General features: G+C 31.9%; 5 protein-coding genes across 16 annotated transcripts; 3 read left to right on the top strand and 2 right to left on the bottom strand.

The window, feature by feature from the left end:
• Positions 1–8,659: 8,659 nt before the first annotated feature.
• On the top strand, positions 8,660–13,014 carry LOC111309107 (U4/U6 small nuclear ribonucleoprotein PRP4-like protein). 2 transcript variants are annotated; one of them, XM_022907963.2, is made up of 7 exons: positions 8,660–8,781; positions 9,097–9,205; positions 9,353–10,261; positions 10,519–10,972; positions 11,451–11,648; positions 11,735–11,816; positions 12,605–13,014. In XM_022907963.2, the coding sequence occupies exons 3-7, from the start codon at positions 9,372–9,374 to the stop codon at positions 12,697–12,699; spliced, it is 1,719 nt and encodes a 572-aa protein (XP_022763698.2). In that variant the 5' UTR covers positions 8,660–8,781; positions 9,097–9,205; positions 9,353–9,371; the 3' UTR covers positions 12,700–13,014. The 2 variants fall into 2 exon arrangements, with proteins under 2 accessions (XP_022763698.2, XP_089604434.1); XM_089748308.1 differs by lacking the exon at positions 8,660–8,781 and having other exon boundaries at positions 9,071–9,205.
• Positions 13,015–14,094: 1,080 nt separating this feature from the next.
• On the bottom strand, positions 14,095–18,010 carry SC35 (serine/arginine-rich splicing factor-like protein, putative). 6 transcript variants are annotated; one of them, XR_016330300.1, is made up of 11 exons: positions 17,810–17,969; positions 17,631–17,709; positions 17,463–17,542; positions 17,271–17,337; positions 16,739–16,810; positions 16,024–16,230; positions 15,745–15,931; positions 15,513–15,623; positions 15,013–15,193; positions 14,787–14,895; positions 14,237–14,655 (listed from the first exon to the last, which is right to left on the bottom strand). XR_016330300.1 is itself a non-coding variant. In XM_022907962.2 (8 exons), the coding sequence occupies exons 1-8, from the start codon at positions 17,883–17,885 to the stop codon at positions 15,618–15,620; spliced, it is 774 nt and encodes a 257-aa protein (XP_022763697.2). In that variant the 5' UTR covers positions 17,886–18,010; the 3' UTR covers positions 15,315–15,617. The 6 variants fall into 6 exon arrangements, 1 of the variants encoding a protein (XP_022763697.2); XR_016330297.1 differs by having other exon boundaries at positions 14,095–14,249; positions 14,414–15,193; XR_016330298.1 differs by having other exon boundaries at positions 14,787–15,193.
• Positions 18,011–28,711: 10,701 nt separating this feature from the next.
• On the top strand, positions 28,712–35,309 carry LOC111309103 (potassium transporter 7-like). 2 transcript variants are annotated; one of them, XM_022907959.2, is made up of 10 exons: positions 28,712–29,264; positions 30,414–30,642; positions 30,764–31,012; positions 31,154–31,204; positions 32,120–32,380; positions 32,563–32,615; positions 32,759–32,873; positions 32,991–33,245; positions 33,518–34,040; positions 34,383–35,309. In XM_022907959.2, the coding sequence occupies exons 1-10, from the start codon at positions 28,962–28,964 to the stop codon at positions 34,918–34,920; spliced, it is 2,577 nt and encodes an 858-aa protein (XP_022763694.1). In that variant the 5' UTR covers positions 28,712–28,961; the 3' UTR covers positions 34,921–35,309. The 2 variants fall into 2 exon arrangements, with proteins under 2 accessions (XP_022763694.1, XP_022763695.1); XM_022907960.2 differs by lacking the exon at positions 32,991–33,245.
• A 467-nt stretch (positions 35,310–35,776) lies between these two features.
• PAA1 (P-type ATP-ase 1) lies at positions 35,777–48,901 on the top strand. Of its 5 annotated transcripts, none has more exons than XR_016330266.1 (17): positions 35,777–36,290; positions 36,395–36,448; positions 36,536–36,689; positions 38,604–38,678; positions 38,782–39,059; positions 40,474–40,689; positions 41,026–41,124; positions 41,450–41,599; positions 42,349–42,495; positions 42,831–42,881; positions 42,978–43,150; positions 44,067–44,199; positions 44,533–44,630; positions 45,582–46,050; positions 47,180–47,383; positions 48,227–48,307; positions 48,591–48,901. XR_016330266.1 is itself a non-coding variant. In XM_022907957.2 (17 exons), the coding sequence occupies exons 1-17, from the start codon at positions 35,871–35,873 to the stop codon at positions 48,792–48,794; spliced, it is 2,775 nt and encodes a 924-aa protein (XP_022763692.2). In that variant the 5' UTR covers positions 35,777–35,870; the 3' UTR covers positions 48,795–48,901. The 5 variants fall into 5 exon arrangements, 3 of the variants coding, with proteins under 3 accessions (XP_022763692.2, XP_022763691.2, XP_089604416.1); XR_016330264.1 differs by having other exon boundaries at positions 45,582–45,825; positions 48,211–48,307; positions 48,591–48,658; XM_022907957.2 differs by having other exon boundaries at positions 35,777–36,284; positions 45,582–45,825.
• Positions 48,902–49,798: 897 nt separating this feature from the next.
• On the bottom strand, positions 49,799–52,741 carry LOC111309104 (ubiquinol oxidase, mitochondrial-like). Its single transcript, XM_022907961.2, has 4 exons — positions 52,299–52,741; positions 51,539–51,667; positions 50,851–51,339; positions 49,799–50,085 (listed from the first exon to the last, which is right to left on the bottom strand). The coding sequence occupies exons 1-4, from the start codon at positions 52,647–52,649 to the stop codon at positions 50,026–50,028; spliced, it is 1,029 nt and encodes a 342-aa protein (XP_022763696.2). The 5' UTR covers positions 52,650–52,741; the 3' UTR covers positions 49,799–50,025.
• Between the last annotated feature and the right edge of the window lie 8,207 nt (positions 52,742–60,948).

The raw sequence follows: 60,948 nt of genomic DNA, 5'->3' as shown, positions 1-60,948 counted from the left end.
TAACCTTGTAAGATTTTATTTTAAGTTAATTTTTTATCTAACTATTAGCTTGATTTTATAGAAATAGCTAATAGTGAAGACTTTAATGTCTTGTTGTACCAACACACTCTAAGGCCCAAAAGGGAAAAAAAAAGATCCAACTTGGGGCCCCGTCTCATGAAGGAGACAAGGTGGTTATCACCTCTATGCCTCACACTCCTCCAAATCAAAAGTCAAAAGCTAAAGTAGGTTAGGACTTGTCCTCTATATCAACGCCAATACCACTTTTGCTGACCAAAAGACCATAGATGAAGATCTTGTCATCTACTTTTGAAAACTCTAAAGCTAGGGCTAAAGTCTATCTCAGAAAGAATATCTATGAGGTTGGAGTATACTCCAATAGATGACCCTATCTCTAACTTCGACATTGCCAGAAAGTTTTACAAGGTCGCAGTTATTCCTTTTAGTGAGTATCTCCATGTCTCAGCTCTATTTCTTGTTATTATTTTTATTTTTCTAAGTCTAAGGTCTTTTCGTGCAGTCTAAAAAAAGTTCCCACCTTAGCCTATGGAGAATAGCAATCAGGTCCTCCATCATGCTTATCTTACCATTGCACATATGTTGATGGTTGAGAAAGATATGGTTGCCCTTATCGAAAAGCACAAAAAAAACTTAGAATCATTGGGCAATGTCAAATTAAGCCTCAATACGTCCCACAAAAAGGAGGTCAAGCTAAGAAAAAAGGTAGATGAGCTGATGGAAAAGTTGAAAGTCGTCCCAGTTGATAAAGCCTCTATTGAATCTATGAAGAAATAGACTGAGCTGAAACTTAATTATGCTTAGGTCGAAATTGCAAGGTTGAGATCCAAGCTAGAGGCTCGAGATAAGAAAGAGAAGAAGCTACAAGTGAAGGCTATAAAAAAGTACAAGGCCTCCGATGAGTGTTTCTGAAAAAAATAAAGTTATCAAAAAATATCATACTTGGTGCTTTCCAGTTAGCCAAAGATAAGGTACAATTTAAATTTTTCTCTTTCAATTTTGACCTTTTTGATATTGATATCAATAATATCAGATCAAGGTCTTATTCAAAATTAGCTCGAGAAGGATAAAGAAGATGAAAAAAAAAATAACGATAAAGCCCTAGAGAATAAGTAAGATGCCATCTTGAGGACTAAAGAGGAAGATATGAAGCTCATCGAAAGTGAGGTCGTCCTTCCTGTTTCTGCTAATGAGAGTGCTCCTTTTACCACTGCTGTTGACGAATGAATGTTATAATTTTTTATTTTTGACTTTGTAAATTTTTAACTTTGAGGTTGACTTTTTGTAATAACCTCTCTTACTTTAACTAATGCATTTTGTTATAATGAAATAAAATTTTTTTTGAAGTTTTAGCTCAAATTTATCATCATTTTTTTCTTATTTGCACGAGTTTGAGAACGGTTAACCAATCTAAATATGAATAATAAGACTGAAGACTTATGTAATTGCTTAGATTAAATAAACATAATCACGAGTTCTAGGTTAAATTTCTTCAAATCACTTAAATATAAACTTATCGAAGATAATTTAATTCATGTGTTCACGTATAAAATAATACAAGTGTGAGCTTGGTTTGTACCAATCTACTAGTAATAGACTTGATTTGTATTTCACATACTTAAGATGGCAGTGTCATTCATAAAATAATGCCAAGTGTGAGCTTGGTTTATACCGAGCTACTAATAATAAACTTTTAAGTTGTCTGCATTTCACATTCTTGGGATGACATCACCATTTAGATCCTGTAATTTATGGGTCACATCGTGAATGACCTCCTTAATAATATATGATCCTTCTCACATTAGGGCTAATTTATCACTTCAGTCATCTACCCTTGAAGCTTCAACTTTTCTAAGTACCGGGTTACAATTTATGATATGGTTACATCAAACCCTTTTATTATAATAGTTGGCTACCTTTTGCTGATATGCTACGATTTATGTTAGGGCTATGTCTTTTTATTTTTTACGAGGTCGAGGTCATCCTTAAGTGCTTCTTCATTTTTTTTCTTTGATGCCAATTCAACTTTTAAGCTCAGTAGGCTGATCTTAATTAACACTATGGCCTTTGTTTCAAATGCCAAATGAAAAGGGGTTTCACTAGTGGGCACCTTCGTGGTTGTCTTCAGGGTCCACAAAAATTTTAGTAGCTCATTGGTCCACTTTTTCTTTGCTGCATTGAGCTTATTTTTCCATAATTTTTAATATTGTCTTATTTGTAGCTTCGGCCTATCCCGTTGACTAATAGTAGGCAACTGACGTAAACCTGAGGTTAATGTAAAGATTTGAGCATCATTCCCAAAACATTAGATTTTTGAATTGTTTGTCATTGTCTATTATTATAGACTGAGAAAATCTGAATCTGCAGACTATGTTTTTCTGCATGAATTTTTCAACTTGTGTTTTCGTGGTGGTGGTTAGAGCTTCAACTTCCAATCATTTTATGAAGTAATCTACTATCACTAAGACAAATCTCTTTTGACCTATGACCAAGGTGAATGGTCCGATGACATCCATTTTTTACTACATAAATAGTCACGAGCTAATGATAAGAGTGAGCTCGGTTAAGGAGAAATATTACACATTATCTGACACTTATCGCATCTTTTTACCAGTTCAGTCGCATTTCTCTTAATAGTGGGCCAGTAATAACCCTGCCTCAGCACTTTATAAGCTAAAGATCGAGGTTTGAGGTGACTTTCGTATATTTTTTTATGGATTTCTCACAAAAGATACTCTGCCTCTTTTTCATTAACATATCTTAAATAGGGTAGGCTAAAGGATTTTTTATATAATTTTTCTTTAATCATTGTGTTTTAATGGTTTTTCTCATTAGTGCCTTAGTTTGGAGTCTTTCATCGAGTAACACTTTCATGGTCAGGTATGCTTTAATTGGCGTTATCTAAGTTTTTGGCTCTATGACCTATCCCATGAACTTATCCTCAGTGCTATTATGTGCTAGTTCTTTTGCTAGAACTCGGTCCAAACTTTTCATTGTTGCTCTCGAAACCAACTTAAATAGGGAGTTTGCTATTAAATTTTTTAACTTTGGTATCCTTTTCACCTCAACTTTCTTGAAACCAATTACCAAGGCTAACACTTTGTCGAGATATTTTTGAATTTTATCTCTTTGAGCTTTGAACTCTCTATTTATCTAATCGATCACTATTTAAGAGTCGCTATAAATGGTTATGTATTGAGCATTCAGCTCGGTTGCCAATTTTGGGCTAGCTATCAATGCCTCATATTCCATTTCATTATTAGATGCCCTAAACTTGAATCTCAAGGTATATGGGTACTATAACCATTTCGGGCTGATTAAAATAAGGTTGACTCTTCTACCTTAGCTTGTAGCAAATTCGTTAATATAGAGCTTCCAATCATCCTTATCTAGGGTTTCTTTCGCTTTATCATATTATCCTTTTGGTTGTATCGAGGTACGCTCTATTATGAAATCTATCAGCACCTATAATTTTAATGTCAATCTGAGTAAAAAGTGTAGATCAAATTTGTTGAGCTTTACTACCTATTTGATTAACCTTTTGACATTTCAAGCTTTTATAAAACTTACCTTAGAGGTTGATTGGTCATGACATAGATCGTGTGGGCTTGAAAGTATGACCTGAGTTTCTTGGTCGATGTGACAATGGCATTGGCCAATTTTTTTATACCATTATAGTTAACTCCAGGGCCTATCAATACTTTGCTTATAAAATAGATCAATCATTGTTTCTTTTTTTATTCTTTGATTAAGACCATGCTGACAGCTTAATCTGTGCTGGTTAAGTATAAATATATGATTTTACCAGTCTTTAATTTAGACAGGATAGGCAATGAGGATAAAAACTCTTTAAGTTCATCAAAAGCTTTTAGTATTAGGGAGGCCACTTGAAGTCAGAGACATTTCTAAGAATTTTAAAGAATGGTAAACATTGTTCTGTCGAGTTGAATATGAATTGGCTGAGCATGACTATTTTATCTATTAACATTTATACTTTATTTACCAAGATCGGTGCTTGCATTTCTAGGATCACTTGAACCTTTTTTAAATTCACTTTTATCCCTCTTTAGTTGATCATGTAATCAAAGAACTTACCTGATGTAACCTCAAAAGCATATTTGCTTGAGTTAAGTCTCATATTATACTTTTTTAAAATATTGAAGATTTCTTTGAGGTCCTCCAGATACTCGATCAAACTCTTATTTTGGACTATTATGTCGTCTACATATACCTCCATATTATAGTCTATTTGATTTTTGAACACCTTGTTCACCAATCTTCAGTAAGCCGTCATTCTTCAATCTGAAATACATGATTTTGTAACAGTAAAAATTTTTTCAGTAATAAAAGTCATCTTATCATCACTCTCTTTCAATATTTTGATATGATTATAGTTAAAATAGGCATCCATGAAGCTGAAGATGCCATGCTCGACACTATCATCTATTAGCCAATTTATGTTAGGGATGAGAAGGCTATCTTTCGGACAAGTTTTATTCAGGTCGATAAAGTCCACACACATTCTCTATTTTTTGTTATGCTTTTTGACCATGACTACATTGGCATCCACTAAGGGTAGTAGACCTCTCTGATAAAGTTAGTTGGCAATAATTTGTCAATTTTTTCATCAATGGCCTATTGTAATTCGAATGTAAAAGTTTTTTTCTTTTGTTGAACTAGTTTTAACTCGGGATTAATGTGTAGTCTGTGGTCCATCACTTCAATATCAATTCTGAGTATATAGGATGGTGTCCAAGCAAATAGGTCAGTTTTGGGCTTATCAGACGATGTCCAAGCAAATAGGTTGATATTACCGTTTATGAGTTGAATCAGTTGGTCTTTATGTTAGAGCTTGGCTCCGATCTGCATGTATTTTTTATGAATGTTGTTCTAAAAAAGAATGGTCATGAGGTTCTTATTAGCTCGGGTCAGTTTACATTTGAGTCTAGTCTTTAATCAATTATCTTTTTTTGTTCAATTAGACTGGGATCATTTCTTGTAAAAATAGATTTTAACGTGATGATTAGTATATTAAAGAACTTGTTAAACTTTAAAGTGAAATATATTTTGGTCGGTGTGTTGCTTGGCCCAAGTAACATCAAATTGTTTGCACTAACTTAGAAGCTCAGTTATTTCTAATGTTGTCTTAAAAAATTCAAGAAATAAAACAAAATTAAAGTTTTTCAGAGCTTGAGATCTTAGAGCGGCTTAAGAACGCAATTCTCTCAGGTTGATCTTACGTTTTGTGCTTTTTTCGATGGTTTCCTACTTATAATTCTCTGTGTTGATTTTTCTTTGCTTTCGACCTTGATATCAATTGAGTTGCTTGTTTGTTTTCCAATCTTACCCATCATTGTTGTGATATAACATTGTAGTGTCATGGACTAATTTCTTTAAACTTTTTTAATCCCTTCGGGTGTTAGGAATTTCACTTTCAAATGGGAAACTGAGCCTATAAGCCACATAACAGACTAGCTGGGTCGACCTAATATCATGTTATAGGCAAATAAGACATTCACTACCATGAATTCTAAAACTGAGGTAATTATTTTCGATTTAATCCCTAAGGAGATCCAGAGCTTGATAATTCCTCTTACAGGCACATACTCATTCCCAAATCCCACTAATGTGGTGGTGATCAGCTTCAACTAATCTTCGTCAATCCTTGTTTTCTTCAAATAATCGTAGTACATAACGTCGATCAAACTCTCATTATCAAATAAGATTCTTTTGACTATATAGTTGTACACCAAAGCTGTGATCACTATAGCATCATCATGTGAGTGTTAAATTCCTCTAGATCTTTAGAGCTAAATGAGATCGGCTTATCTCTATATACTATTTTTCTTTTTTGACCAAGGTGCCTACTACCATTACCATGCCAATGTTAAACTTTCTTTTTATTGAGGTGGAGTTACCTTCTGTGATAACATTAATTACCTTGATAATTGGCTTACTATTGTTAGCTCGACCTTTTTCTTGATTCGATTCTTCTCTTCATGCATCTTTTCTTTTTTACTTTGCCATTCCCTGTCTACCCCGAGTAAGTGTTTTATGGTTTTATCATAGTCCCTTCTAAATTGGTCTTATCTTCTGTGTCCTATAAATCTCTTCAACTAACCTCGTCTTATAAGAGTTTCAATCTCATTTTTCAAGTCGACAAAATTTTTTGGTATTATAGATGATGTCCCTATAAAAGGCATATTTTGTTGTCAATCTATTTTTATGTTTTGTTTCAGTGGCTTAGGCCATTTGAGATCGAGATTTCTTTTAATTTGTATCAGAATCCTCTCACAGAAGGTATTTAATACAGTGTAGCTTCTTTTTTCATTAGGGCTTCTAACCCTATGTTGTCTCTTTTTTGGGAGAGAATCATAGAATTTCTTACTTTTTTTATGATTGAAAGGAGGATAAGGCTTCTCATTTTAATTATTGATGTGGGGGATGAGCCTCTCTCACCTAAGTTTGTTTTCATTGTAGCTTCAACATTAATGTATTTTTCTACTATTAACATGATGTCGGCTAGAGTTTTGGGCGATTCTAGCAACAATGTCAGCTTTAAATGGTACTCATTATCATTAAATCCACTAATTAATGCCATAACAGTGACTATCTATCCTAGATCTTTAACTTGTAGAGCTTCTGGTTTAAAATGCGTGACATAGCTTTTCAAAGTTTCATTCCACCCTTGGTGAATTGACATCAAACTCAAGGTCATTTTCTTAGCTTTTCGGCTATTCAGAAATTTGGACGAGAACGAGTGACTGAGCTCCATGAATATAGTAATTAACCTCAGCTCTAGACTGTTGTACCAAGATCGAGTTGCGTCTTTCAACGTAGTGGTTAGATCTTTGCATATTAGAGTCTCGTCTGCCTCCTATATCATTATGTTAGTTCTATAAAGTTTCAAATGATCAAAGAAGTTAAAAGTACCGTCATATGTCTCTAAGGTTGGCATTTTAAATCCTTTGGGAGGCATGGCTCTGTCAATTTCTTCAGTAAAAGGTGAGGTTTTCAAGAACTTGAGCTCATCATCAAATGCCACTGCCTTCATTTGCAGCTCTTTTTTCATGGCTTTCATCCGAACTTCCAAATCTATGTTCGGTTGGAATTCATGGTTTGTTTGTTTGGATTTTTAGGTTGTAGCATGTGTGAAATTGTGGCTAGAGCAGTGATGAGTTGGGTTTGTGTGTTTTTCTTCCCTTGAGGCTAAAAGAGCTTTCGTTTTTTTGTAGTTCGATTGTCCGACAGTGGTTTCTCAGCTAGTTATGATTAAGCCTAGCACTTTTGAAACTTATGGTAAGATTATAATTTGCAGCATCTACTTGAGAGCTTGTATTTGTTCTATAAAGGCTTGAAATTATACTATGATTGGTCCAGCCTGTGGTTGAGCAGGGTGGACAAAATGCAGGTAAAGGTGAGCTTCTGTTTTAGCCGAGGCAACTGCCTTTCCTTCCTTTTGGATTTTTTTTTCTTATTAACATTGTTTTGTGCTTGGCTAACATGAAATGTTTCCTTACTTGGCACGTTAAATGTTGGTGCCAAGCTCCGACCTGAGGATATTCCTGTAAATACAAAAGAAAAAGATGGTTAGAGGTAAATACAAAGGGTGTTCCATGCGTTTGCACTTCGATGAGCAAGTTAATAAAGATCAAGTTAGGAAAAATGTAAGAAAATAGGAAAGAGAGAGAGAAGTAAATGAGATGAACTTTCTTTTATGATGCCTGAGTTTTCATATTTATAGATAAACTTAAAGAGACCATAAAGGGACAATTAGGACAGGGTCGAACTGAGGTAACACTAACCATGTCAGGCACAAATAACAAAGATATCCATGATTGTTTATTTAAGGCTTTAAGAGAGAAAAAAATCATTATACCCTTTTAACCATCAAATGCCCTTAACATATACATAATTATATTTATTTTTAACACCAACAAATTCAAAATATGAGAAATTAAAAATTAAAAAATAAATTACTAAATAATAACATATCACACTAATATTATTATTTTATTGTATATATATCATTAATATAAAAATAATTTATATTAATTATTAAATGAGTATCATACTGACATACTTAAAATAATTTTTTTATGGTTAGAATGAGTAATTAGCTATCATAATTAAAAATTAAAATAATTTTTTATATTTATAGTAAATTAAAATAAATATAAAAATATATTAAATATATACTCATATGACAATTTAATTAAATTTGTTGTTCATATCATGTGTTAAATGTATATCTATATGATATATTTTATTAAAACGTATTTTTTTATGTCTTACACATGTTTAATTGAGTCAATACGTATGAAACATGAATAGTATCATATTGAAATTCGTATTGACATAAATAAATATTATATATATTTTTAAAAGTTCATACATAATTTTTTTGTATTATTTTCATATCTTGTTATTATATTATGTTTAAAATTATCATGCTTAACTCGGGTGATATTGACTTTTAATAATTATATAAAAATATTTTTACATTAATAAATTATTTATATTTCTATGCTAATATTAAAATTATTTATTTTTATATTAAATAAATTAAATAGTAGTACAAACGGCAACGTTCGTCTTTTTGTTATTTTGTCTTCTTCCCTCTCACTTCACTCCTTTTGCATTTTGAGCCTCACAATTTTCTTAAATTTCTTTCACATTCACCCTTTGCCACTTGTCCTCCTTTCCCCTTCCTTCGCCACCCCTAGTACTTCCCGATTTCCTGCGCTTTTTTTTTTTTTCAAGGTATGCAATAACGTTGTAAGTTGTTATTAGACATTAGTAACCAATTAACTGCTGTTTAAAGGGTTTAAATTTTGATTTGTTGACTGCTTCTTAACTTCTGCTTAATTTGTTTTATCTGTATTGGAACCCAATGATTTCCAGTTGATGATTATGTCTAAACTAATATTTTAATCTTCGTTTACATTTTTCCTTGATATCTCTTTGCTGCAAAACAATTTTAATCCTTTTTTGAAGGTTTTTTATGGATACATTTTCGTACACCTTCTGTTTGTTGATTTGTCTTACCCATAAAATTGTCATATGCTTGGTTTTCAGTAAGGAGCAGAGTTCGAATAAAGATACCCTTTTCATTATAACTGAAAATCCCGGTCTCTAAACGATCAAATCTTCAACTTTCAAGGCCTAATAGATACAGTTTTTTGAGGTATGTTTTTAGTGTAAGTAGTTTAGATTCGAATTACTCACAACTTTTATATTGGTTTAAATGGTGCTTCTTTGCCTTTCTTTTTTGGCTGTGGATAGCTGCAGAAAACTTTTTCCTTTTTACTGTTTAAAGTTTATTAATTTTCAGCTACACTTGGGTACGTACAATGGAAGTTGATGATGACAACAAGCCTTCAACTTCAGCTGCAGAACCTTCAGTTGCAGTTCCTGATGGCCAAACCGCAGTGCCTACAGCTAATAACACTCCAATTCAGCCTGTTCAGCCTATTGTTCCGCAAGTGGTCCCACTTGCAGTTGTACCACCTATTGCTCCAATACCTGCAATTCCTCCACCCCTGGTTGTCAACCCATTGGCTCCTCTCCCAGTTCGCCCTCCGGTCCTTAAACCACCTGTGCCTCAAAATGGTGAGGTGAAAACTAGTGATTCAGACTCTGACTATGACAATGATGGGCGAGCTACTGTTGGTGAATATGAGATCTCAGAAGAGAGCAGACTAGTTAGAGAGCGGCAAGAAAAGGCAATGCAAGAACTTCTGATGAAACGACGTGCTGCTGCACTAGCTGTGCCTACTAATGACATGGCTGTGCGGGCTCGACTTCGCCGGCTTGGTGAACCCATAACTCTTTTTGGAGAAAGAGAGATGGAAAGGCGGGATAGGCTGCGGATGATTATGGCGAAGCTGGATTCTGAGGGGCAATTGGAGAAGTTGATGAAAGCTCATGAGGAGGAAGAGGCTGCAGTTTCTGCTAAGGTGGAGGACATTGAGGAAGACATCGAATATCCCTTTTATACTGAAGGTCCAAAAGAGCTTTTGGATGCTAGAATTGATATTGCAAAGTACTCTGTTTTAAAGGCAACTGTGCGTGTTCAATGTGCACAGAGAAAAAGGGATGATCCAGATGAAGATATGGATGCTGAAATTGATTGGGTACTAAAGCAGGCAGGGAATTTGGTTCTTGATTGCAGTGAAATTGGAGATGATAGACCACTTTCAGGTTGTTCTTTCTCACGTGATGGAAAACTTCTTGCCACCTGGTGTGCTTCTGACTCTTAATTTGCCACTCCATTAAACAAAAAAGCTTAGTCTTTATGGATTTGGTTTTTGACTATGCTTAACAAATTTGTCTTTTCCATGGTTAAAAGGAATGGACACAAGTTTAAAGTTAGACAAAAATTTGCAGTTGTTCATAGTGCTAAATTTGGTCCTCTTAGGGTGCTTATAAAATATGGCTTTGAAACCAGTAAAGATGACAAGAATACAGGACTGTAACTAGATTTTTTTTCTTTTGCAGCTCTTTGAGTGGAGTTGCTAAGTTGTGGTCAATGCCTAGGGTAAGTAAGGTTTCTGCCTTAAAGGGCCACACAGAACGTGCAACTGATGTTACATTTTCTCCTGTGCATGATCATTTAGCAACTGCTTCTGCTGACCGAACAGCAAAGTTGTGGAACACTGATGGATCTCTCCTGAAAACATTTGAGGGCCATTTGGACCGCCTTGCACGTATTGCCTTCCATCCTTCAGGGAAGTACCTTGGTACAACTAGCTTTGATAAAACATGGAGACTGTGGGACATAGACAGTGGTGTGGAGTTGCTTCTCCAAGAAGGTCATAGTAGGAGCGTCTATGGAATTGCCTTCCATCAAGATGGATCTTTAGCAGCATCCTGTGGACTTGATGCACTTGCTCGTGTTTGGGATCTTCGCACTGGGAGAAGTATTCTTGCCTTGGAAGGCCATGTCAAGCCTGTAAGACTTTATGGTTATGTGGTTCTTTACTTTTTGTAACTGTCATGGTTGCCAAATGTTACATGTAGGAGGAACATATTGTGGTGCATCTCTACTAGCAGCAGTACACTAAAGAACCTGATAAATACTTGTTAACTACTATAAATTTCATATGGATGCTTTACAGGTTTGAGATTTGTTATTCATGGAAAATTATAGTTTTGATTTTAACACACAAGGCCTCAATGCTTCAAAAGGAAGTCTTTTAGATCTTCCACCAGATTCTGTTGAAACTGGAAGGCAATGGTGCTACAATTATTTTGAAGTTTTAAGGCTTAGTTAGGCAAGTAGATAGTATAGTGTTGAATTGCATTGCCTTGTTAATATCTTAAGATAATTCTATTGAAGTTTTTAGGAGCAGCAAAAAAAAAAAAAAATTCTATTACCTGAATAGATATTTGATAACTAAAAACCTGCAAATCTCTGCCACTCTTTCCAGATTCTAGGTGTTAGTTTTTCACCCAATGGGTATCATTTAGCCACAGGTGGTGAAGATAATACTTGTCGGATATGGGATTTGAGGAAGAAAAAGTCCCTGTATATCATACCAGCCCACTCAAATCTTATATCACAAGTGAAGTTTGAGCCTCAAGAGGGATATTATTTGGTCACTGCTTCTTATGACATGACTGCAAAGGTACACCTCCTTTCTGAACACAAATGCCTTTATATTTGAAGTAAAAATTTTAATCTATCATCTAATCTTTGTATATGATTTACCAGGTTTGGTCTGGCAGAGATTTTAAGCCTGTCAAAAGCTTACCGGGTCATGAAGCTAAAGTCACTGCTTCAGATATTAGTGAAGGTAACTTTCTGAACTTTAAATAAGTAAAGCTTGTATCTCTCCTTTCTATCCCTTTCTTTTTTTTCCTCTCTTCTTGGAATGTTTCATTGTTTAGTGTTAGCTTTTACCGTCCTTCCCTTCATCAGAACTTCTAAAATGCAATCAGCGAGCATTGGATTAAAGTATTTTTGATACCTTACCATGTATTTTGGTATTAATTAGATTTAAGATCCTTTAGGTATAATGGATAGTGGAGCAACTGTGACTGTATGTTAGCAGTGCTGCAGTTGAAGTTTTTGTGACTCCATTCTTTTGTTTACCTTTTGTGTCTCTTCTCTTTTCTGCTATTCCTCTGTCCTATCAGGAGTCAGAACTTAGTAGAAGAAACTGCACTGGGGGTGGAGGGGTGGGAAAGGGGGACGGTTAAAGCTCATTCCCTTTGTTTCGAGAGGTGGTATCAAACATCAATAATAAAAGACCCTGACCATCAGTCGGTTTTCTTTTCTTTTCTTTTCTTTTTTTTTCCCTCTAAAAAAGGTAACAGCTGGTTTCAAGGGTGGAAAAGGGGGCTGGGATCGTCAATTTTCTTAGCTATGCCTTTAATGAGTAATGATTTCTTAGCTTCGTGTGATGGAAAGCGTAGTGGTCAAGTTATACAGCCTCTTGCCTTTTTTTTTTTTTTTTTTGCATAGTCATTAGCATTAAAAATCTTTACATCTTTCCATTTTTCTATCCTGCCTATCATGTATCAAGCAAATAGTAATATAACTATTCTGTTTAAGTACACTGAACATTTTTTTTCATGGCAGATGGCCGATATATAGTGACCGTCTCTCATGATCGAACTATAAAGCTGTGGACTGCCGGTAACATCGAAAAGGAAAATGACATGGATTTGGACTGAGGGGCTTTATGGACCGTTGATATGGTTGGATCTTGTAATAGCTTCTTGGAGAATTTAGGTGTTTTCTGTAGCAGCTTTCAACATATTTTCGAGTCAGATTAAAACAATATATTTTGTACTAATGAAAGTAGAAAGCAAACATAGGTTTCTTCAACAATTTTGTATGAAAATTTGGTATGACAAATATTACTAAATTTTTGCTGTAAGCTGGAAAGGATGTTTGTCCATTTCCTCAGTCTAGTCTTGGTCTTCTTGGACAACAGGTACTTGTATTTGGCAGACTTTAGAGATGAAATTGAATTATGATTCCGAAAAGCCCAAGCTATAGCCAGCCGGAAAACGGGGTGGTGTTACTGTTTTTGTTAAAGAAGCACCCGACGGCACATCACCACTAGCGATGTGTGGTTATGTACTGAAGTCATGAATCCTGAACGTAGGCAACTTTTTTAAGTTTCGGGCCACGCAGGTAAAAATGTTATTTTCAGATATCTACTTTGCACTTCAATTTCTATCACCAGTACCAGTTTTTTCCTTTCAACTGCAAAGCTAAAAGTTCGTTGGAAGGACAGGTTAAAATGTAGCTACGAGCACTAAGTACACCAGAAGGATTTCATAAATTCGTATTAATGTTCACTACACGTGCAACACATGCAACTCATTTCTTTCTGGACAATTGCTCTCAAATTAACGAATCAATTATAACTTAATTTGAAGATTTCGACCAAGTCGTTACCAGCGGCGGCATGAACGCTAGATCTGCCTTCCAAGATTTTACCAGAAACTGACTTTTGGATTAATTCTAATTCCACTAATCTGTTTCATGTAATGTCACAAGTAAAGTTGAACCATTAACTAAAAACGAAACATGGTGCTGGTTTGCCCAACCACCCCCCCCCCCCCCGCCCACTGACAAGAAATATTTAACATAAGCCCTCAAGAAACTACAATTACAAAAAAAAAAAAAAAAAGGAATTGTAATTTAACGCTTAAACTAATGAGAGTCAACCAACACGTCACTACAAAGTACCCTCTTGAAACAAAGTAACAAACTCCATTAACCGTTCAAGTCATTGGAAGAAACAAAACACACACAAGCATCATAGTGTCTGGTTATGAGCCAGAATCATCAGAGCTATAAAAGAACAACAGAACGCAAATTCAACGCTAATTAAGCACTTCAAAACTACAAAGCCAAATCAACATAGTGCCAACAAAAGCAAATTCAGTAGGGTCACAGCATCGAGGGTTCATCTAAAAGTTATCAGAAAACAAATGGAAAAGCCATTAAGGCAAAATACAAAAAAAAAAAAAGTGGGCAGTGAATTTCCCTATTAACAGAATTTTGTGGATCAGACATGCAATAAGATCAAAGAAAGCAACACAATTTAATGTATAGCTTGAGGTTTCAGCTCAAAACTGCAACTGCAGTCCTCCCTTTATTCGTTTCTTTTAACATGTTTAACCACCATAGAGCATCCCTAAATTTTTCTGTGCTTTCACTCTATAAGCACCTCAGCTAGCTAGGAGTCCAAGTAAATGCATGAAAGCCCCTATTAATAAAATGACATTAAGAATGAAAGATAAGTGATCTGTTCGAGATCACAATGTCATGAGTATAACAGTTGCAAAGATCTTTCAGAACAAATAAAAGAAAAAGACTGATAGTTAAATGTAACCCTAACATGTGAACAGGGGTGGCATATTGGATGCATACCAACACTGCTAGTACCAAAACTGACACAACCCTGCAGGAAGCGCAGCAACAGCCAGTTACAAGCAGACCAGCAAGAAAGCCAGGCAACTGCAAGAACCATTATCATCGTGACCCAACAAGAAAGGCAGCAACAGCCTGCTACATGTCATTCATTGATACTCAATGGTTACCGACAAGCTAAGTGTATCTCACAACAGAATTGGCACAACCACCACTTCACAGCTAGCTCACGGGCAATTTTGCTACAACTCAAAACATTAAGCAATAGGGTGTGGTTAAACATGATTAATGGAATACACCAATGAAACAATTAAACAGAAACAAGTTATTCTGTTCAATTAATGCAGTCGCAAGTTTCAGACCAAGACATTACATTTTTAATTTTAGTATCTGCATCAGGTCTAATGCATCACAGGTCCATCACATGCTGCATTCCACAGTTCAAGAAATTCATCTTGGGTCCTTTTATACCATCACAGCAACTAAACCTCAGTGCCAATATTTAGAAATCAGCAGACCAGAGGATAATCAGATGGAAACATCAGAAACCTGACTGATGCAAGGCTTTCCAGAAACCAATACTTGACTACTGATCTTACCAATCATCATATGTTTCAGTTAAAAATAGTTAACAAACTGTCCCTGCAATCAGCATACTGCTATAACCAGCATCACAATCACGATCATTCATCTACAGATATAAACAGCATCAACAGCCACAACATCAACATCATGTCACATCATGTCCATTTGCCCAAGGCACACTTTCCCCGAACATTGCTATAAAACCCAACAGATGGTTTGAGATGAATCAGCATTCTTAGAAAATACAATAGAAAAATTTTTTAAAAAGAAACATTTCACTAAATTGGCCCCATGAAATATATTACGGCAACAAACAAGCAAAATCAGAGCCAAATATAAGATCTAAAGGGAGAAGGAGTAGCAAGCTACAATAACAAACTCACATCACAAAATCTTGGCAGGTAATGAAACATCAAGCTACAGACCACATAAGTTCAGACACCATGACACAGCTTAAGTAATGGAGACAAGGTTCAGGACAGTCAATTAGGAAACCAAAAAAACCCAGTCCTACCAATACTAGAAGAAGCATAATATTTGAATGTCCTCAACACTAGCAACATAGCAACAAGAAACACACTACTTAAAGACTCCAGCAATTCCCATGCCATCCGCAAGATCATTCCTACAAAATAAAAATGCAAAAGTAAACAGTTAAATGCTAGAATCACAAATTGCAGGGGTAAATTTACCCAAAAAACAAAGATTGAAAAAGATGGGGGGTAAATGAGAGTCAAAAAACTCACATCAACATCTGAGTTTCGAGGAGATGGGCTCCGAGAACCAGCAGGACGGCCTCGTGGTGAAACACTTCGAGGACTTGGAGACCGTCCATCACGGCCACGTCTATCAGGACTTTCACCCCTAGGGAGAGATGCCTTGCGTGGGGAAGTACTTTTCCGAGGACTAGGGCTGCGGCGAGCAGGAGAAGCACTAAAATACAAACGTATCACAATGAAATAGCTTAAAAAAAGGAAAAATAAGAGAAACTGAACTTCCTAAATCGCAAAGTATGACGTATAAACCTCATTGATCGACTGACAGTCCGCCGATCATCATCATAGCGACCTCTTCCTCGGCCTCTTGAATAGTCAGGACTAGCACTACGGCTCCTGCTTCGGCGTCGATAGTCTTTGTCTTTCCCACGATATCGATCACGTTCATATCTGTCATAACTCCTACTGCGACTTCTTCTCTTATAATCCCTATCTTTGTAATGGTCATCCCGGTGCCTGAAGATATTAAACACAATGAACATTGGATGACCACAAATAAGACCACAAAGAAATACAATTAATCCATATATGTTTGGCTATTCAAACAAGCTTAACAAGCATCACACAAGCACCAAGGCAGCAGATTTCCCCACGATGAATAAAATCAGATAAATGAAAGCTAATTTAGAATTGTCAAGATGTAAAAATGGGCAATAAACCACAATCAGTTTATCCAGACATACAATGCGCGAACAGGCAAAAAAACATTGAGTCAATGAATTAGTTTACAAATACCAACACCTAGCGCCATCGTTTCATACTATCGATAATCAAAAAGGCTTCGGTTGGTAAGGAAAAGAATAATAAACAGGAAAATTCCTCACACTTATCCCTTCATCAATATTTCTCATAATCCATTCAGAAAAGTGGGCACAAGACAAAAGGGAAAATGCAACATACAGTACAAAAGTGAAATAAAAACAGACGTCTTCTAAGCAGGTAAAGAGTGGGTAAAATTACTTACCTTCTATAAGGGCTGCGACTTCTTGACCTGTGTCTTGACCTTGGAAATGATTCAATGATTCTTCCCTTCTGACTATAAAAGAAATTGGTAACGTACATGTAACTCAGTACAACAATAGAGACCTTAAGACAAAAAATACTACGAATATAAAATGTTATGAGGATAAGGAGATATAAAGACAAAAAAACCCATAGCTTGCACCTCAACATTTAAGTAAGCAAGCCAAACAAGCCTTTAAAAGTTTCAATAAAAAACTAATTAGTTAATCATTATTACAAATTACTTATAGTGGACATTTCCCGTGTTGAAGCCAGACATATGTTTTCCTTCATAATACTTTATGGGAAAGCATTATGTCCTAACTGAACTTTGACAGTGATCCAATAAAAGAGCAAATTCACCAAGAATCAAAACCATATTTTCATAAAACAATTTACTACACAACATCATCTTCTCTTCATTCAGCTCCAAATCTGTTCAAATGTAAAAGCAATTGTTCAATAACTGAATCACGACTAGCACAGAAACTTACATCTTCTCTGCATTAGGCCCGTATTTTGCAAACTGAACTGTTATCTCCCGACCATCGACAACTCTACCTACAAGAAGAAGGAATATGCCATTATATATCGCAATTAGTTACCCACAAAATTAATACAATAAAGCAATCCATGCATAAAAAAGCGCTCGCATAATTGAAAAAAAATAGTTGAAGAAGGATTACCATCGAGCCTCTCAACAGCTTTCTGTGCCTCATCTGCATACTTGTAGCGCACGAATGCAAAACCTCGAGAATCACCAGTCCTAACATGATAAATAAAAATTATTATCTTAAAAGTTCCAAACAACCAAACAACAATTAAAAAAATTATAGAGAGAGAGATAGAAGAACCTTCGATCTTTGGGAATGAAGATGTCGACGACCTTCCCGTACTTGTCGAAAAGCGGAAATAAATCATCAGCAGTCGTGCCTAAACAATTCAAAACCAAAATCAAAGGTTTTAGTTACAGTACAAACAAACTCGTAGCCGAAGGGAAGTTAAAAAGCGGTCGCGAGAGAGAGAAGCTTACGAAAGGTGATATTCAGAACGAGAAGAGAGTAGGTGTCGGTGATGTCGGGAGGGCCTGACCTTCCGAAGTGAGACATTTTCGCAGTGGAAAGAAGAACAAGGAAGAGTGGAGAAAAAAGATTGGGAAATAAAGATTTTAGGGTTAGGTTTGTTTTCTATATGTTCAAATAAAAAAAAAAAAAAAAAAAACCCGTATACTAGTGGCAGTCACCTTTTAACAGTCGCTTTTAGCATCCGCTCTCTCAAAAAGCGACGTTAACTCACGGCTTCCAGTTAACACCGGTAGCTACTCGTAGCAAGTTAATTTCTCTTTATAAAATCTATTTTTATTAACATTTTTTTATTTGATAATTCATTACCAATTCTTTTTATATTTAACTGAATGCCAAGTAACATATACTATTTTAACTATTTTAACTTTATTTTGTATATTTAAATATACATTTTTGGTAAACGTGATTATAATTATGGGTTTAAATTATATTAAAATGATTGTATATCCATTAAAAACATATTACCCCATTATTTTCAAAAATTTGCTAATTATACCATTCAAATCAATAGATAACATATTGGCAATTTTATGTGCTTTCAATTGAAAGGTCGAGTATGTCAACTTGAATTGAAATAATAAAATTAACTTTACTTTATTAATGAATCACTTTAGAGAAAATTCATAATGTCTTTATGATCATAAAATACCTTTAACATAATCTATTACTCTTTGATCAAACAAAAAAAAATAAAATAAGTTTTAGATATTAATTTATGTTATAATGGATATATAACCATGTAAACTCAATAAAAATTATTCTTCTTTTGTAAAAAAAAAAAAAAAACCAAATAAAAAATTTTAATTAGAATCAGAAAGAACTCACAAAATTAAGATTGATCAAATAAAAAAATGAATAAAAAAAAATCAGAAAACACAACCCTAAAAGAGAGAACATAACTATAAACAAAAATTGATGGATAATTCATTTGCATCGATAATGAAAGAATCAATTTTAGGACCAAACCAACGGATAGCCTTCTATTATTTTTTTTAATTAGGGTTAGGAATATTAATTATTAGAGTTAATTTAGTGTTAGTGAGTGTATAATATTATTCAATATTTTTTAAAAAAAATAATGAAGTGGCATGTTTTTAGTTTAGTCACTTTTTAGGATTATTTTAATATAATTTAAATTTTAGAGTTATTTTTTTTAAGGTGTACCTTTTAGCTATTTGTATTATTGTATACTTACTTGTTTATATTGTGTATTTTTCAAAATAATCTAAAATTCTAGAAAAAAAATTAAATTTAAGGTAATAATTTATAAATGTTGTCTAAGTTTAATCTTGTTAGTCAAATTTTTAAATTTGACTTTAATTATTTAAAATATTAAATTAAAATTTAAAATATATATTTTAGTATCTACGATATTATAAAATTAAGTTACTTTGGTTGATTTCAAAATACTTTTCAATTCGATTAATCTTTTAACTTTATTTGTTTTGTATTTATATTTTTTAGCTTGCTAATAGTTTTTCGTCGATGAAGGTGTATTTTATTTATAATTTTATAATTATTTAATCATAATAAAAAATTATGCAAGAGTTTACCTTTTATAAATATAGATTATATAAAATTTTAATAAGTCACATATAATGAGGGATCTATTTACACTAGTGTAAATTTTATATATATATTTTTATTTTTAAATAAAAAACATTAAGAGTATGTGTTATAAATTTAATTTTGATCCAAAAATAAAAAAATATGTAACACTTATCTTAATGTAAATAGATTTTTATTGCACATATAATTTAAATTATAATTCATGAATTATAATGCAATGATAATAAACAATATATTACCGAGAGTTAAAGCCAACAACTTCACCTAAAGCTAACAAAAAGGTTTTTTCTTGTAGAAGGGTACTTTAAAAATTTTTTTTAACAAAGTAGATTTAAATTTATTTACTCAGATAAGGTATTTTATGACAGTCAATGCCATGTGATTTTTTAAATAATCATTTATATTTAAAAAAGTAAAACTTTTTTAAAAAGCATTAATTAAACCATAGTACGGTTAGCCCATAATTCTCATCTAGAAGAATTAGGGCAATAAAAGCAGGAGCATCATTGAACAAATGACAGAAGAGTCAACCATACAAGGCTCTGGAACTAAAGTTAAATTTCTCGCTGCCATATCTTGCCATTGCGTCAGCACACTGGTTTCCTTCACAGTAAATATGCTTCATTATTGTCTGTTGAAATGCCTTTAACAGATTCCTGCAATCAGAAATAATGGTGTTAAGGCTATAGTTAATAGTTTTCGTATTGGAAATTAAGCTTATCACAATGGAAGCATCCATCTCAATATCGAAGTTCCTAATTCCCTCATTCTTTGCCATATTTAGGCCATCCCGTAAAGGCTATAGTTCCGCTTCAACACTTTTTGCTTTAGGAATGTGTCTGAAAACTCCCTTAATCAATTTGTTTTCGTAATTCCTAAGAATAGCTCCTGCTCCTGCTTTGCCTGGGTTTCCCATCGAGGAACCATTAGTGTTTAGCTTGAGCTATCCCTGTTCTAGAGGTATCCACTGTATGCTGATGGTGGACATAATGGGAACTTTTCTAACTTGCCTGGCTAGAGCCATAAATTCAATAGCATGATCCAAAGCTTTTTTTAAGAATTGAAACAGATAAACACTATACTTTCCAACACTAGAAATCTTTCAGGATCTCCCTCCCCCATACTCTCCAAAACTCTCAAATACACTGAATCCCCAGAACGATATGAACTAGTAGTTCTATAAAGACTATTGCATGAATCCTTATTCACTTAATGATTAACTTGCATCATGGAAAGCCCACCAACCACCAGTAGCACCACCATGATAGGCCAAAGCAACTCTATCACCAATTGGCCTAAACCGACTATATACTGATCCATTAGTACCGCACAACCACACCAAATTTGATCGTCTTTCCCAATACAATACTCATAATTATCGGTAGAATTTTGTGTTAACGAGCGGCCAGGATTATGAGAAAACGACAGAGAGTAAGAGTATGACAATGAAGCAGCAGTGAAATTATTAGAGCATGTGGTTTTTGTGTTATTGGTTGGTGGAGCCAAAAACTTTACACTCCTACTAGGCCTTAACCTATGTTGTGGAGGATCACCATTTTACATATCACTTGATGTAATTAAAGGCAAATACCCAATTCTTGCTCTCCTAACCTAGAAAATAATCACCAACAAAACTATAATTCAACCCTAAGCATATAGATGAAGAACTAAGAAGTTTAATTTCAAGCTAACAAAAAATCTAAAAAAATAATAATAATAAAGGTAATGTTTGGTGTATAAGATTATGAATAGGATAAAATAATAATCGTTATATATTATATTTGGTTTATATCTAAAGAAAGTGATAGAATTGTAAGGAAGATTGATTATCCTCTTGATATAATTTGATTCAATCATCTCAAAGTGAAGATAATTATTTTTAAATCTATGAAATTAAACTTACATGTCATATTATACCCTTAAAAATTACATCAATAATTTAAATTGTATAAATTTTAAGAAGTATAATTTTGATCAATAAATAAAATATCTTATCCTAATATTTGCACACATCATATATGGTATAGAATGATTCACTCCTCCCAAAACGAAGATAATTATTTTAATCCATAAAATTAAACTTACATGTCTTATTATACTTTTAAAAATTACATCAATAATTTAAAATTTATAAACTTTGAGAAAAGATAATTTTGACCAATAAATAAATTATCTTATCTTAATCCTTACACAAATCAAATATAAGATAGGATGACATTATTTAATTTAATTCTATTCATAATATCATCTTATACTATCCTATCATAATTTTATGTATCAAATATGACTTTAGATCATATTTAATGCATAAGATAATGGATAGTATAGAATAATAATCATCTTGTACTATATTTAGTTTATATTTAAAGAAAATGATAGGATTATAAAGAGAATTAATCATCTTCTTAGCATAAGATGATTCAATCCTCTCAAAGTGAAGATGATTATTTTTAATTATTGAACTTATATATCCTATTATACCATTAAAACTATATCAATAAATTAAATTATATAAAATTTGGAAAAAAGATAATTTTGATCAATAAATAAATTATCTTACCATAATTCTTATATATATCAAATAAAGATAATATAATATTATTTAATTTAATACTAATTATAATATCATTTTATATTATCTTATTATAATTTTATATATCAAATACAGCCTATTAGTATTAAACAAATAAACATTTTAAAAAACCCTTCTAACTCGTTAACAAAAATGTTTACTAAAAGCTCAAATGATAGGTTTGAGATTTTTTTTTTAGTACAAAAGGTGGGGAAGAGGGTGACTCAAAATCGAACCTTTATGTCTCTTTTAAGCTTTCCTTAGCCACTAGGGCAAGCGGGGGATGGCTTGGGATTCAACATATGAAAGGACATGAGTGGGACTTTTAATTGCTCTAGATTTTAAAGGGACTGAGGTTGGATTTAGATGTGCACTGGAGCCACGTTTCAGCACGATTATCATGGTTTTTTGGGCTGTAAAATGTTTGGGTAACAAACTGTGGTGTGATTGTTACAAAAAATTCACACTGGAACCCATTTTCACACTGGACATTGCCTCTTCCAGTGAAAGTTCTTTTATCCACAGTTAGACTTAATAATTTCAAATATAATACGAAAAAAATCATATATGTATTTTAAAAAAGTGTATTTCATATTTATTTTTATCGATACAAATTTTAACATAATATATTTCATATTTTATACATGTTGACACGTCTAAGCACATGTAAGATACGAAAAAAAATTTAAAAAAATGTGTCAAATGGATACATGCTTAACGCGTGACACAATACAAAAATAATTTTAAATAAAATGTGTTACACGGATGCACGTTTTACTCATGACAGAATACAAAAACACATTTAAAATATTTTATATTTATTTTAATTTAATATAAACATATAAAAATTATTCTAATTTTTAATTTTTTAATTATGATACTTAATTAGTTATTTAATATACTATATAAAGATTATTTTAAACATTTAATTATGATACTCATTTAATATTTATTATAAAATTAATTCTTATATTAATAATATAAATATAATATAAATAATAATATTAGTACGATACATCATTATTTTATTTTTTAATATTTAATAGTTCATCATATTGGATTTGATATTAAAAACTAATATAGTTATGTATACATTTATATTAAATGCATAAATTAAAAAAATATTAAATATATATATATATTAGTAATGTATTCATTAAAACATAAATATATATATGTTAAATGCATATTAAATGGGTATCAAATTTTTTTATACTTTTTAAATATGCAAGTATTTTTATATTAGTAATGTATACATGACATATATAAATCTTAACATATTAAAAATATATATTATTCTTTGTAGCTTTTTATAATAAGATTAAAAAATAATTTTCTATCAAAAAAAGAATTTAAAATGATAATATACATTTAATTGTTAATAACAAATAGCATCCAACAATCAACAATAGGGTCATTAATTTAAGTAAAGTAAATCCAAATCACATGAATATATAATAATATATTATAATGATAATAAATAACATTTATAATAATATGAAAGTATATAATATTAATAACATGAGTCATGATATGCAACTATTTTAAATTATAAGAGTTAAAATAAGATATTATATATTTGAAATTAAAAATAATGCATATTTTAAATAATATTTATAATGATAAAAAATTATATAATTTATTTTATATTATATAATACGATATTATTAAAACGTAACTTATAAATTATTACTGTAAATACATATCTATAAATACATATCTCGATGACCTATTTTAAATACTTTATTCTAGATCATATGATAAGAGATTACATATTTAAAATTAAAAATAACATATTTATTTTAAATAGCATGTATAATGATAAGAGATTATCTAATTTATATTTCTATACCACATGATAAAGTATTAATATAATATAATGTATATACTCATCTTAATGACTTGTTTTGTATATTTTATTCTAAAATTTAAATCGCATCATATGATACCCATATATAATTATAAAAAATTATATAATTGATTCTAAATCATATGTATATGAGTATACTGCATATCTATGATAATTAAAATATGTAATTTATTTTAATCATATTATAGTGTATAAAAAATTATTATAAGTAACATAAATATATTAATTTGACTTTTTAAATATATATTAATTTAATATTTTTTAATAATTTTAATAAGTTATTAAGACCTTTTACAAATAAATTATACTAATTAAGTAATTATTGAAAATATATAATAATATTTATATGTTAAAAAATAAATAAATCTAGTATATATTTATTAATATTATGCATAAAAAAATAAAAAAAAATCTTGTGAAATAAATTTTTTATGTTATATATATAATATATTATTATTATATATTCATAATTTATTTATATTTTTATTTATTTATTTTAAATTAAAAATTACTAAAATTTATTACTTTCATATCTAACCACCTAATCGGCTTTAACTTTCAAGATTGATTTTATACTTTTAAGGCTGAGTGGTTGACTGATTTTTAAATTTTCAAGGTTGACTTTTATTATTTTAGTATAAATTTACTAAAAAAAATAATTAAATAAAATTTAGTTTTATACTTTCAAAACAAACATTAATTTGCTATTTTGGTATTCTGCTTTTAGTTTTATACTTTTATTACCGGTTAGGTAACCCACCATTTAGGAACCATTAACTGATCTGCTTTTATTAACAATTAACACACTTTCATTAAAGCCACACGTATGAAAGCTTAACCATTTAACAGTAAAAATCTTTTTTTCTCATTTTTACATTCACATTCACATTTTCACTCTTTTATTTCAAACTTCTAGAATCTAGCCAAAGCAATTTTTTTCCTTTTATAGCCATCAAGCTAGGTAACCATCATCATCTTTTGCCTACTATTTCTTCCTTCCTCAAGTAGTCACCACTCACCATGTGCCCACAAATCGTAATCCGTCGATCAACAGAGCCTTTATGTCCCTTCTAGTTTTCATCACATCGTTTCCTGTTAGAACATTAAGGTAAAAGTTGCAAACTACAGTCTAGTTGCTTATTCATTTTTTTTTAATACTTGATTGTTCTTGTAATTGCAAATCCTTGTCCAATATGCATTTATTTTAATATATATGTTTTTCGCTCATACATTTCTAATGTATGTTTTTAAACCATTTTTAATTTGTAGATGGAATATGATGATATTTATATTTTAATCAAATTCTTTTATTGTAAATTTGGTATAAGATGATTATACGGAGATACTAAAATAAGAAAAATGTTGAGATAGGAGAGAGCAAAAAGAAGCACAAAAAAAAAAAAACAAGCAACTAACTTTAAATGTCTAAAAAGTATTCGAAGTATTACTTGAGAAAGCAGTCAATGGTTTTAAGACAGTAAAGTGCAAGTATTGTGGAGAAGTTAAAAACTACAACTCCATGCATAGGAATGGTAATTTAAACATTATATGAATAATTGTGCTAGGAGAGACACGTGTGATGTAGGCCAAATGATACTTTCTAAAGACTATGGGTCTATTATAGTGAGATTTTGCAAATATAATTATGAAATTTTTCATGAAAAGTTAGTTGCTGAAATGGTTATGCATAATCTACAATTGTCATTTGTGAAGTATAATGGCATTATGGATTTGTTTTCTTATTTGCATAATGATGTGACTTTAATATTTATAAACACTACAAAGTTTGATCTCATGAAAATGCATAAAAAGAAAGAAGTAAGTTGAAACAAATGTTGAAAAAAACACCTAGTAGGATTTATTTGACTTCTGATTTATGGACTTCTATCAATGCTGATAGGTATATACGTATTATTACTCATTTTATTGCCATGATTGGAATTTACAAAAAAGAATCTTGAAAATTTCTTTTATGCCACCTCCACACAATGGTATTGCATTGAGTGAAAAAGTGTATTCGTTGATAGTTGAATGAAAAAAAAAATAAATTATTCTCTGTGACATTGGATAATATTTCTGCTAATGATACATTTTGTTGATTTGTTGAAATTACAATTGAATGTATGGAAAGCACTTGTAGGAAATGGTTTATTTTTTCATTTAAGATATTGTACTTATATTTTGAATTTGATAGTCCAAGATGGCTTGAAAGAGGTTGATGAGTTTGTGAAAAAAGTGAGGAAAAATATTAAATATGTAATAGGGTCTCAAGTTATAAAGCAAAAATTTTTGGAATATGTAATCCTACTTAGTTTAAATGCAAATAAAAGATTAAGACAAGATGTTTCATCTAGGTGAAACTCCACACATCTCATGCTTTAAAGTGCTATTTATTTTCACATGGCATTCTCTCACTGGGAATCAGTGATTTAAATATTAAGAAAAGTCCATCTAAATTTAAATGGGATAAAATTGAAAAATTGAGCCGATTCTTAAGTTTTTTTTTATGACATTACTTGTGTGTTTTATAGAACAAAGTACCATACTGTCAACTTATTCTTCCCTTCAGTTTTTTGAGCACGCTTGACTTTAAATGAACACATGAATGAAAATGATGTGTAGCAAAAAAAATGGCTTTAATGATGTTTGATAAGTTTGAGAAGTATTGGTCTGAATTTAATTTGATCTTAGCTATAACTATGATATTGGATCCTCGTTATAAGCTACAGTTTATGTATTAAAGTTATAAGAAGCTTTATGAAAATGATTCAATAGAGTTTAGAACAATCAGAGATAATATATTTTCTCTTTATGATAAATATGTTAATGCTATAAATGCTTCTATTTATAGTTCATCCTTGGTTGTTTCTAATAATTATAATGATCAAATTGTTGATGAGGGATCTAGCATAGCTACAAGTTCATGTAAAAAAGATGTTTGGATGGTAATTCACTTATTTTAATGTTTAGTTTTTTATTACTTTTTGATTTTTTTGTAAAGTTTTGTTATAAATTTTGATATATTTTAATTTTTTAATTAGGAGTTTGACACTTTCGACATTGAGAATGGTATTATTGTAAGGAAATTTCAATTACAGTTGTATTTATAAGAACAAAGGCTTAATAGGACATAAGAGTTGAGTATTTTACAATTTTAGAAGTAAAACCAGTTTTGGTATCTTGAGCTTGCTACTACGGCGTGAGATATCTTGAGCATTCCTATTTCTACAGTAGCATCTGAATCTGTTTTTAATGTTTGTGGTAAGGTTCTTAACCAATATTATAGTTCACTTAAGCCAAAAATTGTGGAGGCTATTGTTTGTTGTAAATACTGGTTATTTGAAGAAGTTGCTGATGAGAACTTAAATGAGATGATAGATGGTGTCATAAACTTGGAACTTAGCAAGGAAAGTTTTTCTTCAGTAATTTGTTCTACTTCATCTCAAGTTAATTATGTTTAGTTGTGTTGACTCATTGAATAACTTTTAAATTATTGCTGTATTTTGAATACTCTAAAGTTAGTAGGTTGGTATGTGTTGAATTGGATATGAGGTTTGAAGTTTGATGATATGTTGTATGTATTCGTGTTCGATTTATATTTTGTATTTTGAATACTTTGAAGCTAAAATTTGGCTTGTATTTACAGTATTATTTGTGTATATCGTGTTTATTTATGTAAATCAATTTTATTCATGTTATTTGTGTTATGTTTAAATGGATTAATTATATACATGTTAGTCTTATCATATTACGAGTAACATGAATAATAAACATATTGTATTTATGTTTAGGATTTAAACATGTTTTATAATTTATGTCGTATTTCGTATTTCAATAATTTGTATCATTACACGTGTTAAATATGATATGAAACACGACATGAAAATACGGATTGCTAAGTCTATCCACTGCAGCTATATTTTCCAATATTATCCAAACTTTTTCATTTTTTCTTCCTATTTTACCTTTAAAATTATAATAATGGACAAATATATCTTTACACTTATATATCTATATATTTATGGACAAATATATTACTATTAATTTTTAACAAATTTTATGATTTGATAAAAAATAATTTTATTAATTTTTAATTATTTGTTAAATTTATAAATATAAAATATATTATAAAATTTATTAATACAATTTTAATATAATATTTTTAATAATAATTTTCTATTTTTATTATATTTTACCTTACTATCATCATTATTTTTATATCCAAATATATATTTCATTATTAATTTTAATATCAATATTATAATAATTAATCTCATATTTATCGTTATTTTTAATCTTATTAAAACTAATATTATCATCCACCTAAATAGATTTTAAAAAAGATGATAGCCTTCTGCCCCTAGGATAGAAATGTTCCTTATGTAAATATGGCAAGAACAAAAAAATTAAAACTCTAATTTTATTATTTTATTCAAATAAATTCTCATACTTTATTATAGTTAAATAAATTTTTAATTAAAAAATAAGTTTTAATTTTTATTTACATTAAATAAATTCTATAAAATTTAATTTGTATTCGAATAAATATTTAATTTTTATACTTAAATAAATTTTATTTAAAATAAATTTATTTAAATGTAAATAAAAATAAAAATATAAAACTTATTTAAAATAAATAAAATAATTAAGGAGTTTTTTAATATTTTAGCATAGAAATATCGACTTTTTCCTTTCCCACAAAAGCGAAATTCGTTCACGGCTGTCCGTGATAAGTCACGCGTATGTCAAAATCCAGATCTTCACGGCGCCAATAGCCCCTTGAGCGCGTGGCACTCAACTCCCTCCTATATCCTCCTCCTTTCTGGTTTTTAACATTTTATAGTCGAAGTTAATGCACGAAAGTAGTTAAAAATTACGAACACTGAAACACAGCGTTTTTCATTACCGTCCACCGCGTGATCTTCAAGCAACATCCCTAATTTTGCCAAAACAGTGAAGAAAAAGCGAAAGCAAATCCAACAAAAATCAAAATGCCGAACCCTAAAATCTCCGAACCCTCAATCCACTAAACCTTCTTTCTTTTTAATAGTTCTTTTGTCTCAAGCTCTTGTATATTGCCTTTTTGCTCATGGCGGAGGAGGTCAGCGCCGGTAGCGGCGGAGGATCATCTTCGGGGAGAGGAGAGATCAACGGCGTAGGATTAGCTTCGATGGACTCTTTAGAATCTCGTTGGGTGTTCCAAGACGAAGACGACTCTGAGATCGACGACGGGGAAGATGACGGCGATGATGACGACGCGCCGCATCGAGCTGGAGTAGACTCCGAAGACGAGGATACTCCGGAGCAGCGCTTGATTCGCACGGGACCACGCATCGATTCCTTCGACGTCGAAGCTCTCGAAGTCCCCGGCGCACATAGAAGTGAATACGAGGTACATTGGCGTTTCTTTTTCTGATTTAGTTTATTTGGCACTTGTTTACTGTGCAAATCTAATAAAATTATCAGCTTTTTATAATTTTGAAAATTTGGAATTTAGTTGGTGTTTAGTTTGGTCGCATTTGAGCGTACTTTTTATTTTTTAATTTACTTTGTTGTTAAGGAAGTTAATAATTTGTTATTTGGTAAGTCGAGCTAGAAATATTGGCAGAAAGAATGGTGGTTTTAGTTTATGTTGGTGCTGAGTGAATGAAATGAAAATTTTGACGTTACGAGTATTTAATGATTTGTTAAATAAATAATTTAAGGTGATAAAATTCTAGCCGATTCTTCCACAAATTTTGAATGCGATAAGTTAAAGGTATATTTTTCGTTTCTAGATATTGCAATAGAACTCAGGCTGAGTTATTCTTTAGTCTAAATTTGAGTAAACTTAGTATAGTTCTGAAGACAATAATAAATTGGGTTTGGTGAGGCAACTGTGACTTTGTTTTGAAAAGAGCACACGTTTCATTCACTTCTTCTAACATCTGCTGTTCTATTGTTTGGACTGCTTAGCATTGGTTTCCTTTTTATTGCTTTGGTTTTGTTACTTAGACAAGCTACACATGATAAGGGCAAGGTAGCATGTGGTTACTTTTGACATACCTTTCGAATTCCACCTTTTTTGTACTGTTACATTACTTAGAGTGCTAGTTTGTACCATCACTGTATCTGGTTGAAAATATTAAGATTGGACTTGGATGCATAAACTTGTATATAACAAGTCTAGATTCCATCATAAGATTAAGGGAAATGCTTGTAAATTTCATGAATTGTAATATCAAAGTATGGGATGCTATGAAATTTATAGCGGAAGATGAAAATTTTTTTTTTTTAAATTATTTTTTTAGCAGGAAGTTTTGTACTGTTGCACTACAATGATTGGACAACTTTCTATGGTTGTTGATGAGCTTTATTTTACTGAAAGGTTGTCCTTTTCTTGCTGCAAATAAAAAGCTTGTTTCTTGTGATATATGTTGGATTAAGTGCAAAACGTTCTTACAGCCATGGTACTAGAAATAAGATAAGTTTTTATTGAATTTATTCCATGTGCTTTTGTTTTTCTGCTCATGTTTATGCTTCTACTTAAATTTGATCTCAGGACTTTGGTATAGGAAGGAGAATAATACTTGCCTTTCAGACACTTGGAGTTGTATTTGGTGATGTTGGAACAAGTCCATTATATACCTTCAGTGTGATGTTTAGCAAGGCACCTATCATTGGAAATGATGATGTTATTGGAGCATTATCACTAGTTCTATACACCCTAATCTTGATCCCCCTACTCAAATATGTCCTTGTCGTTCTTTTGGCAAATGATGATGGTGAAGGTATACTGGATGTTCCCAATCAAGTCCCTATTCATTAGCTTTTATGCAGGCCTTAAACATATGTGTAAAATATATATGCCATATTGATTGTTTCATATCTTTTCTCATTGGTTTCGTGAAGGTGGTACTTTTGCATTGTACTCATTGATTTGCCGACATGCTAAGGTCAGTCTTCTCCCAAATCAGCTTCCATCAGATGCCCGCATATCAAGCTTCAGGCTTAAGGTGCCATCTCCTGAACTTGAGAGATCACTTAAAATAAAGGAGAGACTAGAGACTTCGTTGACTCTGAAGAAACTTCTTCTGATGTTAGTGCTTGCTGGCACTTCTATGGTGATAGCTGATGGGGTTGTTACACCGGCAATGTCAGGTTTCGATATGCTATTCTTCTTGCTTTTTTAATGATCCATACACAATACATGGTACGGTTGAATACAGCATAACTGTACTGAATTTGCATATTTAATGATTAGGTAATAACTTATGCTTATGTTTATTTATCCTAATGTAGTAATGTCAGCTGTTGGTGGTCTGAAGGTGGGAGTTGCTGCAATTGAACAAAGTAAGTTGGTATTCCATGCTATTATCAAAATTACAGTGTTATTGCTTTGCTTGCTCTGTTTTCCTCAATGAGTAATAAACCACAGTGGCTGATCAGACCGGTTGGATCGGTGACTGGTCCAATAACATGTATTAGACTGGGTTTTCATTGAACCGGTTAAAAATTGGTTTTTGGGTAAACCAGTAAAAAACCATTTTTATATTTATTTATTGTTTTATTATTCAAAAGTGATTTATAAGTAAAGGGATTTGAACCTTTAACCTCTCAATTTTATAGTAAAAACTAAAGAAAATGCCTTTAAAATGCATTTTTCTGTTAACTATTTACTATATTTAATTGTTATTTAATATTAAAATCTCTTTTACACTGGGCTGGCTGGTGAACTGGGAACTGAAGCCCTCACCAGTTCAACCTCCTATCTGGTTTTTCATTCATTAATTTTCCTTTCTTTGTTAGCAAATTCTATCACAGAGGATTTTTTCATTTCTCAATTTACCATGTTGAGTAGGAATCTTTTGCATAATTTAACTCACATGTACTTAAAATTTACTTGTTTGCTGCATATGGTATGGGATGGTGGTGCTGTTGACTAGCTTTTAGGTCTCTTAGCTTATCAAACGATCCTGAGTCTAGAATTGTTCACAGTATTTCTTTGGCAGCCTTTGTCTTGATTAAGTGCTATTTGTGATGATGATTTAACTTTAGCTAGACTATAGTTTACAATTTGGGATAAATCCTACATTCTGCATGGATTTAATAATAGGATGATGAAGCCCCATCCCTCTCCCTTTTTCTTTTGCCCTTTTGCCCTTTTGCCCTTACATTTTAGAGTTTATTTTTCCTTTATGATTTCCAATATTATTACAGGTGAATAGCCATTTTTGGAGTTAACTTTTCTCTTTTCTTTATGTGCAGGTCAAGTGCGGATGATATCAGTTGCCTTTCTTGTAATTTTGTTCAGCGTACAGAAGTTTGGAACAAGTAAAGTGGGACTTGCTGTTGGCCCTGCTTTGTTCATATGGTTTTGTTCTCTAGCTGGCATTGGAATTTACAATCTTGTTAAGTATGACACCAGTGTCTTGAGGGCATTTAATCCTGTTCACATCTATTTATACTTCAAGAGGAACTCAGTTAGCGCTTGGTATGCGCTTGGAGGTTGTCTCTTATGTGCAACAGGTAACACATTAAATAAATATTATCAATTTAATAGTATCCCCTGAATATTTTTTATGTCTCTTGGAAGGTGTTCGTGAAGTTCAGCTAAAGTTATGCGCTTGATTCAGCTTTGTTGAATTTGGAGTAGAACATGAATGGTCATTGTATCTGATCTTACTATCTGATGATGGCTTGTGTTTCAGGGTCTGAGGCAATGTTTGCAGATCTTTGCTATTTTTCTGTGCGATCAGTTCAGGTAATGGAGTGATAAAATTCGTTTATTGAATCATCCGGTTTTTGCTCGTCCTTTTATATGTTATAATGACTGATGAAATTGCTGGTAGTCCTCTACTATCATTCTTACAATTTTTTGATTTGTGTGATAGTGGTTTTTTGCAGCTTACGTTTGTGTTTCTCGTATTGCCTTGTCTGTTGTTGGGTTATCTGGGTCAAGCAGCCTACCTTATTGGAAATCATAATGGTGCTGAGCAGGCTTTCTTTTCTTCAATTCCAAGTAAGTTTTATCAGCAATAGGTAATGGGATCACCAAATAGTTGAATTCCTATTTTTGATTTTGGAACATTGTCTTGCTTGCCTTTCTCTAAATGAGAAACTATTTTGCTCCATGTAGGTGGTGTGTTTTGGCCAATCTTACTCATAGCTAATATTGCTGCTTTAATTGCCAGCCGAGCAATGACAACAGCAACGTTTTCATGCATAAAGCAATCAATTGCTCTTGGTTGTTTCCCTCGTCTTAAAATCATTCATACATCTAGAAAATTCATGGGTCAGATCTATATCCCTGTCATAAACTGGTTTTTGCTGGTAGTTTGCTTGATCGTTGTGTGCTCTATCTCAAGCATTAATGAGATTGGAAATGCATATGGTAACATTTCTTCCTAGTCTAATTTTTTCTGGTTTACTAACAGTCTATCACTTGTTATCCTTGAATGAAATTGTGGTGTCTTGTAACTCACAAAACCTAGGTTCTTTGTGGAATATAAAGAAGTGCTATGCAATTATTTAACTGGAGAAATAGCTGAAACAAACAGCCTAAGAATATCTGATATCAATCTAATAATTTCTTCATACCGTTCTCCTTGCTTTTACACATCTAAGTTTTCTTATCTTTCTGGTTACAATTCTTTTTCTTTTCAGGTATAGCAGAGCTGGGAGTCATGATGATGACCACAATTTTAGTCACCATTGTCATGCTTCTCATATGGCAGATAAACATCATAATTGTGCTTTGTTTTGTGATCTTTTTCCTGGGTTTGGAATTGACTTTTTTCTCCTCAGTTTTATGGAGTGTGACAGATGGAAGTTGGATAATATTGGTTTTTGCTGTCATAATGTTTCTTATTATGTTTATCTGGAATTATGGTAGCAAGCTTAAGTATGAAACTGAAGTGAAGCAAAAGTTGTCAATGGATTTGATGCGAGAATTGGGCTGCAATCTTGGGACAATCAGAGCTCCTGGCATTGGTTTGCTTTATAATGAGCTGGTGAAAGGTGTACCAGCAATATTTGGCCATTTTCTAACCACACTCCCTGCTATCCACTCCATGATCATCTTTGTATGCATAAAGTATGTCCCTGTTCCTGTGGTGCCTCAGAGTGAAAGATTCCTTTTCAGGCGAGTCTGCCCCAAAAGTTACCATATCTTTCGCTGTATTGCCAGGTAAGATGCTCTGGCTGGAAACTTCAGTCCTGTTATCTTGCCTAATCCAGTTCCTTTTCATGCAAGTTGGGAGCTATCATCATTGCAGGTTCAAGTTTTGAATTGCAAGATTTATCATAAAAAGTTACTGAAATGGTAAAATGACACCTGGACAGGGAGTTGTCAAAATTAAACGGGCAATAAAATTGAAAAAGGAGAAATTATCTACTCTCCAAAATTTCTTTGATCAAGCATATTTAATACTTTTTTTTGCTATGTGCACAATTCCTTCCTCTTTCTTGATTTTCTTCACCTTATTCCCTTCTGGCATTCCCTTAGTTGGCTGACCAACCACTTTCTCAGGTATGGTTACAAGGACGTCCGCAAGGAAAATCACCAGACATTTGAGCAGCTGCTGATTGAGAGTCTTGAGAAGTTCATTCGTCGGGAAGCTCAGGAAAGGCAATTGGAAAGTGATGGCGATGAAGAGACCAATTCTGAGGAGGATACCTCTTTCTCAAGAGTTCTCATAGCTCCTAATGGAAGTGTTTACTCACTTGGTGTACCTCTGCTGGCTGAGTTCAGGGGCTCTAGTAATACCATTTCAGAAGGAAGCACCTCAGAGAAGGTGAAGGCAGATTCCCCTACAGATCCATCAATATCTGATGCCGAACATAGTCTAGAAAGAGAGCTATCATTTATACGCAAGGCTAAGGAATCTGGAGTTGTTTATCTTCTCGGTCATGGAGATATTAGGGCAAGAAAGGATTCTTGGTTTATTAAGAAACTAGTTATAAACTACTTGTATGCCTTCTTGAGAAAGAATTGCAGGAGGGGTATTGCAAATTTGAGCGTGCCCCATTCGCAGCTCATGCAGGTCGGCATGACTTACATGGTTTGATGGTCAATTTTCCAACCAAAATAAGGGACATAATTTTTTATCACTTTGAAAAGGGCGGCTTGACAAAGGCGGTTAGCTTGCTCAGATCGAAGTCGCATCAACTCAACCATGCTTTCACCTTTCTCTTGATCGATGCTGGCCGTTTGAATCTGAGGATACTTTCGCTTTGTTAACTAGGTGGGAAGTTTTGTAATGTGGTCGAGTTGCCTTTTCCTGTATTGGTTTTTTCACTGTTACAGCACGGTGCATATCAAATCCAACTCTTGTTGTAATTATGATGTTGAAGGAGGTGTGTATGTGATTTATTGCACTTCATACAACAATTCCACTTCAAAATCTTTTTTTGTTAATTAATAATAATCTGACAAACTGGAAACTAAGTTCTATTATGATGATCACATATTGATTTTTATTGACTTTAATTTGAACGGGGTTAGGTTGAACGTGCGTCAAGGGTAAGAGATTTAAAAAAAAATTTTTTTAATCGGTAAAATGCATAGTTTTTTGTGTCAAATCTTGCCATTTTAAATCTACAAGCAAATGGTGTAGTATTTCTTTTTTTTGGGAGATTTTTATGGTAATGGTTGTTTGTAGTTTAATTTTTTTTAATTTAATGAAAAAAACATGAATTAAAAAAAATCACAACAAAAAGGTCGGCGTAAATGTCAACCACAACGGCTACTCTTTGGCGTGATACGGATTCTATCACAGCGGCAGAGAAATGTACCAAAAAAAAAAAGGACTTGTTTTACGGGATATTCTGACTCCTGCTCCTCTCTTAAGAATTGAATAGCATTAAATGGCGCAGACTACCCTTCTGAATAAAATGATAGGGCCATAAATGCCATTAGATTTCAGGCCAGAAAATTCACTAGAGGCTTAATTTCTTCTCGTTTTATTTTCTCTTCTCTCTCTCTTTTGTTTCTCTATGCCGCTACTCCAATCTTGAGATGGAATCTGCACTTTCAGCGACAGCGACGACATTCACTCTCTTCTCCATTTCCAGAGCCCTAAACCGTCATCTGTCCAACAGCAAAACCCCTCTCATTGCTCAATGCTTCCAGACTCGTCTCTTCGCTCAGGGCCGAGTCGTTAGCCCTCTCACCTCCCTCTTGTATTCGTCTCCACTAAGGAGCTTGTGCGCCAACTCCATTCCCAAACGCTTACACCGCCGTTTGGAGTGCGTCGCGAGTTCCGCCGCCTCTTTTAAGACCGGTGGCGGTGGCGTGTTTGGTGGCGGTGATGGTAGTGGCGGCGGCGGCGGCGGTGGGGAAGGAACTGGCGGCGGAGATTCAAAGGCGAAATTGGGAGCGGGAGGAGCTGATCAACTCTCTTCCTTGTCTTCCGATGTCATTATTCTTGATGTGGGAGTATGATTTCCCTTACTTTCTCTCCACATTCGATTCTTAAATTTAGAAAGAAAAGAAATTGTGCCAGGTTACTTATTTTTGCCCATAAATTTTCTGTGTGCTAGGGAATGACTTGCGGTGGGTGTGCTGCGAGTGTGAAAAGAATACTAGAAAGTCAAGTAAGTTGTCTCTATTTTTTTTTTTTTTAATTCTGTTGTAAATCGAATTAATTGTATTTCTCACTGTGTCTTTGCTTTACCGTGCAGGCGCAAGTGTCATCTGCGAGTGTCAATCTCACAACGGAGACTGCAATAGTGTGGCCAGTGTCCGAAGCCAAGGTCGTACCAAATTGGCAAAAAGAGCTAGGAGAGGCACTAGCAAGACATTTGACTAGCTGTGGTTTTAAATCTAACCTTCGAGGTAATAAGCAATCATCATCATTCTCGCCAAGTTGTTGTTTGAATATGGTTTGCATTCTTCTCTTCACCTATTATTAGATTATGTGCTTGACTAGCAAACTTCATCAATGCTGTGCACTGTTAGATTGACTAATAATTGACAACATTAGAATAATGAGTTGTCAGTCCTTGAAATTTTGGTCATGGTAGTAATGTGCTGATTTGAGGACTAATCAATGATTGGGTCATTAGACATTCAGTCTTATTAAGTTCCTGCTTAGCTAGGCTATCTTTTGTCATGTAGCTGTAAACATTGTACCATACCCAAAGTTCGGAAGAACTATGTTCTTAAGGGTCCCTTTCTAATATTTTGGTGTCATGCACATGGCTTTTGGAGATCATGAATTTTGTTTGAAATTTTATGTTATCCACTTTGGTTACCTTGTAGATGCTATGTATTAGTCATTGAAGCTTAACTGTAGGTTATGAAGTTCCTCTTTGGGAGTAGATTGAAGTATAATCTGTTTTCCCTAATGTATGAATATGAAATGTTGTACGTGTTAGGCCAAAATTTGTTTCTGGTCTTTGAAAATAAGTCTTATAACACAAGTTATTATTACTGATCCATTAAGCTCCACTAACTTTAGATGAAAAAGGCTTAACATATGTTCAGGTTTTCATATTATTCATGTAAGTTTGGTGGGTTTAGCAGCAGGTCAGGGAGCTATTGAAGGAGATTTCTCACCATAATAATGAAAGGATTTTTGTTGAAGAGCAACCATAATTCCTTATGGTATGCCTCTGAAACTCATGACTCTCATCCACATATTAGATTTGAAAATATAGGCTTTGAAGTCATAGATATAATTAATTTACCATTTCTCCTTTAAATAGGTCAGCCATGGGATCCATTTGAATAAAATGGTTGGTGAGAGGATTTGGTGCTGAAGAACCCTAATATTTTGATGAGTTAGTTGTGACCATTCTATAGTAATTATCAAGAAATTGTGGTTTTTTCATTCTTGGAATGTTAATTGTATTCTTCAGTAAGACATTAAGGAGAGTATTTGTTCTGTATTAATTTGCAGCAAAGTTGTATTGCAGTTGAAGATTGTGAAGGAATACTCACTACCTTCTTTTGTTTCTGAGGTTCTGTTTGTGAACCTCTTTTGAGTGACCTGTACCCATTAAAATGGACTATATAATAAACAATTGTTATATGAAGATGGGATTTCTTCAGGTTCAACATGGCCGTGTGTCTCTTAAAAAGTTTTGCTTGTGAAGAGTTTCTAAATTTTGTGGTTTGCTGAACATTGGTAATGTTTTTTTATTAGACAAGGTGAAATAACATCCTACCATCTACCAGTTTTGTTCCTTAGATTACTTCTACAAATGTGTCCTATGTTCTTTTTTTAAAGATATGTCAAATGAATAATCTTAGGCTTTCTGGGGTATAGTCAAGGATTCTTCTGGCAGAAGTTACAAGGATTTATTTCCTATAGTTGTCATCCGAGGTGTTGTAAATCTTTAGTCAGCTATTTGTTTGCCCATAGCATAATGAATACCATATGATACTTGACATTGATTGAGAGCATGGATATGGTCCTAAATAGAGAACCATGGTGGAATCTCATCTATGTAGCCATCTCCAGTATAAAAAAAAAGGCTTTCTTGTTGTTTTTCTCTGATATTAATTGCTGTAAAAGATTGTGCAGCATGTTGGTCAAATGTAATTTAAACTAGGAATTTTTTTTATTCTTGTTGTGCACTGAGTGGTTTACTTGATGGCAAAGTTTAGCTGTTCTAAGATATTTTCTTGACATACTTCCCTTGATTTGTTTCCAGATGTTACTTGTGTTTTACAGAGTTTACTGCACAATTTCCTTCTACTAATCTATTTGATGGATTAACTGCTTGGCTTATTTCCTTCATTCAGATTCTGATCGAGATAATTTCTTCAAAGTTTTTGAAAGAAAGATGGATGAAAAGCGTAACCGCTTAAAGGAAAGTGGTAGATACTTTTCCCATTCTTTTTCCTTTTCGGTAGATTGTAAATAGCATGCTAATGGTTGTCTTCCTAAGTAATTCAAGGTTCATTTCTTACACTGTTATAGGTCGTGAGCTTGCTGTCTCCTGGGCTTTATGTGCTGTGTGCCTCATTGGCCATCTCGCCCATATTTTAGGAGCTAAGGCTTCATGGATGCATGCATTTCATTCAACAGGGTTCCATTTCTCATTGTCTTTGTTTACCTTGCTTGGTCCTGGGCGTCAACTTATCCTTGAGGGTGTTAAGAGCCTTTTAAAGGGAGCTCCAAACATGAACACTTTAGTTGGTCTTGGAGCTTTATCTTCTTTTGCTGTTAGTTCGCTAGCTGTGTTAATACCAAAATGGGTAAGCCTTGATCTTTATTCTTACATGTATAGTCTATCATATTCATCTTTTGTATTTGTAGACATATGAACATATGAAATGCAGTAAAATAACTGACATGCTTTTTGAAATCTATGTAGTTTATAGCATGTTGGAGACTTTTGTTTTCCTTCTAACAAAACAATGTCTCTTTGTAGGTATTCTTGTAGTTCTCTTTGTAAATAAACTTCTAGGTTATCGATTCCTTTTTGTCAGTACTTAGTACCAGCTTCTCATTTTTCATTTCAATTAGTTTCAGTGTTGATGTATTTAGAGTTGGAGTGTATGATGTTCAGATTATCATTTATACATACTAGAGAAGTTCCAGTTCAGTGTTTCCTTGGCTTTCCAACACTCTCTTGTTATTCATTTTACCTCCCTTCTTTTAGTTATTCTATTTGAACTGAAATACAGCTTGTATGAGTTGACAAATACCAAAAGATCACATTTCATGATATATAAACGTCACACATGAAAGAACCAAAAAGCATCCACAGATTGGAACTTACAAGAGAGGTAGGAAAAAAGACATCCACAAATATTCTCAGTTAGCTCACTGGTTAACTGCTACTTTCCATATTGGAGTTGTTGCCAATCTCATTTCTCTAGTCCACTTTTGTACCTCATTCTGGCATCTCACAGCCATAGTTGCTGAGTGATTGTATTATTAAACGAAAAAAATCATGTTGTAAGCAAATAGATTTATAGTTCCATTCAAGTTTGGTATGGAAGAGCTTGGGATTACTTTCTAAGCAGATGTAGTGAGACGATAAAATGGAATCTAGGGCTATAGTTAGCCTGGACACCCTATCAGAAATCTTCATGAGATATAAGACCAACAAGGTTGCTGAGATTTGTATGTTTAGGTCTTTCATATATTTTGGCCACTTATCTGAGACATGTGACTGCCCGATATCTGCTAATAAGAAAGAAACATGGGGTAATTATGTTTATTAAACATCCGTGGCACAGAATTTGACTATTTAGGATTTCATATATGGATTTCACACATATTTTGTTTCATTAGCTGGATATTTCAGCCTTTTCTTTAGTTAGATTCCGGTCTATTCCATGTTTTATATAATATTTTATTGGTCTTGCATGGAATGCCATATCAGATTGTCCTTACTAAAATGTAAAATTTTAATAAGGTTCATCCTTCAACTAGGCATGGGGTTGGCAAAAAAAAAAAGGCATAGTTGATTAAGCTCAAATAATTGAAAAGTAGAAACTTTTTATCATACAGTATTAGTTGGAATTTGAAGTGCAAGTGTATTTTCTTATGATTGATCTGGTTTACTGATTCTGGTAGATGAATAAGGTGTGGATGTAGAGAACATGTGGATGGGACATTTGGTTTAGACTTCAGTCCTCTTTAACTGATACATGTATGCAGGGTTGGAAGGCATTCTTTGAGGAACCGGTCATGTTAATAGCATTTGTCTTGTTAGGAAGGAATCTTGAACAGAGAGCGAAAATCAAAGCAACCAGTGATATGACTGGACTTCTTAGTGTTTTGCCCTCAAAAGCTCGTCTTATGGTTGATGGTTCCATTGTTGAAGTTCCTTGTAACAGTCTCTCTGTTGGAGATGAGATTGTTGTTCTACCAGGAGTAAGTAAAATAGACTTGTCTTTTAACCAGTTTAGCATCTCATATCTTCTTGTTTTCCTGTTTGGTAATGTTTTACTCTTTTATAATGTTGTTATTCCTGTTTGATATTCATATCCGGATGTTATCAAAGTGTGTTGTTCCTTCCCAACTTAGGATTTAAAAGTTATGATGCTACGTTTTTTTTTTTTTTTTGGGCAAACTTTAGGATGCCATGTTACCATTGCTGCTGTTAACTATAGTCTGTTGAAAATGTTAAAGTGCTAAACTGTTTCATGAATTTTCTTTTGTTATAGAAGGCTTTGCTATTTCGTGATAAAAATTCTTGTTTTATTCTAGGACCGTGTTCCAGCAGATGGAATAGTCAGAGCAGGTAGAAGCACCATTGATGAGTCAAGTTTTACAGGGGAGCCAATGCCAGTTACCAAAGAACCTGGGGTATTGCTTTTCAGTTGTAACTATTTCTCTTTTTTTGAAGATTCAGATGGTATCAATAGTAACGTTCAGTTTAATACATGCATGGTTATATGCCATGGAAATTTGCCATCTTCATTCCTTCAACATGGCCAAAAAAATTCCTTTTCCATCTCTTCCTCTTCTCTTTCTGTCTGATTCACTTTTCATCTTTGAATTTTATCACCCAAATTCAGTTACTAAGTCCATGGTACTACTAGCAGCCTCCTTTCATAATAGTCTACCAAAGTGAAACTTATGTTTGTGCTTTCATAATAGTCTACCAAAGTGAAACTTATGTTCGTGCTAGAGTCAAGTTGCAGCTGGAAGCATAAACCTTAATGGAACTCTCACAATTGAAGTGCGGAGACCTGGTGGTGAGACTGCAATGGGAGACATTGTTCGTTTGGTGGAAGAAGCACAGAGCAGGGAAGCTCCAGTACAGCGGTTGGCTGACAAGGTTCTTCATTTTGTACCCTATATTTTTTTTAGAACTTATTTCATACCTCAATATGGCTAAAGAAGGCCTTTTTGGTAGACTATGATAAAATACATGTTGGAATACCATCAGACAGCTTCTTGTTGTTAGAATTACTGTTCACATGGTTAACCTGGATTGCTTGTGGTGCAAAATAGGGCTCTAATCTTGTCTGCCCTCCAACACTAAATGGTTTTAGAACCCCCTCAGTTGAATAATTCTGTTAGACTACTTTTATGCACTTGTTTGTCTTTTCTTATACTCAACATGATTTTCTTCAGCCTTTTAGTTTCAATCGAAACAAGTAATTCTAGAAAGCATATTATGTCAAGGCAAAATTTTTTAATGATGTCTATTTGAAATTTATAGAGGAACAGTAAAACCTTTTTGCCATGCATCCATGTCGCATCTTTAACTCAGCCTTTATTCGTGGTTGTAAAAAGTCCAATTGACTCCAATCTTCATAGTTTAAAATTTGTAACTCTGTTGAACTGATGATAGTGTAATCCTGCAGTTGATGCAAAAGCTGATAAACTTAATGCCTTCCCCCTTTTCTTTTTCCTATTTCAATATAAAGAATTGGAATGATTATTTAACACAATGCGGTTGTATCAGCACTCCATGTTCGCAATTAAAGGGTATAATGAGAAAGAAAAAGAACTGTGGCTTATGTTGTTTGCTTTTCGTGGAAAGTCAATTCAACTTTCTGAAAGGTTTTTTGGAATCTCCAGGTGTCTGGGCACTTTACTTATGGAGTAATGGCTCTCTCTGCTGCTACGTTTATGTTCTGGAATCTGTTTGGTGTACGAATTTTGCCAGCTGCCTTTTCTCAAGGAAATGCAGTTTCACTTGCCCTACAGCTTTCCTGCAGTGTCCTGGTATGATACATGGGATTCTACATGCATATTGAATGCTGTCTATGTCATTCATATGCATTAAACAACTAGAAAGAAAAAATGAACAGTTTAGAAATTATACGAATGATAAAAATTGATTAAATTGGTTGATGTTGCTTCTTCTGAATGCCGCTCCAGCTGTTGCTTACTTCATAGTCTGATGTAAATGTGGATATTTTGGCATCCATTTTAGATACATTCAAAAAGTATATTACTAGTAACTTTCATTTTTTTCTTTACTTTTTAGTCAGTTTGTGGAGTGCTTAAATCCTTTTTTTTTTTGGTAGCATGCTATTCAACCTTTATTCGTGATATAGGTTGTTGCTTGTCCATGTGCCCTGGGCTTGGCTACACCTACAGCGATGCTGGTAACCTCTTGATTTGCATTGTACACCATATTAGACTAGTGATATAGTTAAAAATATAGATGATATTGTGTTATGACCTATATTGGGTATTTTCAGGTTGGAACTTCATTAGGGGCAACAAGAGGATTGCTTTTGCGTGGTGGAAATATTTTAGAGAAATTTTCTATGGTGAATGCAATTGTATTTGACAAAACGGGAACCCTTACTGTTGGTAGACCTGTTGTGACAAAGGTTGTAACTCCAGGCGGCATGGATCATAGAGGTTACAGGTTGAGTGGTTGCTGAAACTTTAACATTAAATGGTTATGGTTTTACTTTGTGGAGTTAAACTATCAGTGATCTAGTCCATTTAATCGCAGATTAACTTTATGTAAATTTTGTCTCTTTTTTTCTCTGATGAGCTGCCTGTGTTGTTATCCAAAGATATACTTTCTTGTGGATTTTATTTTTAGATTATGTCCAAGTTTGTCGAGTCTGATGTTGAACATATTTAGGAGTCATTAAAACTTCAGTCTTCTTTTGACTGTCACTTTTGTCATTACTTCCAAAAGGAGAAACAAAATATTCAAAAACAAAAGATAAGTTTTCAGGAGTTTAAAATTAAAAAGCTGACTCATGATGAAAAAAAGCATGATTGTACTTTTATGTGGACTATTTTATTTAAATTGGTTTACTTTTTAACTACATTTTCATGTTATTATGATTTTTTATTTGCATTTGCTCATGCTTTATAGCAAAAGAAAGAAAACATCAAAACGCAAGTGTATAGCAGATGTAGCCTAAATAAGCCTGTATATTTCCTAGCTCCCAAGGTTAGTGTATAGGTACTATCTTGACATTTTGTGTTAGTTTAGAGGCAATACTTGCTAAAAGTCCAGTTTGTGAATCCATGATATCAAATTAATTGAGAAGAGATGATTTTCATGGTGCATCCACACTAAGGCTGGATAGCAGATATCCTTGGTGCATGTCTCAGTTGAAAGTTGCAAGCATTATACTGACAAAAAAATCGCATTAATAGAGTTGATGGTAGTTACAAGGGTTCTTGATGCAACTATAACTATATCTTGTCACTTTTTTTAGATGATCTGATGTAACCTATCCTGTTTATGCATGAAAGATTATGTGCAGCTTTTGCGAGGTTATTATAATTTTGATGATGATAAACTGCATGCTTTGATACAGTCAAAATTTAGATAATATTTGGTCAGAAGATGAGGTTCTCAAGTTAGCTGCTGCTGTAGAATCAAATACTGTTCACCCAGTTGGTAAAGCTGTTGTGGAAGCTGCCCGGGCTTTAAAATGTCAAAATATGAAGGTACTTTTTTTTCTTATCTTGAATATGGGCTTCTGTTTAGATTTTCATTTAATCCTGGCTTTGATGCAGAATTATGCAATAAGAACTGCAAAAATTTACCCTAAATAACAAAGAACTCCAACTGAGCTTTCAATATTGCAGCCATGACCTGTCGTTTTCTATCAGCAATTTTATTCTTTTTTAGCTTTCAAGCTGTCCACCAACTTACATGACACTTATTTTCTTTCAATTTTTTGGAAATAGCCAATATTCCTTACATCTGCCTGGACAATGATGATGTCCTTTCTATTTATCTGTTGGCTGTGATTTTCATGCAAGAGGCTATTTTTGCAGGTGGTGGATGGAACATTTGTTGAAGAACCTGGATCTGGTGCTGTAGCTATTGTTGATAATAAAAAAGTGTCAGTTGGGACATTAGAGTGGGTTCAGAGGTAGTGTATTTGTGTGTTTGCTTATCTGTTTATGCAACTCTAATTCAGGATGTATTGTGGCCTCATATTTTCCATAAATAATATATTTTATTAAATGCTTCTTCTAAATGCATTATGCACCAAAAGCTTTTTTTTATGAGTGCAACACATTCAAGAATGTTTGTACGTGTTAAACTTATTTATTTTTGTTTTTTTTCAAATATAGAGACTAGTACATTTCAGTGGACATTGTTTCTGTTAGTTGCTTTCATTTAAAATTTTTGGAGATGATTTGTTCAACATAGTAAGTACTATAATCTTCTGGTAAATGAGCTCTTTAAGAACAATTTCATTAGTCAGAAACTCATCTTTGTTTTATGATTGAATGATTAATGTATGCAGCAATAGTTCTTGTTCTAAATCATTTTATTGATTGCCTATTATTGGTTATTATTGGTGCTTGCATCACTATTCAAAATCTAAATGTATCCTTCTGAATCACATTGACGACGTTTTGAGTCTTTATTATGCAGGTGGTAATTGGCAAAGTAAATAGGACCTTAGTGGTAAATGGTGATTATAATATTTTTCTATCCCTTTTAAGGATGAAAAATCTCACAAGCAGGGGTATTTTTGAAATTGAAGTGAAAAGGCAGAGAGATGATTTTTTTTTTTTAGTCTTAATCCTTTTAGATATTTGGTTATGAACTACTTATATAACCCTTGAAACCCAAGAAAGCCAACCATATGGATTGTAATTTGTAATTCTTAAAATAGAACATATGGAATACACAAAACACCCGTGCACCTTTTAATCTACCACATTAACTTTATTTTGTAAATTATGAGAGCAATTATTTCACTTTTAGCAATGTCAATCAACCAAGAGTTGATATATACAGGTAGCAGTCCCCTTGTAATTTAGGGATCATTAGGTTCTTTCTATATAACATAGGAGTTTATTTTCTGCAGGCATGGAGTTGGCGAGAATTTGTTTCTGGAAGTGGATGAGGAGCTTAGGAATAAATCTGTGGTGTATGTTGGAGTTAATAATACCCTCGCTGGTCTTTTTTATTTTGAGGATCAGATCAGAGAAGATGCCAAGCACGTTGTTGATTCTTTGCATAGGCAAGGAATCAGTGTTTACATGCTTTCTGGGGACAAAAGGAGCACTGCTGAGTATGTTGCATCAATTGTTGGAATTCCGAAGGAGAAGGTAATTGTTTTTTTTTCCCCACAATTGAACACCTAATTCATATAGTTCAGTATTTGGTGCGAAATTACTAGTTGTTGTTGAGCTCCGCATGGAAAGAGATGATAAGAGTTACTTGGGTTGCAAGAATGACTATTACGGGACTGTTTAAAAGGCACCTAAGGGATGTTGAACATCTATAACCCAAAAAGTGATCTGGCCTTAAGAGATCAGAAATCGCTATTTAGGGTACGTATTCCGACTGGTGTTAAGTATTAAACTTACCATCTGTTTAAACTACTAATCTGTTTGAAGCCAAAATCAATCTCTCATAGGTCCAGCGTTCTGTAAAAGAGCTAGAGCTTGAGAATTTATGCACTATATATACTATCTGAAGAAATTTGATGTTGTTTGGATTGGGAATAGGAAAAGAATAAAGGGGGGAGGTGGTTGGGGTTTATTCTGCTAACATTAGTTGACAAAGAAATTGATAAAAGAATAACACAACAAAATGCAGATGCATACAACTTAAGAATCCATACAGAGTGAAGGAGTAAAAAACTTTCTAAATCTGAGAGATTTTGTTGCCAGGCATAGAAGAAAAGAAGAGGTGGTATGTAATGAGAAGACTGCTAATCAAAAGACTTGAGGAAAACACTGGTTGCTATCATCAGGATAAGAAATAGTAATACCTTTAAAACTAGAATACTTCATTACTTAAAAAATTCCATGGAAGTAATAGTCCAGGTATAATACCTTTAAAACTAGAACACTTCATTACTTGCAAATTCTGTTGAAATAATGGTCCAGGTATCTGTGCATGTTCCTAGAGGGTCTCATTCTTAAAGCGTGAGCTCTGTGTTTTGGGATCTATGTTTGATTTGCTTTAATTTGCAGACACGGGTCAAGCAGGCCCTTTTTCGTTTTTCTTTCTCACTAATTCCTATTTGGTTGTTTTAAATTTTAATTTTTTAAACCAATAAGTGTTATAAATTCTCCAAATCATGCTTTCACTTTGTTTCTAGGATTACAAAGAATAATTAAATCCATTCTGTAGTCATAAATGTTCGTATATATGACCAAGCACATCTATATTTTGTGTTTGAACTATCATCACTTCACTTTATGTAATTGATTTGACATTACAAAAAGATAGATGTTTTTGGCAGATTTGGAAATACTTAGTCTGAAATTACTATTCAAAACTTTGACTACGATTCTATTTGTTTTGCAATTATTTTTTGGTACATTACAACAATTCACTTTTTCTTTTCCTCTCTTTATAAGTTTATGCTGACCATATACATGACTACATCATATGTGTAATATATTCAGACATAAAATTGAGCATGATTAGATATTCATACACGGTTTCCAGGTGCTGTCTGAAGTTAAACCCAGTGAGAAGAGGAAGTTTGTAAGTGAACTTCAGAAGAATCAAAATGTTGTAGCTATGGTTGGTGATGGAATCAATGATGCTGCTGCCTTGGCTTCAGCACATATAGGAGTTGCTATGGGTGGCGGTGTTGGTGCCGCAAGTGAAGTATCTTCTATTGTATTGATGGGCAACCAGCTGTCACAGGTATTTTCTTACAGTAAATTTATAGATTGTACAATTGCATACTAAATGATATTAGTGGTAGACATAATTGTACTTAAGTATTGAATCAGTATATATTTTTTCAGTTAATAATATATTACGGTGAGCAACTTTTAGTATGAAAAGGCCTCTTAATTTCTAGTTTTCAAATGAATTTCACAATATGATAGTCCATCTTTATAAAACTTGGTGCCAATAATTTATTTCAGCATCTTGCCTTTGTCTTTATTACAATTCTGATTGGTCAATGTGAATCTAATTAGAGCATATATAGTGGTGAAAATGGAAACTTTAATGGTTGTTAAGAAAAGCAACTGGCGAGATTTACAGAAGTACTAGGAATAGTATAATTTATAGAAGCATGGAAAGAGAGTACATTTTATGGTTGGCATGCAATAATACTTATACGTTGCAAATCATGGTCTCAAAATAAGTGCTCTTTATTTTATTTCCTTTGTCCATGTTTTCTGTTTTGTATGTCCCAAAATAAATTGTCATCTTTTAATTCCTGAACACCTAAAATTCTTTTTTTTTTATATATTACATATTAATTTTTCAGCATTAAAAACCATTAAACATCAATATTATAAAAATTTTAATTTTTAAAATAAAATACCTATTTCTCTATCAGAAAAGTAGACTTATCTTTTAGTCTGAGATGCATATTGGGCTGATAAGAGTCTTTCAAACATGGACTAAAATTGGTCTAGTATATCATGAAATTCTGTTATGTGAATTCAGTTGCCCTTTCTACAATCAACTCTTCTTCATGTTCCGCCTTGTCACGAGTGTCACATAAATTGACTCAGTTTTATCTCCACTCAGTTGCTTGATGCTTTGGAGCTAAGCAGGCTAACAATGAAGACGGTGAAGCAAAATCTTTGGTGGGCCTTTGCATACAACATTGTAAGTTTTTGTGCATTTTGACACCTATTTATGTCAGAAGTAGCAGTTAGCACAACAGTAACGCCAAAGAGAAAAATCCCATATGGTTCCCTTTTAAACAAAGCAAGGGAGTGAAATACCTGATGTGAATTATTTGTTGCTTCCTCTTGCTATTGCCAAATTATACACAACTTTTTCTGTGACTTCCATTTTTACCAATTTCTTGCTCTATTCAGTATTTCCGTTGCCAAACTGAAAGGGCAAAACTGAGCAAACATCTGATATTGCTTTTGTTACGATATAGGTTGGGATTCCGATTGCTGCTGGAACATTATTGCCGCTTACTGGGACCATGCTTACTCCATCAATTGCCGGAGCCCTTATGGGTCTCAGTTCGATAGGGGTGATGACAAATTCGTTGCTTTTAAGATTCAAATTTTCCTTAAAACAGCAGCAAGCAGCAATTTATATTAACACTGATTTTGTAGAGGATCCAAAGGGAAGTTGAAGAAACCTTATTCTAGTGCATTATGACATAAACCTCATTGATTCCATGAAAAATCCTTCTTGTCTAAAGAACATCAGAATTTTTTAAGAAATTGTGTATTTTCATCTTGTTGGGGATTAAACTTTTCAATGTTTCCACTGTAGTGTACAAGTATCACTTTCTTCGTGGGAGTCTTGTCTTCTTTTAAGGTTTCGCTTGTAAAAGGAGGAAACAAAATAGATAATGCTACGCAGGTGATAAATAAAACAATTGACAATGTACTGTCTCAGAATAGAGAGTTTCTCATTAGAAAAAAAAGAGGACTTTAAAATTAGTTTGCAACACACTGAATCGATAATTAAAAAAAAAAAAAAATCTGAAACTGAAGTCACCCCATGCCCATAATACCTGATATAGTGAGAGGATTATGGTCTTTTCATTTTCGAAAACCCAAGGTGTGGCCGAGGACAAGAAACACGGTAATTGGGAAGGTCCAAGGGGTCCCTGCCTTTTCTCTGTCCCTTTCCGAGAGTATCTGCTCAACCCGACAGTCTGTCGCAATCTGAGGTGAACTCTGATAACTCTCTCGGTTTAAACTGTGTTTAGGATAACTGAGAAAAAGTTTTTTCTCAATCTTTATGTTTCCTGATCCTCTGGGTTTTGCATTATAGTGACGGATTAAACGGTAGCTAAAAACTTGACGATATTAACACTGGATGTAAACGGAGATTGTTTGATTCTAAAATTGACAAACAATGGGATCAATCAGAATGATATCCTATCCTAATGAATTGGATTAATACGAACAACCTTTCATTATCATTTATTCTCAGTTGCAATTTCAACTGCAAATATGAAATTGCGCCAGCACCTCTATTTCTATATAATTTCTCCATGTCCCATGAGGGAATCATCTGCCTAATTCAGCGATGACATTAGAAGACTGGCAATTTCCAGTTGACATTTCTAATGCAAACAACGATGAAATAACATGTATCCAGAAATGTAGTCGAAAACTAAAACTGTTATGAAACCAAGGAGAAAATATGATAGCTAAGAAAATGTCAATTTTAATGCTCATAAAATTCACCCAAATTTGAAAATTATCATATGCCACTCTCCCTCTTTCTTTCCATCGGGCAAACTATCTATCTATGCTCACTCCTATTGATCACCACATACAAAAGAAAGATTATTCAGGTTTGCATCAAACAGGAATCCCTAAAAGAGTCTCCATAATCCGATGTAAGAGTTAACGATAACCAAGAGGAGCAGGAGCGTCTCTCAATTCCTTTCCCTGAAACTGAATATCCTGCATACAAAAGAATATTGTACCCAAAAATAAGCATTAAGATCATAATTGAACAAAGAGATGGACTAGCATTTTTTATCACCAATAACCAGAGAAAATAATTTCCGTGGTCAAAAGAGAAGGGGGAAGAACATGCTCTGTTTCAGGTATATAAAATTTTAGCACTTGAATACTGTATAAATATGTAGTCATAGTATTACCAAATACAGACTAAACAACTATCAATCAATCTTTAAAGAAACATGATCCAGTCCATCCCAACTGACATGTTGCCGGGATGCCAAATTAAATTCAAAAGGATATATCTTTATAAATTCGAAATTACAATCATGTGTTCAAAACATCAAAGAAACGAAGAAGAGAACAAAAGTTCATACACTAAAATTTACAAAAATGTATCAACTGATCAACATTGATAGTACGTCTTTATGTAAGAGTAAATGGAGGGTCAATTTTTTAATTTTACCATACGAGTCTATTAATAATCAGCTTTTCAAAATTTAACCAAGGTTTTAGAAAAAGAATATAATGTAATCACTTTCTTACATTAGTCTGATGCAAAAGTATGACCTTAAATGATGGAATTTTTTTTAGGTATAAATTCCCAATTTCTCGTGCTTTTTCACAAATTGTCAGACCTATTATTTGATATGAAAAACAACCATAAAATACTTTATCAATGTTGAAATAGATGGCAAGACGCATGCATAGTGAACTGTTAAAGAAATATGAGCATGGAAGTGGAAGAGGCAAGTAAATACGTACAGAAGCAAAATGGTTAACATCCCTATGATGAGCTTCATCAGCACGAATCACGGTTATAACATCCTTGAGGGTAGCATCTTTAGGCAATCTCCAGTAATCTATTGCAATGGCAGGGGCTGGAACATTTTCTACCCCACCACTTTCAATGCCCTTCAAATACTCTGTATACGAGTGGATAGCTTCCTCCTCCAAATATCCAACAAATCTATGTGCCAGTTTGGGAGAAAGCACATAAAGAACAAAGAAGGCATTGAAGTAGACTCCCTGCACGGCCAGCACAAGAAGCCTCTCATACCACTTGGGTTTCACAAGCTCCACCATGGTCATCAAATGCATCCTCTCATTCTCTGCTTCTTCAAGCAAGGCTTTAATCCATCCACCACTTTGCTGGAACTTACGGAGAGACCTCAGATGCAGAAGCATCCCCGCAACCATACCAGGGACAGCTGCCACTGTTTCCAGCATCATAGCATGACAGCCATAACGTTTCTGCATTTCAAGAAAGATAGATCAAATACCAAAATAACTACATGACAATAAGCTTTAAACCTGGAGATATAAAAAAAGCCACGCAGAAAGTATGGAGTTTGTTTTCATACCTCCAACACCAACAATGCCTTGAAATAGTATACATACAATTAAACAATTACAGATAATGCAATTATGGGACAGAGAGGGTAAAAAAAACCTGGAAGAACAGATCTACAGGAATCCGAAGGAGTTTGACTGTCCTGTAAGCGAATTTATCCACAAAATTCTTTGGCACATGGTGCTTTTTCAAATCAATTGACAAGTCTGCCCTGTAAGTTTCCCATGGCTTCATTAAAGAGCAAAAACAAACAGCACAGAAATTAGCACGTCAAACTGAAAGACTGATGGTAATTTCTCAATCTTTTCAGATCAGATTTAGTAGAAAAAGAATAATAACACGTTTAAAATCCTTTAACAAAATATAATTTATTAGTTCATTTCTACAACATTTAGGTGTTTCTTTAAAGCTGAATTAGTCAAAATTGATTAAACGAATTCATTCATTTTAATTCTTTAAATTATAAGCCAAAGGAAAAAAGAAAGCATACGAAAGAACTGACCAATCGTATTTTACTTTCTTTTGATTAGATATCCAAACACGACCTTAGATTATGATCGACAGTAACGAGTCGAAAACATAGTAGCTTAGAATACAGGTGGAAATGAAAAATCAAAAGTCAAATCGCAGAACCGGTCCAGGAAGAAAAGGAAAGAAAATGCATTGAAACTTTTGATAATGAAAAAACACAATAATATATTTTACAACCAAACAAGAAAAGACACAGTGAAGAAGGAATAAATCAGGTTTAACGAAAATGGAAAATGCCTTAAAAAAACCAGGACAATTAACTGTTGATATCCTGCAAAATGAAAACGAGTTTTAAAGCATGGAAAGATGAAACTTGAAAGGTAGGTACCATGAAACAGTTCCAGGGCCAGTCTGTGCCATCCTCTCTAGTGATCTTAGGCCTTGAAATCCCCCAATAACTTGACAGCGACAATTCCTTCCCCTTCTTCTCTTCCGTCGCCGAATTATTCTTTTTCTCTTCCTTCTCCGACGGCGCTTTCTCCATCGAAGGAGGGGCAGAGCTCATCATTCTTCTCCACTCAAAACCACTAAATATGACGCCGTTTTGTTGACAGCAAATCTGCATGCTTCTCCCAGCAATAGCGGCCCCGTAGACCTGTCCATTGCTGATGCTGCTTCTACAGTAACTTCGACCATTGATCAGGCCTTGCATCACTGACCTTACCACGAAACGATTCATTCTCCTTTCTTTTTTCTTTTTTCAAAGTTTTGATTGTGAATTGTTATAACTTAATAAGAGCGTGAAATGGCAATTATTTACATAGAAGACCCGACAAGCTGGAGAACGATTAATAATTGTGGGAAACGGAGAATATGATTCGGTGTTTCGCGGTGTATTTTTATTGTCTGAGATCTTGGGTTGTGTAAAATAGGGAGTTTCTATGGAGTTTTTTTCCAGATTAGAGTACATTGCAATTTTATTTCCTTAAGTACTTGAATTGTAATCAATAGAGTTTATAATCAATAGAGTACATTATAATCAATGGTTCGTTTCTATTATTGGATGGAGTTGAACTTAATATAATCTCTACTACTGGTTCAATCAGTTTGTTTTGCAACCAAATGCATTCCTTTTGTATTGCATTGTGTACTGGGTTGGAATATGTGAAAATCAATTCGTTGCATCAAGATACTTAAGGAATTGAGAGACAAGAAAATTGTTCAAATATTAGTTAATTCAACTGTGGAATTATGTGACAGTGTTGAATATAAATCAAAGGGTAAAAGGCAAAAGAAAAACAAATAAATTTATTAGCAAAGGGGAAATTTTTTTCTTTTTTGTTCCCAAATGGGAGCTAAAGAAGTTTCTACTATTGTTTCTTACAAAAACTTTTTTAAGTCCATATATACATGGTCGTTTAGGGTATTCTGTCCTGAACCTGTTTGGATTATTATCCATAGCATTTAGAAACAATTGTGCGGAAACAATCTCAAGCCGAGTTTCAGATCTGATCACACAATCATTATAATGCACTTGAGTTGTAAGGGCCTAGTAAATCTTTATAATTTGTTCCCTCACAAAGGCACTCTTGAGGGTTTATATAGAAATAATCTTATTCCTTTAGCTTGTCTGGAATAATCACACGACGGAAGGACTATCCCTTCCGTTTGCCTTACTGCTAGTTTAAAGTCATTCCATGGAAGTGTCCCATTTCAATGCAAATATAGCAATTCCACAAAGTTTCTTTCGATCTGGTAGGATATTTTCTTTAAACCCAAGATAATTTTTATCTGTCAAGAATATGAAAATAATTCCCCCACCCCGCTTGTTACGTAATTAAGCAATATACATACTTGCGATAATCTTCTACAATTTTTGCCATGTTCCCATCTTATGTGAGAATGAAAGTATTGATAGTAATCGATACCATGAAGTCCAAAGCTACCATCTGAGATGAATGATTCTGAAATTGCTGTAGTGCTACTGGATCTAATAATATTTCCTTTTTAAACTGAAATTGTAATATCTACAAGAATCATATGAAAAAAATCAATAAAAACTCTTGTTTTAGATGTCAAAAGTAAAGTTAACACCAATAGTTAATTATTCTGTGTTAATAGCTGCATAATTTTTAATTACTTTGTTTTAACATAGTACCTCATTTATGATCGAATATTTGGCAATGTTATATATTAATAAAATATTTTATTTTTATCTGACATGGAGTTCAAGTTTGCATAGTACCTCATTTTAAGAATAAAGTTTGAAACTACCCCCATTTAGTAAATAAGATTAATGAGTGCCTTGATTGGAGAAAAAAACTCAGTATCTGTGTATCTGTTGCACTTTCCGAACTGTGTCTCCGCGAATATCTCTGGAGTGTGGCGGCCTCCTTTTAATCAGAATACTCTACGGGTGAGAACGTGGTTAGTTCATTTATTTGAAGATCATTTAAACATTACAACGGTTATGATCGGAGGTATGCAAATCTGATGGTGGAGATCAAATTGTTAATGGCGGTCGTATCCTTGATTTCTCTTAAAATTTACGTCCCTGCCAATAGATTTTTCTTCCTAGTCTATTGGAGTATCAATTATCAGGTCATCTTAAATCTTTAACTCACATTATCCGTGACACGTGTTACCGTTGTGGGCAGAATTTGATAGTTACGTTAACAATCTAGGATGCGGACGTGCTCCAAATATCTAGCTGTCAAGAAAAAGAATTGCCGCAAAAAAACTTAAAATTAGAAGAACCTCTTTTATTTGTGCTATCTTATTTTATTTTATTAGTTACCCATTTTTATTTTTTAAGATAATTAATATTAGGAATTATTTTTAAATTATATAAAATATTAAATGTGAAATTTAAGTTTTAAATTTTTTTAATATCATATTTAAATTATAAATTTATTAATTAATATAATATTTATTTTTAATATAATAAATTTTGAATGATAATATGAGACAAAAAAGTTTTTTAAATATTATATTAATTAATAAATTTATAATTTAAATTTTAAATTAAATATTTTTAATATTAATTCAAATATCATTTATAATTTTAACATTTTTTAAGATGTACTAGTCGATCACGTTCCAAAATTAATTGTGTAACAATTATGCAAACGAAAATCGAAACAAATCTTGTGATTGCTCCGTAGCCGGTGGTGTATGTCCAATTTCAAATAATAGCCTTGACCGTTTCCACGCGTTGGAATTACGTTCAATCTGTCAAAAATGCAAAGCTATCTAATGTTGTGCGGATATGAATAACAGATTTCGACTTTCGAGGTTCAGCGCCATCGCAATTGACCAAAAAAAAAAAAAAAAGCATAGCTCTTCCGTTAATTTTTTCTTTTTTATGAGAAGTATTTGACAATTGGAATCAAAATTTTAAATATTTAATACAAAAAAACTTAGAATAAAGAGGATAAAACAAACTTGATAGAAACTTTCCTAATCCTATTGGTTCTTCTAAAAAATAGTTGTCTTTAGACTTTTTAAGATAAGTTTTTTCATTGTTAATTTTTAAATATAAAATTTACTATCCATTGTTTTAAAAATATTAGTTGATGTTATATAATATATAAGTTTAGAAACTTAATCGTCAAATATGACATTATCATTAATTTTTTATTTAAATATAATTAATTATTTAATTAAATTTATCTTATTTTTAAAAAAAATTCTAAGCTTAATTTAAATATTTTTAAAAAGTAAATTTTAATATACAAAATCAAACTAAATCTAAGAGTACAGTTATGTATGAAGAATATTATAACACTCTCATAACACCTATCAAATGATGATCTCAGTTATTTTTCTGTTATTCATTAAGTCTTAAAATTTACACATATTGAAAATTATTCTTAACCGATTCCAATAATTTGATAGAAATTTAATAAAATTCCCTTATCTAAAAAATATACAAGAAAATAATTATTTCTCTTCTAGAGTTTCTGTCGTAGGATCATTTAACATTTATTTTTTTATATAAAATTATAAGAAAATTTTAATTTTAAGAAAAAATTAATATTTTAACTTTTTCCCCAAAATCTTGAAATTATTTTAAAAATAAAATTGATATATCAATTTTTCCTTAAATCCCTTTTAATGGTTTCTTTTAAAGAAAATTTGATATCTCAACTTTTTCCTAAAAAATTTGAAATTATCTTATTTTTAAAAAAATGATATTTTAACCTTTTCTTCTAATTTTTTTGAACTTATTTTTGTTTCGAGGAAAATTCAACTTTTTTCTCAAAAAATTGAAATTATTTTTGTTTAAAAAAATTAATATTTCAACTTTTTCCTCAAATTTTAAAATTATTTTTGTTTAAGAAAAATTTATATTTCAAAATTTTTTTATCATTTTTTGAAATTATCTATATATATATTTAAAAACTCACTAAATATATATATTAAATAAGCAAAATAACAAAATGGAAAAGAAAATTACCAAAAAAAAAAAAAAAACTCGGCTTGACTCGACTTTAAAAATAGAGGAAGGCTTGGTGGCTTGGAAGGCAGCTTGACTTGGCTTGGCGAAGCGACTTGATCTTTAACGGCTTGAAATTGCCTTAAGGGTTGGAGCAGATTGCTACAGAGTCAGAGCTTCTCATGGGTTGATGCTCAGATATACTAAAATCCTACCTTAAAGCCACATCATTTTCCCTTTTGTATAAAATCCCTTCTTTATTTTTTCTTCATTTATTCCATTTACAATCCTTATTTTCTAAAAAATTCTCTCCTCCTTTCTTTACAAATTCAAGAAAATGGTTGGGAACTTCAAATTCCCCAAAAATATATGAACACTCGCCATCGCAGCAAGTCATCGTTTTCCAATGCCAAAATCTCACCAAAATTTCTAAAAAAGATCCTTGACACCTCCCCCTTTCATTTTTAGCCTTGGTTCCCCTTAAAAGAGCCTCCAAACTTATAAATTTATAAAGATAGCTTGTAGTTTCAAAGGCCAAAAACACACTTTTTTTTGTTGCTTTGATCGGCCTAGACTTTCACTATGTTGTTTTCACTCCTCTACTCTACCTTTTTACTATTTTAGATATTCCACAAGCCAACCATCAACATGTGCCACCACTTGCACCGCCACCATAGAGGTTATTTAAAAAACCCTTATTTCTTCCCTTTGGCAACTACTATTTTAAAGGTTTTTGAGAAACCTTGATATAAGAAATCCTAGAGGAAAGAAATTTGTTTTTGTTGATTATGTTTAGATGTTGTTGTGATTGTGGTGGTTCAGAATTGTCTTACTAGAAATTGCAAAACGTTTTATGTTGGGTTTGTGTTTACTAGTTAAGGGCATATGGGTTCTCAGTGGATTATTATGGATTGATGCCATCTGCTAGAGATTCCCTTTCCCACAAAACTTAGGCATAAACTAAAATTGAAATCCAAAAAATATCCCCAATACTAGAAACTATTTTGTAATTTCACTACTATTTTTGCTTTTCTTTTCTTTCATCTATAAATGGTAGTTTATAGGGAAAGTTCCCAATGAAAATCAGGTTTCAAATTTCAAAACCACACCTATCCTATCCAATTTTTTATTTCAAAATAACGGAGATTTCAAAACTTAATCCAACACCTAGATTTCAAAAACACTTTTACTCATTCACGTTTCTTCTAAAATTTTTATTTTTTATTTTTCTTTTATTTTTCATGTTTTTATCTTTTTTGTATAATGATGATGATGATGATGATAATAATAATAATAATAAACTAAAGATAAAACCCAAAATTGTCATGGCCTAGCCCATGTAATTTTTGTATTAGGCCTAATTGTTACATTAAGGCTCTGGGCTTAAATAGGTGTCTATAAGTGGATATCAACTTGTTATTGTAGATTAAAATCTTTTTATTATTATTTTTGTTCATCAATTTTTTTGTAAAATTTATCAAATTAAAAAGAAAAAATATGAAAGGTAAAAAAAAAAGAGATAACAGGTGGATATTTAAATTGACTTTCTATTATCACAAAATATATCAATAAAAATAAAATATAAAATAAAATAAATCGTAAAAAATAAAAAAGTTCATATAGAGTGTGCCACATGGAGATCTCTATTAAATTTAAAATATTAATTTTTTAAATGAAAGTACCAAATAATAACTTTATTAATATAATATATATAAATATAAAATTAAATTAAATTAAAAATTAAAAATATTTATTTATATATATATATTCTAAAATGAGTAAAAACAAAATAAGTTAAACATGTTTCCCTTTAATTTCATATCTTATAAAAAAAATTTACCCATCTTAGTTCAATTCTAATTAAAAAAAAATTTTACAACCTGTCTTATTAGGATGGATCAAAACTTGTTGGATTTGCATTGTTTTGGAATCTTCATAAATTGACATCTTTTTGTTTCAAAATTTTCTAATTTAAATCTTTTTAAATGCGAAAAAAAAAAGTCAAATATAAGCATCACGAAGACATCTCCATTAGCTTTTTTTTAAAACAAAAATAATTTAATAAAAAATATTAAAAACATAAAAAATAAAAAATAAAAAAAATGAAAAAATGAGTTCATTGGGATATTATATGGATATCTCAATTGAGTTTAAAATATTATTTTTTAAATTAAGATATTAAATAATAATTTGATTAATTAAAAAATTAAAAGTAAAAGATCATCGAGGTGTCATGTTGATATTAAAATTGAATTTAAAATATTAATATATTAAATTAAGATATAAAATACAACTTTATTAATATAATACATACATAAATATAAAATTAAATAGATAATAAAAAATATATTTTTATATATACCATGAGTGACTTTGGGCTAAATACCTTAAATTTACTTTTAACCCTTCCATACTTTTTATAAAAAACTAAACCTACATGACTCAATATTATTTTTTACAAAAATGCACATACCGAATCAAGATGGATAAAAAGTTTTTAGATACTAATTGTTTTGTCATCTCAATTGATCGGTCTATTTTGTTATAAAATTAAACTAATTTGAAAAATAAAAAAAAAGAATATGAAAAAATAAACAAATGGGGTGTTACGTGGACATCTTTATCATCATTTTTCTTATAAAATTTATCTAATATAAAATAAACAAAAAAATTCTCAAGAAAAAAAAACACTTTTTATCAGATCAAATTGGATCGAAATTTTTCATATATGAATTATTTGATCATTCTTATTAATTAACTCATTTCGTTGCAAAATTTATATAATTAAAAAATAAAAAAAAAGAAAGAGAAAAAAATTAAATTGGGTTGTCACGTTGACAACTTAATTGGATTTTTTTTAAAACAAATTTATCAACAAGTTTAAAAAATTAAAACAAAAAACAAAAAAGTTGACATAAAAAAAGAAAGAAACATAATATATTAGGTCGATGACACAAATAAAAGTCAAACAAAAGTTAGAATGAATAAAATTTATATAATTGATGGATGGATATATTATATCTTAATTATATAAATAAAGTACTTTTATTAATTAAAATATTAAATAATAATTTTATTAATATAATAATATATATAAATATAAAATGGAATAAATAATTTGAAGTAAAATTATATATATACTTGAGGCAATAAGGAATGACCTAAACCCATTTCTAATCCGACCTTGATTTTTAAAAAGGAAAAATCTTGAACTTATCTAAAATTTTTAAAAAATTGACACATATTAGACCAAATTGAATGAAAACCTATTAAATATGAGTTATTTTCTCATCCCTACATCCATTGATATTTTTTCATATGAAATTTATATAATGTAAAAATGTCTAATTTGTGTTTAGAAAACAAAGGAAATGACAAAAAAAAAAAGAAAAGAAAATGAAGCCAAATAGAGGTGGCACGTAAATTTATTAAATTAAGGTATTAAATAATAATTTATTAATATAATACATATATATAAATATAAAATTCAATAAATAATAAAACATATATTTATATATACCCGAGTGAAATGAAATACCTTAAACTAAAATATGATTTGATCTTAATTTTTGAAAAAAAAAAAACTCAATCCTATTTTAATTAACAAGAATGTATCTATTGAATCTAAAAAAATTAAGACTCAATTTGTTTCACAGAAAATAACTTTCGAAAAATAATTTTTATATTTTTAGGTATTTGTTTGACAGAAAACTACTTAATAAATGAAAAATGACTTACTAGTCAACAGAAAATAAGATAATTTTTTTTTGAAAATTGTCTTATAATTTTAAAAAGTGGAAGACAATTTCCGAAATAGAGTTATATATGAGTAAAATTACTTATCAGTATATTTGAGCATAATTTTATCCAAGTTGAATCTTATAGATGATTTAAAACTCAAACTTAATTTGGTCTAACCTAAAATATTATTATATTAAAAATAATATTTTTATTTAATTTTATTTAAAAACTTAGAATATTAATATTAAAAGTCTTTTAATATTTTAATTTTAAATATTATTATAATTCTACACAAGTAAGATTTTGAACATAATATTTTAAACTAAAACTTGATTTGACTAGATTTAAAATATTATTATATTAATAAAAATATTTTATTTAATTTTAATTAAAAATTAAAATATTATGATTAAAAGTCTTTTGATATTTCAATTTTAAATATTTTTTGTTTTATATATTATTAACATAAAATATTTTAATATTTCAATAATAAATAATATTATATTATTATTTTAATAATAAATAATAACATATATAATAATATTTTTATTATTTTAATAATTAATGTTAAATAATATAATAATATTATTTTCTTAATATGAATATTTTTAATAATTTCTTATTATTTTTTAGTCTAAATTTTAAATTTTAAAATTTTTATTTATTAAGGTATTAATATTACTAGTTTAATAATAAAAATAAATAAAAGGGATTTTTGTTATGATTTAATAATAGATAGTTTTAATATAAAATATAAATATTTTAATAGTAAAAATATTTTAATAATAAATATTATTATTTTCATATTAATAAAAATAATATTTTAAGAATAGTAATACTATTTTAGATATTTTAAAAT

This window comes from Durio zibethinus, chromosome 2 (genome assembly GCF_047325235.1).
Source record: "Durio zibethinus cultivar Kanyao isolate XHJ-2024 chromosome 2, ASM4732523v1, whole genome shotgun sequence".
NCBI lineage: Eukaryota > Viridiplantae > Streptophyta > Magnoliopsida > Malvales > Malvaceae > Durio > Durio zibethinus.
This window is presented reverse-complemented; position numbering and strand designations above follow the sequence as displayed.

Bases quoted from the DNA above. Each gene is read 5' to 3' on its own strand.
- LOC111309107 (XM_022907963.2), top strand. From the start codon at position 9,372: ATGGAAGTTGATGATGACAACAAGCCTTCAACTTCAGCTGCAGAACCT. The intron at 10,262-10,518 runs GTGTGCTTCTGA...TTTCTTTTGCAG, and splicing joins GGAAAACTTCTTGCCACCTG to CTCTTTGAGTGGAGTTGCTA. The intron at 11,649-11,734 runs GTACACCTCCTT...ATGATTTACCAG, and splicing joins CTTATGACATGACTGCAAAG to GTTTGGTCTGGCAGAGATTT.
- SC35 (XM_022907962.2), bottom strand. From the start codon at position 17,885: ATGTCTCACTTCGGAAGGTCAGGCCCTCCCGACATCACCGACACCTAC. The intron at 17,543-17,630 runs GTTCTTCTATCT...TTATCATGTTAG, and splicing joins TTCATTCCCAAAGATCGAAG to GACTGGTGATTCTCGAGGTT. The intron at 16,231-16,738 runs GTAAGTAATTTT...TAATATCTTCAG, and splicing joins AGTCGCAGCCCTTATAGAAG to GCACCGGGATGACCATTACA.
- LOC111309103 (XM_022907959.2), top strand. From the start codon at position 28,962: ATGGCGGAGGAGGTCAGCGCCGGTAGCGGCGGAGGATCATCTTCGGGG. The intron at 29,265-30,413 runs GTACATTGGCGT...ATTTGATCTCAG, and splicing joins CACATAGAAGTGAATACGAG to GACTTTGGTATAGGAAGGAG. The intron at 32,874-32,990 runs GTAAGTTTTATC...TGCTCCATGTAG, and splicing joins TTTCTTTTCTTCAATTCCAA to GTGGTGTGTTTTGGCCAATC.
- PAA1 (XM_022907956.2), top strand. From the start codon at position 35,871: ATGGAATCTGCACTTTCAGCGACAGCGACGACATTCACTCTCTTCTCC. The intron at 36,291-36,394 runs GTATGATTTCCC...TCTGTGTGCTAG, and splicing joins TCATTATTCTTGATGTGGGA to GGAATGACTTGCGGTGGGTG. The intron at 44,200-44,532 runs GTACTTTTTTTT...CTATTTTTGCAG, and splicing joins TAAAATGTCAAAATATGAAG to GTGGTGGATGGAACATTTGT.
- LOC111309104 (XM_022907961.2), bottom strand. From the start codon at position 52,649: ATGAATCGTTTCGTGGTAAGGTCAGTGATGCAAGGCCTGATCAATGGT. The intron at 51,668-52,298 runs GTACCTACCTTT...TCTTTAATGAAG, and splicing joins GGCCCTGGAACTGTTTCATG to CCATGGGAAACTTACAGGGC. The intron at 50,086-50,850 runs GTACGTATTTAC...TTTTGTATGCAG, and splicing joins ATGTTAACCATTTTGCTTCT to GATATTCAGTTTCAGGGAAA.